The sequence below is a fragment of the Ascaphus truei genome, chromosome 3 (assembly GCF_040206685.1).
Source record: "Ascaphus truei isolate aAscTru1 chromosome 3, aAscTru1.hap1, whole genome shotgun sequence".
Classification (NCBI taxonomy): Eukaryota; Metazoa; Chordata; class Amphibia; order Anura; family Ascaphidae; genus Ascaphus; species Ascaphus truei.
The window spans coordinates 400,061,215-400,133,303 of NC_134485.1; positions in this window are offsets into that span (position 1 = coordinate 400,061,215).

A 72,089-nucleotide genomic window follows, 5' to 3' on the forward strand; every position below is an offset into this window, starting at 1 on the left:
CGGTTTTGGGAATTTTTCTATCACAGGTAATCGAGGCTTTCTGAATATCGTGATTGCATTGCTCAAAAAACAGGCGGAGTAAACGGCCCGGCGATTTGTTTTTTTATGAAGGCTTCTAGCATAGGCCCCATAGAGTACAATATATGCTGGTAATACGGGTAATATATACGGGTAAAAGCAGGATTCCTATACGTTACTTCATAATAATATTTGATTCCTTCCCAAAAGAGGAATTTGAAGGATGCAAGATGAGAATTCCTGTGTCTGGCATCAGAACACACTTCTTTTTAAATTATAAATTCATATTCCAAATGCATGTTTTTTATCCTAAAAATCCTCTTCCTTTAGAACAGAATAAGCCCACCTACTGGGCGTGTCCATCAATCTCCAGATACACCTTTATGGCTTGGGGAGAAAAAATTGCTTTCTTTTGAATTAAAAAATGCCCAGAGTATAAAATGTCTTATAACTCTTTCACCATAGATCCCAGAATGATGCCACCTTCACTGTTGTGTTTGTATAACTAATATACAAACGTAGACACCACTTTTGCCAACTTTTGAATGAGAAACCAGATATCAGAGATATAACATAGACTGTCGTTTTTTATTTAAATTTAATAAACTGGGTTCCTTGTTAATAAATACATCCTTGTGAACTGTATTGTATGACAGATATCTCCTATTTAGTGAATGTACAGTACTGTATAAAGAAAATGCAAAATTAACAGTCACTTTTTTTGCATCTGGTTTGAGGAATGTTACAATCCCTTTCAAGACAAATAACAAAAAAAAAACCTCTGCATATTTCCACTTTCAAACAAGTTGTAAATCTAAGTTTTAAATCACCCCACTTTCCGACCCAGGCTTTGGCCCCAGATAATCTCATTTCCAGACAAACATAGAAAACCAGGCAGGGTCAGTGGCCAAATTTGCCATAAAACAATACAGTACGTTGTATATTTTAGATGCAACTCAAATTAACCTCTATTGTGCCAGATTTTTAAAATACGATTGAGCTTCGATATCCATTAATGCTGCTTAATAATTTCCCCCATAGGCTTTATAGAATTAAAGATGTAAATGAGAAATGTTAACTGTTGGGAATAAATACTACAATCATGTTTTTTTTAGTAATTACTACCTGAGAGACCCGGCGTTGCTCGGGAGTAAAATTTCCCGCTCCCTCCTCTCTCTCCACTCCCTCTGTCTGTTTCTCCACTCACCCCTATTTTTCCACTCCCCCTCTTTCTCCGTTACTCCCCCCCCATGTGCAGCTCCGTTCCCCCCCATGCGTAGCTCCTCACCCCCCCCCCCCCCACACACACAGTGTCACACACACAGTGAGACACACACACAGTGTCACACACACACAGTGTCACACACACACAGTGTCACACACGCATCTCTCAGAATCCCTAGCTACAGTGGGAGCACTGCATGCGAGGTAATAATTCCATTACTTCTGAGCTACTCACAGCCCTGATAATGGCATCGTTTGCAGAATGTGTTCTCCTAACTGGAGCAGGCCGCAGCAATTTGCAGTGCTTTGCTGGCCCCACGGTCAGCTGCTCCTGCCAAGACTTGAGTGTTCCAGTCAGTAAATCACTCGGGGGGGGGGGGGAGGAGAAGGGGGGTCGCTGCATCGGGCTCCCGGCTCAGTCTTTTGTTGCCGACACATAGCGAGAGCTGGGACAGGAGCCAAACCTGCAGGCGCCCCTTTTATGCGAGATGCCTGTCACATCTGTGCCGGAGGAGTCTAGCAAGTCCGCTACCTGCGGAGGGATTGAGAGCCAGGCTGGTGAGAAGCTGAGAAGGATTGGACATCGCTTCCTGCTTGGCCGCGCTCCCCCCCCCCCCCGCGGCCAAGCAGGGTTAAGGGCACCGCGAGGGAAGGTAGCGGGGAGGTAAGCTGCGGGTGAGGGGGGGTGACGGGGGGAGGTGGCAGGGAGGTGAGCTTTGGGTGAGGGGGTAGGTGATGGGGGGGATCCAGCGGGACAGACCGCGGGGTGAGGAGGAGAAGAGGAGACTGGCCGAGTGGTTGTTGGCAGGTGAGTGTGGTAGCGGGGAGGGGAGCTGCGGGTGAGGGGGGTTATGGTGGGGAGGTGAGCTTTGGGTTAGGGGGGAGGTGATGGGGGGGGATCCAGCGGTCCAGGCCGCGGGGTGAGGAGGAGAAGAGGAGACTGGCCGGGTGGTTGTGCGTGCCCAGCTGTGGGCGGGGGAGTGTGGCAGTAAGCCAATGAGACGCGTGCTAGGGCGGGGGTAGGGCACAGACCAATCTGATTGGCCAGAGGCTGAGTGACAGAACGAAAGACCAATCAGATTGCCTATAAAAACAGCAAACATACAACGTTTTCAATTATATGGATGTAGATTTAAAGCTGCAGTTCAAGCAATTTCCTACATGTGTTTTTTTTTTTAATAAATCAGTTCTGTACTCTGAAAAAATACTTGTAGCATTTTATTTAAAACAATTTTTAGACATGTTTAATGTATTATGATGTAGAAAGCATTTATGTTTCTATAGAAACCATTTATAAAGTCACACCCTTCCCCTTCTGAGACAGGCTCTGGCTCTTGAGCAATGCCCTCTCTCTAGCAGTACACCAATTATATCTAGTAACTGCCTGATCACGTGATTTCCCCCACAGAACTTTGCATTGTGGTTACTGTATTGCGGCAATAGCTAAATTAAATAACCCTGATTAAAGCGATTGATGATTGGAGAACGGATCGATCTACAACTTAGCTAATCACTTCCCAGTGTGCAGATTGAATGGATGCACATATTGAATGGATTTTTTTTAAACGGCAGCTTGAACTGTAGCTTTATGTTGCTGCTATTGGAATAGTATTTCCAATATGTATAGTTAATTTCTCATTGCTTTAGTAAATAAAGAAAAGCTGGTGTTAATTGGCGTACAATCAGAATAAATTAGCAATGTTGATTTAAGAAGAGAGAGTATGTACCACATTTAGCACAGGCCACCTTTTTAGAAATGTTATTACTGTATAAAGTCACTGAGGCAACATTTATGTATGAGTGCTAAAGTCAGGTTTCTTAAAACAAGAATTTTTGTCAAACTGTCATCACATTAACAGCTGGATTAAACCAATTTCCTCTTTATTCTGTCTGGTAAAAAAACATCATCATTATCATCATTTTTTTTTTTAAAGTAAACACAGGCGTCAACTTAAGGGAGCATCGCAATACTTTATAGTCAGTTGGAGAACAACTACAATTAAATATAATTATGTTGTTACACAAGAGACTGACAGGAAAAACAAGAGTTATAATAATACATGGTTACATTACATGTACAAAAGTTAAACATTCAGTTTGCAGACATTTCATGGACAGTTAGGGATATGATTATGGGCATAAGTAACATTTACAGACAGGTTTAAAACTGTGTTAGAAGAGGCAGGATAGGCTTGCAATGTTTTGTTAGAAAAGACCTTGCCTCAAGCAGCTTACAATCTGTAGGCAGGATACTGTAGGTTGAAACATTGAGAGCAGGGGATTGGAAGACTGGTGAGTTTCAGAATCCAATAGAACAGCTGTAACATTACCAAACATCAGCGAACGTCGGAAAAGTGTGACACCCTTTGGTTGCCGCCAATGGCAGACACCTTTGTGGTGACTCAGGAGCTATGTCCCAGAGATTCTTTGGTAGAATGAAACAGCAGCATAGCACAGACCTGGGCCTCATGTTAGACATGCAGGGGTGAGAGACTGATGAGCTCCAGGTTGTCTTGCAAGCATCTTTTTTCTTCATGCTATTAAATCCATCCATGCTGGCTTTGTGGACAAGGACAGTGAAGGCATATTGGGGAGTCTCTCTTAGGGAGACACCTTTGGGGCAACTCATGCGTTATGTCCAAGAGATTATTTGGTAGAATCATACTTTATAAATATTAAATGTGCAATACACTAAAAGTTTTTGAGAAAGATAGGGGAAAGCAAAGCCCTCTGATGAAGAAACTTAGCAATTTAACATGTAACCATGAAATACATTACTAATAGAGAGAGGTATCACTGGCATTTGCGAACAATGCCAAAGTTATCCTTATTTTTTCTGAGGAAGATGTTACAATCTTCTCAGTGTTAGCAAGCGGTTTGACAAGTATAGCTCAGACCCATTATAGCATGGTCCTCGGGAGCCAACCGATCCGACCGTACTATAACCAGGGTCGCGATAATTTTTTTTTAAATGGTCACTGCGTGCCCGATCGGGAGGAGGGGGAGGAGGGAGGAGGGGGGAGGAGGTGGAATGAGGCGACGGCAGCCCTACACGATCCCCGAACTGCCACCGTACTTCCCCCGGCAGCCCCAGCGATCCCCCAGCAGCCGCACTTCCCCCAGAAGCCTCGCACCAATCCCCCCAAGCCCTGCACTGATCCCCCCCAGCAGCCGCACTTCCCCTAGCAGCCCCGCACTGATCTCCCCCAGCAGCTCTGCACCGATACCCCTCATCAGCCCCATGATGACCCCAGCAGTCCATCACTGATCCCCCCCAGCAGCCCTGCACCGATCCCCCCAGCAGCCCTGCACTGATCCCCCCTAGCAGCCCCACAATGCCCAGCAGCCATGACACAGAGGTAGGGGAGAGGGGGAGTGTGTGTCTGCTGTGTGTGTGCTGGTGCTGTGTGCAGTGTGTGCTGTGTGTGCAGTGTTCTGTGTGTGCAGTGTGCAGTGTGTGCTGTGTGTGTAGTGTGTGCTGTGTGTGCAGTGTGTGCTGGTGCTCTGTGTGTGCTGGTACTGTGTGGTGTGTGTTGTGAATAAGTGAATATAAGGCGCTAACAACTTAAATACATACAATAGTGATACGTGCAAGTGTAATATAAATTAATATAGGTGCTCAAATAATAAACCCTGCTCAAACCCTCTGGTAGAACCTGTTTCCAGGGTTCCAAGTAGAAAGATGTATTTCAAACAATCCAGGAGGAGCAAAATATAGGGAAATAAAAAACAGAAAACAGTGCAAATTTAAGTGCAGACGTTGAGACTATGATGAAAATATAATGACAATATCTTGGCTCTGTCGGTCTATCTACTCACAAGATGTAAGTGGTAAGTATGCAGTAGGCAGATTGGGCTGCCACCCCAGGTAGTAGCTGTGTATTGTGGATATCCCTCCAGGCTTATCTCGTCAGGGTAACCATGGTGTACATAGGGGAGGAAACAAAATAAATGCATTTATCACAATCACAGTGATAAAAAAACCCCTAGAATCACTGTGATTGTGATAAATGCATTTTTAATTCTGGCACTTGTAAGTGCACATTTTATATGCTTATATTCATTTTATAAAGTTTTTGGAAAGACAGATCGCGCTATGTAGCTTTGTTTCCTCCCCTATGTACACCATGGTTACCCTGACGAGATAAGCCTGGAGGGATATCCACAATACACAGCTACTACCTGGGGTGGCAGCCCAATCTGCCTACTGCATACTTACCACTTACATCTTGTGAGTAGATAGACCGACAGAGCCAAGATATTGTCATTATATTTTCATCATAGTCTCAACGTCTGCACTTAAATTTGCACTGTTTTCTATTTTTTATTTCCCTATATTTTGCTCCTCCTGGACTGTGTGGTGTGTGTGCAGTGTGTGTGCAATGTGTGCTGTGTGTGCAGTGTGCAATGTGGTGTGTGCAGTGTGTGCAAAAATATATATATATTTTTTTTTTTAAATTCGGGGCCCAAGCTCAAACCGCGTTATAAGCGGATCCGCGCTATAATGGGATTGAGCTGCACTAACTGAATGTGCATTGCAATTTTCCCTATGTTTTTCTTTGTAACTTAATTTTATTTGATTTCAGACAAATATACAAATGTCATCACATTCCATCTTATCAGAAACTTTTGAAAATTTTCTAAAAATGCTAGATTTGCTTATTACTGAGACAATAAACATGGCACACACCATGTTCTTGTTCATTGAGGGTTCAGGGTTGGAGAGTGGGTTTATATATAGTAGAGGGTAATCTGATCCTACTCAGTGAATTACAATAAAATAATAATGTCTAGCAGTCTTGGCAAAAGAGGGTGGTGTGATGGCGGTAGTGGTCATGGTGGCCATGGTGACAGCAGCCATAAAAGACTATTAATGTCTGGGACCATAGAAAAAGAAGTAGTACTAAATTCCCCTATGAAAACTGCAGCAGTTGCCGTACATGGCCTTCAGCAGCTTTCTAGTATGAAAGAAAAAAGGAAACTAAAATGGCAAGTTTTTCCAGCAGCATGATCATTCTCATCAGGTCAGAAGGACGAACTCATCACCATCAGTGTAGAAAATAAATGTAGAATAGATATTTTTTGGCAAGACTAGAAGTGGCATACAGAGGGTGGCAATCTATGCTAAACTAAGTACACATATTGAAGTTATTAGTAATAGGAGGGAAGACACTAAGGAAGATGGATTATTTTTCTGAATGTGGGCAGGCCTCGACCTCAGGGTGTACAAGGGCACCAGTAAAACTAGTTGTGAGGCAAGGGATTGTCAGATACTGAGTCAGAATCTGATACTGTACATACTGAATATCCTATTCCTCACAAAGTGTGCTACTCTCGCAGGAGAAGTGCCACACCAGATGATCAAAAAAACATATTTATAGGCAAATGTGAAGCTAGGCATGTCGAATGGCTTCCAATCATAATTATTTCTATACAGTATATGCTCCTTCCTTAACTTGATCCTGCCTCCATGGACAACACATGCTCAGCTATGGCTTTTCAAATAATTGTGCGAAAACATATTTTTCATCTCTGGACTAATTTCATTATTCTATGGAGACATACTACCTTATCGGTAACTCTCACAATCTCATAACAACCTAGTGTCTACAATTATAATTTTAGTAATGAATAGGTTAAGTATATAAATGATAAAAAAAATACTAAACCTATACAGTGTTAATACAAATCATTTCGTTTGGAATGTATATCAAAAAATAAAATGTAACAGCTTTCTCCCAACAACTTCTCATTGTTATTTCTCTTTAATATATAATAGTTATTTGGTGTGTTATAGAGTTAATCCTACCAGGCACTGAATGGTTGTTTTTAACTCAGTGTCTGAACTATCCAAAACATTCACGTTGAGCTTGTTGCCCAGCTTGGCTGACATCACTACGTATCTCTACTACAGTATGTGTCAGTTCTTCTGCAACTTTACTAGCGGTAAAATACAGTAGTACTGCTATTAAAATAGACTTTAATAGGTTTTCCTCTATCTCTATCATGTATCTAATGGTGTTTCCTCCACCCGGTGGGAGATTTGTCCATTGATATGGTGTATGGTGCATATACCTGCTGGTAACAGGGTGGCTGAGTCATCCGCCAGTTTTAGTGGGGACCCAGGACTAGGCTTCTGGGGTTCATACCCAACATATCTCTTTAGCATGCAGCACCTCCATCTGCATTAGGCTCCAGCGCTTCACAGTATTTGGATTCAATTTGGCTTTAGCATCATTGATCTTTTGAGGACTCGAGCAGGGAGTCTATGCTATCTTTTAACCATTTCTGTATGCGTTTTTTTATTACATGTGAAATCTAATAAACTTTTGCTTAATTTTGGTAAACCCATGTGCTCCTTTAGGGACTCTTTCCTTATTTTTTATACAGGCATACCCTGGTTTAAGGACACTCACTTTAAGTACACTCGCGAGTAAGGACATATCGCCCAATAGGCAAACGGCAGCTCGCGCTTGCGCCTGTCAGCCCGTCCTGAACACTAATACCAGCTCCCAACCTGTACCGAAGCTGTGCGCAAGCGGGGAGACTATAGAGCCTGTTACAAATGCATTATTTACATCAGTTATGCACATATATGACGATTGCAGTACAGTACATGCATCGATAAGGGGGAAAAAGGGAGTGCTTCCCTTTAAGTACATTTTCGCGTTACACACATGGTCCAGTTTAATTGCGTACGTTAATGTGGGGTATGCCTGTATATATCTCTCTTGCCCTGGAGCACCGCCAGCAATTAGTATTTTACTGTTATCAGCTGTCTTAATTGGGGTACTTTTATTGTGATACAGAGTGTATGCGGTATCAAACACTCTTTCTTAATATATATATATATATATATATATATATATATATATATATATATATATATATATATATATATAAATATATAAATATATATATATATATATATATATATATATATATAGTGACATACGGCTTACTCCGGGGCTCCGCCGCCTGTCCGGGACTGTTAGAACACGGTCTTTTAGGTAGGTTAAATGACGAGGCGTCACATGCTGTTCCTTTAAACAGGCTATGCCTGGTTTATTCAGTCCCAGGCACTGAGACTGCCACAGTGCATACAACAGAAACACAGCAAAACAAAAAGCTGCTCACCTGAGCGATAACTTAACTTACATTTTCCCTAACTCAGGGTGGAAGTGGCTTTTCCACTTCCAACAACAAAATAAGCAACTTTGTAGTTTTAGACAAAAAGAACGGAATGTTTTAACCTGTTTGGGGAGAGGCTTTTCCCCTCTCTGCTTTCAGCAACCTTCCTGTCTCCAGGCTCTTGGGGGAGAGGGAAGAGGAAACAGGAAATCTGTCTTAAGTACCTGATTTCTAATAAGCTGGACAGGTGACAGAAATCAGGCAGCAAACAAACTCTGATCTGGATCCCTCATCCCTCAGTTCCAGCACTTGCCAAACTGTGGGATGGAGTGCATGTATTATGAGGCTGCCCTGTTCTGCCTAAACAGGACAGAAACTGTTCAGTATCCTGGGAGCCCTATATATGGAATTTATTACCATCCCCTGGTTTCTGTCACAATATATATATATATATATATATATATATATATATATATATATATATATATATATATATATATATATACATGTGTGTGTATATATTTATATATATATATATATACAGCTCAACCCCGTTATAGCACGATCTGCTACAATGCGGATCCGCTATAACGCGGTGTGAGATTGGCTCCCATTTTTAAAAAGCTTATCTGCATTTAAAAAAAAATTTTTTTCACTTTTTTCTCTCAAAGCTTTATTGCTAACGGAGACCGAGAGACAGACACACAGACACACACACCCCTCTTACTGGGCATCATTACATTAATAATACAATAGCAATTATTCAATTCATATAATGTGAGCACGAAATTGTATGCACATTTAATGACACCCCTAACGATCTCATGTGGCAACCCCCTAAATATGTGGGCTTAACGCCTCAGTGCTTGAACAATATAGAAAGTATGTACCTCTAAGTGTCATTATTAACCACACCTGTTATCTGCCTAGCATTTCCATGTCTAATTTGATCATGTGGCAGAGACCAGTGATTGGTTGTTTGGAATGGCTTGCAGCCTCCACCAGCATTTGGGTGCTTCATTACATAGGGGTAGGTGTCCCATTTCTACATATACAGCTAAACAAAAGGTGGTGGCAGAGACTAGGACATTTATCACATTTATTGTTTCCCAAGTGATCCACTAACAATGAATAATAAACATTTGCGTGAAAAGCAGCCATCACTTACCTTCCACAACCATGATCTCAGCACTCGCCTGTTTTCTACATAATTTGTGCGGTTCTTGGATTCACTGCCTCTATTTTCCTGCTGCTATTTATTTTCTGCTTGCCTTTCTCATAAGCAACCTAGCAGCAACCTGCAAAAAGCACGCCTGGGAACCTGCTGCATGGAATCATCGGAGCTGTAGTCCTTCGAGCTCAGGCAGAGCAATAATTAATCCCTATATCCTGCCCACTCATCTCCTGCTGCTGGCACCTCCCTCCCTCACACAGACACTCCCCCTCCAGCGGATGCGGAACCCATTACTGTGCGGCCATTCCCCCCCCCCCCCCACAATCCCTGTTATAACACTGTGGCAATATGTGGAACCCAAGCACCGCGTTATAATGGGGTTCAGCTGTATAATGTAACTGTATAACTGTATTAAAAAGCTGACTGATCTTAATCTCTATTGAAGTCATTAAGGTTTAGGGTTTGCACTTGGAGATCCAATAAGATTCCTAAGATCACATTTTCACGGGAGATCAGGAGTATCACACCAAGAATCAATTCACCAGACAGGACAACAGAGTTAATCAAACTAATTTAGTGGAAAAAAAGATATCCACAACTGTTACAGACGTACAACACACATTCCCAATTGGGGTAAATGGAAATACCCTAAAGGCCTAGTCACAGGGACCTCTGTGAAAACATTTGCCCCTTTCTGTTCCCACGCAGTGTCTGCAAGACTTGTTCTTTGAACTGACCATACTGGACCTCCTGCCTGAAACAGGTACAGGAATTGGCACTGCAACTGATACTCCTTCTAGAAAGCTGAACTAGAGCTAACTAACAGCTCCCCATGCCACAACTTGGATACATTAAGGGAGGGTTAATGTCAGGTGCCTTCAATATGACCCAGCCCCTGAATGGTGGGAAAAAATGCAACATAACTTTAGTTACATAAAAAGGTCACATAACACTTTGCAATATTCCCATCTGATCACAAAATTAATTCCTGGGCACTGAAGTGCTGGAACCTGGCTACACAACACAGAATTATATACTTAATACAAATGTATTATTGATAGGTAGGGGTAATGGTGGGCTTGACCTTTTTTAAAAGCAGTAATATTTACCCCTACCGTCACACACGTCACCTAAAGACTGTATTTTTGTGGGGGCAACAAAGCTAATTATATGGAAAAACAAAGGCCATTGTATATCTCATTAGCATAAACTCTTAAATTGCCATTAGTACTAGATTGCATTAGTTTCAAATAATGATCAGGGAGGCAGAGACATCTACACCTCCCTGTCTGGGAGGTCTGTTTGGGGGTCTTAACCCCTGGCTAAAGAGAGCTCCAAATAGAAAGCCTGTATCTGGCGGATGAGTCCAGCAGTGAGCTGGTTAATTGCAACTTCAGACAATTGGTCAGTCTCGATCTGGCTGATAAGTCAGGAAGAAAAGCCTCCTGCTTAAACTTCAGGGGATCTCTCTAGCACTAAAGAAGTGTGTGCTGTCTGAGAGTAATACCAGCGAACCAGACACTCTATTCCAAGATGCAGCAGATCCTGCCAGAGGGTGATCTCCATGGACACCAATCCAGAACTAGACTTAGGGAAAGAGCCCCTGATAGCAGGTACCTCTTTGGACTTTGGGTCAGAGGTTGGTAAGAGGCCTAGCCTCCCAGCCCTGCAGATAGGGTCTGGGAAGTGTGAGTACACTGTTTTGTTTATTTGTGTGTTGCCTTAAAGCTGTGTTGTTTTTGAAGATAATGGCTTAATAAAAGCCAATGTTTATTTCCCCAATCTATGACTCCCTGGTTATACCTCTGCACTCGTCCGCTACACTCGCCAAACACTAATTCATACAATATGTGGAAGGATACCGTGAGCAAAACTGAACATACAGTACCTCAGATACCTGAGAAATTTGTTAATTTGTATATGTAAAGTATATTCAATGATTAAAATGTGCATCTCTCTCTCTCTCTCTCTCTCTCTCTCTCTCTCTCTCTCTCTCTCTCTCTCTCTCTCTCTCTCTCTCTCTCTCTCTCTCTCAATAAATAAAAAAAAGTATTGTAATCATTTAAATACAGCTGTATTTATCTTTTATGCAATTCTCCAAATGCGTCCGTATTCCTTGAAGGTGTGACAAATATGTATTTAGTGAACAGCAATGGAGTGTGTTGTGTGACATTGTATGTTTTTTTAGTATAACCAAAATGGAATGAGAACTTACAGTATAGACATGTTAGACCTTTCCATATTCTTTTGCCAGCGTTATACACAGTATTTTCATGTACAGAGCTTACATCTATAAGGCTGATTAATTGAATCTCCTGCACAAACTTTGATAAGTAAAAAACTGTCCTGTGTAAATATAAACAGTGTATCTGTGTATTTTAATGCTTACCACAGTAGCTGTAATGTGTTATATTCTAAAATTGACTCATTACTCATCACACAGATATTTCAGAAAACCTAGATTTACAAAGCTTTGTTAAATCAGGAAACATAACATTGCTAACATTGCAAAGCAAGGTCATTATTTTTCCTGAATTAACATCTTATTTACAGATGTAGCAAGAATTACTGACTCCGGGAGGATGTGACCAAAAAATATGTGGCTCCGGAGACAGTGTCTGCCACAATTGTGATGCGGGAGGGGGAGGGGGGTTCTATGCTTCCGGGTCTGACCCCACAGTGTTAATCCTCTGGCACTAGAGGATACGTGGTCGTGTGACCCCAGCTTGCCCCAGTGCCGGAGACAGTTACTCTTGCTACAGTAAATCTGTACTATAAGGTAAAGAGAGAGACCAAGTTAGGAGAGGGTCCATTTACACTCTCTCACTCGCTCACTTGCTCTCTCGCTCTCTCGCTCGCTCACTCTCTCGCTCGCTCACTCTCTCACTCTCTCACTCTCTCACTCTATTTTTCCATTAGCACCTTATAATTTATGCTGTAACAAGCTTATTTGCATTTCATTTACACAAACAGTAACTGCTGTAACAATAATGCCATGTTTTTTTTGTTTCAATCTTTTTTATAATAATGCCATATTTTTTAACAGAATAAAGCCTGGTTGGCGTGATATTACTTGCTTTAGTGAAATACTGCGTTATGAGTTATGTGCAATTACCTTAGGTTAGTATTACATTTGTATTGAGATATCCCATGGCTACTAATGCTAGGCTACTAATGCTAGGCTACTAATGCTCCTTAGTGTTAAATCCATGCTCCTTGCTGCTGCAGTAAACAACTCCCTTGAGTAACAGGGGGGTGGGCCTAATGCCTGGGTACTGCCCCATCAGTGGCTCAGACCTAGGACCCTCCCTTGGTTACAAAAGGGAATGCAGGCTAAATTTAGTCCTGCCTGTGCAGAGTTGGAAGTGTGAAGCCAGGGCTCTGGGTCACCTTCCTTCCCCTCCCTCAGGGGAGTAGGATCAGCTACCCATACTCCACCAGGGAGTATGGGAGTCAAGGAAAGACTCTTAGGGCCTCATGCTCTGGGGTTGAGTCCAGAGACTAAAGTAAAGAGTATGCTGTGATGTATGCTGTGTACTTGCTGCAGTAAAGAACTGTTACTTGTTTTCCAGTATACTCCTGCCTGAGGCTGCAGTTTCTTCAAGGAGGGAGTTAGTGTTTTCCACAGGGGACTGCACCTATTCCTATAGGCCCTCTGGGAATGGAGGCACTGCAACACAGAACTAAGAGCTATAAAACAATACAAACCGGCGCCTAAAATGTCCAAATACAGTCTGTATATAGTCCAAATGAAAAGAAGTGCAAAGAACTTCTTCAACTCTTGTACTTCCAAAGATGTAGGTGGATCCATGGCCAGATGTCACGTGATATGTGGAAATCAAGCAAAAAGACAAATCATAGTGCAAACTGCTAATCAGACAAACATGCAACACAAACACTGCACAAACAACAAATACACAACGATTGACAAATAAAGCAAGGCTGAAAAATGAAGGGCTAATTTAATACAACAATAAATTAAAAATAACAAATGAGAATAATTGACAGGCAACTGGTTCGGTCGGTTAAAACCGGAATTCTACTCACAAGATGTTGGGAGCATAAGCACAATGGTTTGCAGTCAATGGGAGGTGAAAGCTTATCCTCCAGTGGCGTCAGGATAATCTTGATATAGCCCTTAACAGCCCGTTCCTGCTGCCACGTTGCTTGGTGTGCTTTGAGACTGCTGCTACGCTGATGGGCATCAGTGGAAACCTGAGCATTCAAAGTCACTCCCCACAATCTGATCTATAAAGTTCTCCTCCTCACAGCCGTTATTTTGGTCCTAATGGGCAATGAGGTAGGTGCTCTACTCACAAGGTTGGAATTTTTCTGCTACATCTTGGTACTGCATGCGTTCAGGCAACTCTATTGCTGGGCAAAGGAGAGAATTTGCCTGAAGTCCCGGGGTGCTACAATAATTTCGTTTAGCAAGTAGGAAGGAAGCATGTGTGGGCTTACCCTTGGTCCTAGACATTATTCTAAATGAATGTTCCCTGCACTTGTGATCTTCAGCGACAAGTGATGCCTGTTTTACTTGAAGAGAATTGCACTGCTATCTTGATGCTATGCCAGCATGAGGGCCACGATATGGAAACAATGTATAGCAGGATTTCTCCTCTTTAAAGGTATGGGTGCTTTAGAAGCAGGTAAGTGTCTTGTTTTTTGTTGTTGTTCTTAGGTTTTAGGTAAGAATAAAATTTAACTTTTTCTGGCCTTGACTCCTGTTTTTCTGACTTGGGTGTGGTTACCATCTGTTGCCTGAGAATCTCCTAGCTAGGTTAATTATCCAATTAATTGTATAGAGTAACTAATTGAGCCTTCACCTGATAGTGAGTTCGGGTAGCAGTACTGCTGATTCTGCATTGCTGCAGAAATGTATGCTCTGCTGTTGCCTAGAGCTGTATGTAGCTGCATAGCTCTCTGAATAAGCTCCATATAAGTAACCACAATTGAATCTGCTGTTTCTCATATCTGATTCCTTTGCTGTTGCCAAAAGCATTGCACTCTGCTGTTGTGCAGTACTGTTTCCTCCTCAGTAAGGTCCGGGCCATAGAGGGGTGGGGAGAGCGGAGGCGCGCTAACGCTGAGGCTCGCCTGCTTCAGTCAGCGCGATTGCACGGACTTGCAGGCGAGCCAGCGTGCGCGAAGGGAGCCGGGGGGAGGTGGTTGGAGGCGGGGTAGTGACGTCGCTGGGCCAATCGCCCGCGACGCACTGACGTCAATGTCACGGCGCCGACGTTACAGCGCCGTGATGTTGACGCTGCTGTGCTGTGATTGGAGGTTTTCAGCCGACAGCACGCTGAAAAACAGCTTGGCGCTCGGCTGAAACCTCCAACTCGTCAGCACGCCTGCGGACGCTCGCGTGAGCCCCCTCTCAAGGCATCCTCATTGAGGATGCAGGGGCTCCGCGTGGAGCTCCTCTGTGACATCACCCTCGTGAGGTCAGTATCACCGACATGTGTTTCTCGCGTGTGACGCGCTTCTTCAGGGGGAGGAGTCACGAGGGTGACGTCACAGAGGAGCGACGACGGTGCATGTTCCAGATACCCACACAGCTTGTATACCTCTATGCCTCTGCCTGGGTTCACAGTAACCCATTCTCCCTTTCCTCCCTACCCCACACCTCTCTTGCTAGTGACTTCACTGCCCGTTCTTTGCAGACAAGCTGCGTGCTGTTTCCATACAGCTGTGATTGTAACATTGTATATACAAACTGCATACTGTTTCGGCTGGGTTTCACTGTAACCCACTGCAGCTTTAATTGATGTACTATATGCAGCAACTATTTGGCAAAGTCTGTATACTATATGTATTCACATGAGAGCTAGGGAAGTGGTGTTACCATAAGATGGGTAGTATTGAACGGATGGCTGCCCTTGCAAGACTAATACCAGTTAATTTTGTTGCTATATATGCGTGATACTATGTGGAAACAATTATTCAGGCTTGGATAGAGTCTGGGGTCCATTGCATTTTCAAGACATCAGTGTCACCCCAATGTGGAATAACGTGAATGAGTATGCTTACCCTGTACTAAAGACTCACCTTCTCTGATTGTTTATCTAATACCACACTATTTATCTGAGGTAATTATCATTCTACTGCCTAGCCATAGTGGGTATCACATGCTTAATCTAACTGTAGGGAGAGAGAGGGATATCCTCTGTTAATATCAATATCAATATAGTTAATTTGATTGATATATCCCTATCACTTCTCCACTGCTCCTCTGAGGGTTTTTTCAATCACATATTTTAAATATGTGAGTGTATATATTTTATGATGTATTAAATAATTTTTTGTTTTCCGTCGACTTTCGTTTTTTAGTTCCTGGTTAAAGGGACTCATCTTGTGGTTTAAGGGTCACACAACATCACTAGGCAAGAGTGCATATAGAGGGGTGCTTTTGAACTCTTCTCCTTGAGTTCATTCTGTTAGAATTATTCTTACCTGTAATATCTTTTCTTCTAGTACAGTACCTCGATACCAGTATAAATGCTTCATCCATGATTTAATTAATCTTTGCATCGTTTATTGGTGTGCACGGCCACCCCCTTTCTTATTACATTGTAGCTCTGACTAGGTTCCCTGCCTGTAGCATCCATCACTTTATCTCTTGTTTTTGTCCCTATCTGCAAGGGGCATCCCAAGTTGCATTGGTCCTGATTCCTTCTTCTTGGATATATTAGATGCAAACATTCTCTAGAAACCTACTGTATAGTAAGGCCATATTAACTAAGCAGTTTTGCTCCGTAAGAAATAGCAAGTATAGTAAATGGGTCATAAAGTGTCTTCTGGCACTCGATGTATAGAACCGCTTAGTAATTATGGGACCATACAGTATGTCTACTTTTCTTTTTTAGATAACATGGCTTAAAAAAGGTGCATAAAGTACTTTAATTGTTGTAGTGCAAAAACAGAAAACATTAAGGAGTGCATATACATGTTACGCCGGTGCTGCCCGCAGACCAGACTCGTCCCTTATACTGAGGTGGGGACATATATGTGCATGCACCCACAGCAGAAGGAGTGTGTCCTGAGTGTGGTGTTTTGGCGTTGCCAGGCCAGGTGTGAATAAGTGTAGCAATACTTGCCGGTACCGGTACAGAAGAGACAAAGTCATTGCCGTTAGCCAAGGTCGGGGAGAGAGAGATCTACTCACGGTCGAGGGATGAGAGAAGCTGTGGTCGAGGGATGAGAGAAGCTGCAAGGTCAAGTGGGAGCCGGGGTCTAGAGCCAGATAGGAACGTCCGCCAAGCCGGGTTGCAACCTGAATAAACGAAGACAAAGGGAGAGCCAGAATAGATGTCCGTAGCAGAGACTATGTCGAGCAATGTGGGAAAGGCAGGACAGGCATTATATAGTGCGGCTGGCGAATAGGAAGAGGGGGCAGACCTGGAGAAATGAATGGAGCTGTCCTGGATAGGCTGCCGAAGGAAGAATGCAGGTGAGCTGTCTTGTGGCATGATTGACGGCTGTGTGTGTGTTGGGGGCGGGGCCTCACTGCAGGAGCAGTGAATAAATTAACTTGGTCCGGCACGCGCTCCGTAATGAGGAGGAGCGCGCGCCCGTGAGACAACACCGCCGCCGGAGTCCCAGCCACCCGCGGAACGGCGGCCACCCGCCGGGGGCAGAGGGGGAGACCCCCAGTCACGGGAATCAGACGGGACCGGCGAGGGGCGCATCCAGCAGCAGCGGGTACATAGAGAGGTAAGGGGGGGTCACGCTGGGACCGCCGTGACCCCCGAATCCTCACACTACATGTCTTTCACTGTTTCTATGTATTGGTTCTAATTATCAAAATATTCAATTAATTGAAGAGGAAGATGATCAGGTACAGCAAAGATATGAATTAGACAGTTACAGCAAAATATCAGTGAAACATATACTGTATTTACAGATGCAACAGCCGTTGTTCGAACATTTCTCGATCTGAATTTCGAGAATGTCCCGAGATTCTCTCCAAATTTGCTCGGTCAGACTAATGGCCCATCGAATTAACACAGCAGGAGTCCCTGCTGTGTGAATCCTACTGGGGTCTGCCTGTCTGTAAGAGACGCCCAGTAAGAGAAAGAGTGACTGATTCAGCCTAACTTTGCGCCTCTCACAGGCGATCGCAGGGGTTTTATTAAAAATTCTAACACCACAGTAGGGGGTCTCAGGAGCTTAACCGCATTGATGTCAGGTCCGGGGACCCCCTGCATCTCAAGATAAAGGCCACCGTTATGGGGTGCCAGTATCTCCTATGCATGGAAATGTCTTGCATCAAGTGATCGGGACATTTCCATGCATAGGAGATACTGGCACCCCATAACAGGGCCGGTATCTCTGGAAGCAGGGGGTCCACGGACATGAAATCAATGCAGTTCTGCTCCGGGGAAACCCTGCTCATCTACATTAGTCATAAATTTAAATTAAAATATATAGTAAGCACCAATACAAACTCACCCCCTGTGCCCCCACATAAAACAAATATTTCTTTTAATAGACACAGGATTAATACCACAGGCCAGCGGTGGTCCCCATGGGTGTCCGCAGGCCCCACAGTGTATCCAGGGGATTCCAACTGGTGTCTGGGGCCCTTGGGTGGTCCCTGCTAGGCTCAGTGGGCCTCCAGGTGGTACTCATGGGTGTCAGTGGGCCTCAACGGGGTCCACAGGTGGTCCCACAGGCATCTGGGGTCCCTGGGTCATCCCCACGAGTTTCTGGGGGCCCTCGGGTAGTTCCCACGGGGTTCAGGGGGCCCCCAGGTGGTCGTCACGGGTCCCTTGGGCCCCCATAACTATTGAGCCCCTGGTTCTTCCCTTCAGGTGTCCGTGAGTCCTCAGGTGGTCCCTGTGGGAGTCCGTGGGTCCTTGGGTGGTCCACATGGGTCCCTGCTGGCCTGCAGCACCATTCCTGTATTTAAAAAAAATAAACATGACCTACATTTCAATAAATACACCAATAAACAACCCACCCCCTGTGCCCCACATAAAACCAATATTTATTTTTATAGACCAAGAATTAATACCACATGCAGATGGGAGTCCCCATGGGTGTCTGCAGGCCCCACAATGCACCCCGGGGGCCGTCTGGTGGTCCCCGCTAGGCTCCGTGGGCCTCCAGGTGGTCCCCGTGGGTGTCTGTGTGCCCAAACAGGGTCACAGGTGGTTCTGCGGGTGTCTGGGAGTCCCTAGGTTGTCCTCACGGGTGTCTGGGAGCCCTCAGATGGTTCCCACGGTCTCTGGGGGCCTTCGGGACCTTATCCTGCCCATATTATACGGATATGATGTACTACTATAACAATCAATGGGTACAGGGTGGGTATAGTGGGTTGGGGTGGGTGGTTAGGCCTCCTGGGTGGGTAGCGGGGCAGGGTGGCTTAACCCCTTAATTAATATAGCGGTTATTAACCGCTAAGGTGATTAAGGGGCTAGGGGCCATTAGATTGTATTTATTATGTGTGCTTTCTGGCCTACGGAGGACATGGACCTGCAGTATGTTGATGACGATGCCCTTCACATTGGCAGGGGTAACTAGAATGGTTTTTATTTACTTTATTTATGCTGGCTGGCTAATGTTGTGTTTATTGATGGGCAAAGAATCTATTATCCATATCTGGATAATAGTAATTTGCCTATTATTGTACTGTATTTGTTTGGTGGGGATGGCGGGGGTGTATTTATTAAAATGTAGGCCATGTTTATTTTTTTTAAATACAGGAATGTTACCGCAGGCCAGCAGGGACCCACGGGGACCACCTGAGGACCCACGGCACCTGCGGGGAAGAACAGAGGGCCCCAAGACACATGTGGGAACCACCCTGGGGCCTCCAGACACCTGTGGGGATGACCCGAGGATCCCCAGACACCCACGGGAACCCCCCGGGGTGCACTGTGGGACCTGCAGACACTGGTGGGGACTACCCGGGGACCCCTGCCGACCTGTGGTATTAATCCTGTGTCTATAAAAATAAATATTGGTTTTATGTGGAGGCACAGTGGGTGGGTTGTGTATTGGTGCTTACTACATATTTTAATTTTAAATTTATGACTAATGTAGATGAGCAGGGTGTCCGCGGAGCAGAACTGCATTGATTTCTGGTCCGGGGACCTCCTACTTCCCGAGATACAGGCCCCGTTATGGGGTGCCGGTATCTCCTATGCATGGAAATTTCCTGATCACGTGACGCGAGACATTTCCTTACATAGGAGATACCGGCACCCCAGGACGGGCCTGTATCTTGGGAAGCAGGGGATCCCCGGACCTGAAATCAATGCGGTTCAGCTCCGGAGACCCCCCTGCTACAATACGGTGGTGCTAGAATTTTAATACAACCCCTGCAATCGCCTGTGAGAGGCGCACAGGTAGAGTGACTGTTTCAACCTATCTCTTACTGCACGTCTCTTATAGACAGGCAGGTAGGATTTAACCACCAGGGACCCCGGCTGCGTTAATTCGATGGGCCATTATGTCTGCAGCAGAGCTTCTCGGACCTCCACTTGGCATAACGCATGTTTCAACGCGTGAAACGTTCGAATGACGGCTGCTGTATCTGTACATACTGTACCATACTACAGTACATGGTCAGAAAGCAGAACATGTACAAAAGCATAAACCCCTCCTGAGTTACTGCAAAGGGAAGAAGCAAAAATGGACACACTTAATAAGTGATGGTAACTTTTATCATTGCAATTATTACTACCACTTAATGGATGGCCCATTAGTGGAATTACTAGGAAAGTTTGTGAAACCAGACCGTGTGGCTATATTTTTCACAAACCATTGAACGTCAGTAAGCTTTACACATTTCTTTTGTTAAGCATTAAAAGTCAATGTGATGGTCATTGGTCACGTGGTCCTTTATGAGCTGCCATTTGCACCTTTTTTTTGTGTACAAAATGCTTGCCAAATTGGCAAAATTCTGAACAATGTGAACTTTCATGAAAATATCGCAAAAATTTGAAATTTAAGAGAACCACAAAAAATGTTGCAAAGTAAATTTGAGGACGTGCACATCTCTGCTGATTATATACCTACTTGAAAACAAGAGTGTTTTAGAGATTGGTAACAGGGTTCTGGGTGCAGTATGGTTATGATCTGAGGGCCAGATTCTCTAAGATCTGCTATTATACTTAATATGCAGTTACCCTCAAGTAACGTCATGTTAATTAAAGTTAATAGCATAACGTTAACCCAGTTTTACTCCCATTAGAAACATAGGCCTGGATGCATCAAGCTCTGGTAAGACAAATTGGGTTTTATTGCCCTGGAAAAAGTGTACATTTTAGGATTCAATACATTCAAGATGGCACCACTACAGAATGTATTTTTTACCTCGACAATATAAAAATATATTGTACAGTATAAACATGCAGAAAGAAGAAAAGAAGAAATACTCACAGATGAGGATTATTCAAGCAACAGAGGATAGAGGGCTTTGGGTTTTGTTAAGGATCCCACGTCGCAGGCCAAGGATGGTCATGGATTACTAATAGACCATTGGGCAATAGATTATTTATTTTCCGGTTATTTTTTATGGCTTTGTTTTTGTTTAGGCCATTGAGTTTAAGATTGCAAATGTGGCTATCAATAGAGATTTGTAATCTAGGTCCCCATTGAGAAGGCCTAGGTAACTATAGTGACAATCAATGGGTTTATGTTTTAAATGTATTTTTGTTAATTATTTGCAATGTATTTTTTTAAATAAATGAATTTTTGGGGTGTTTTAACAAAATACTTTATTATCCACATCTGGCTAATTGGACAATTGACCACAAGTTTTGAGGGGGGTCTCTCTCACTTTGTTTCTCTCTCTCATTCACAGTGAATTTGAATGTTGGTGAAAATTCACCATTCTCTAGCAGTTTACACCAGAGTTAGGTATTACGTAACAAAGTAGCACTATTTCCCGGTCCTACGTATCAGAGAAAATAATGTCCATTCCTGAGATTAGTGAATCTGAACTAGATAATGTTATGTTTAGAGCTTTAATTGGTGAAAGGATTTTGTCACATTTTATTCATTATAACATAGCTGTGCCTGGATCAGACAATACCTGATAGAGAGTACCTCCAAAAATGTTTGCATATGTGTATTGCATATCAAGGGAAATGTTTTGGCACCATAACAAATTAAAACATTGGTGTACACTGTACAGTATTTTACTGTTCAATCTGCCAACAGAAAATGTAGAAATAAAATATCCAGACTCTGAGTTCTGCCAAGAATAGTAGCTGGTTATTCAGCACAAAATCAATATATTGTCTCCGCAAAGGTGAGTCAAGGTGGCTAATTTAGAGATTATGTAAAACATTAAGATAAAATTGAATTTAAAAAAAATGTTAGAATTTTTATTTTTTTGCTGAGGATTAAAACCAAAGCTGTGTCAACTCAAGTGCAAATAACTCTTTGTGCACTTTAATGCATCTTAAACATGTATGAGGGCATCGTTCCAATCAAACATAAAAAATACATTATATTAAAGTGGCTTTTTCTTAAATACAGTATTTGTTTCCCTAGTTATTTTCAAAAACGTGAGGTCTACCAAAAATGGGCCTTTGTAAAAATGTGAAGCTAAAGTTAAATGTTGGGGGGTTTTTTTTGCAGCTAGCAGCATAGGACACATACTGTATACTGTAGAATTTATATTTTATTTTACAGCCCAACAAAATTACTCTTCAACAAATAGGCAGCCCATACTTAATATGCTTGGAAGATGCAGTATAGAGTTAGTCTATAGGACTAAATTCTTCTACAACGCAGGGAAGGGGCTTCACAGCATTCTACATTGGGATCTTAATAGCAAGATTATTTATGTATTATTGTTTTTATAGTATTTATTGTTGATGAAGAAAAGTTTTATGTCATCACGTTATCTGGACTTTTAATAAAATAGATCATTATAAATAAGCATTATGTACAGTATTCTGTACTGGACAGAGTTTATTTTAAGCAATTTGCAGGGTTCATTGAGGTCAACCACTACAAAACATCCATGAGACAATTTACATGTATTTGATTGTCGTTTGATTGTTTCAGGCATTAAAAAGTTATGGTGGGTAAAAAAATGGACAAAAACCCTCCACCGTACAGTGTACAGTAAATAAAAATACCACTTGTTGGTACATTTGCATGTCTCAGACAGGTCTGCAGCCCTGTCTGTCCATATTATCGCTTAGAAAACAACGATAACACTGCAGCCAGGATTTCTGGGTAATAACAGGCAAATGAGCACTCACACTGTCACTCTTTACTTCTTATCCATTATAAGCTTGTGCCTGCCGTATTACACAGATTTTCAGCACAGCCTGGGTTAAAAAGTGCATAGCCAATAAACCAACTCTTAGACAGCAGTCTCAGGAAAATCGACTGCCTGGCTTTAATAGACATATTGCTGGTGGATGATAATCATCTGCATGTGATTACTTCTTCCCTGGAGATTCAGAGATACCTGAAGTCATACTTGAAATGATATTATGTGTTGCCTTATGCTGATCAATTAACCTTTCCAGGGTCCTATTAACATTCACTGAACTTTACAAGGGCCAGAACACAAGTAGCCCTTATGACTTGCAGTGAACTCCATCTCTTTATTGTTTGCATTTAGGGAATACAGTATAACATCCACAGCTCTCTGAGAGCTGCAGATGCCAGCAGAAAGGATATTATTGATGCAATACATGTGGTTACTTTTCAAGAGATCACATGGTCACAGTGCTGGAAGGACCATGACTAGCATTTAAAAAGTCTAATATGTATTTATATAATGTGTGGCTTCCTCAATTATAGTACACAGGAGAACTATGCTTTAAATATGAGACGTGGAGTATCCTGGCAAACATGGTAATACTGATTGATCCTCATGATTCAGGAAATGAGTGACTACTGCAGTGCTTCTACCATAATAACATAAAGAGTAAGCTTTAAAAAATCATCTACTGTGTTATACATGCAAATGTTGTGTAATATTTGACTAAAATCAAAAAAATTATTTTATTACAGTGTACAGGCATACCCCGCATTAACGTACGCAATGGGTCCAGAGCGTGTACTGTATGTAAAGCGAAAGTGTACTTAAAGAGAAGCACTACCTTTTTTTTCACTTACTGCAATCATCATATACGGGCATAACTGATGTAAATAACGCATTTGTAATCAAAAAATACAGTAGGCTTTATTTTTAGAAAAGTTTTGTCAGCTGATTTTTCTTACTAGGGCTGGCAGATACGAAATGGATGAACGAAAAATTATGTAGGAAGGATGAAGGTGAGGGCATATCTTCTACTGTATTTTGTAAGTCGAGTCATCAAGGGCTAGATGCTTTCTTGCTGGTGATTTGGATGGACTACTTGAAGTAGAAATAATTGTAGGAGAAGGGCTTGGGGCTGATGTTGATGCTCGAGGTGGACTTTCAGTGGATGTTGATGGTGCGGGAGATTGACGGTGCTGCTGACATAGGAAAGTAGGTGTCTAAGAAGGTGTAGCTCTGGTAAGAAATGGGGCTATAGTTCTATCCTCCTCCTGGTATAATCCCTGGTAAGGGCAGGTTGCCAGGGGTTATCATGGGTTTCCCCCACTTCAAGCACTTGCCCTGAGTGGTAGAGGTAGGTCACCTGACCCTGTGTCAAAGCAAGAGACACAGGGGCAGTGCCTGCTGATATCATAAAAGAGCAGTGCACTTCCTATTTAGTCTGTCTATGTGTGCTGTTAGTGAGATAGGGTATAGTGAGTTACAGTTGGAGGAGGAGAGTGATCAGCTCATGAGTAGAACAGATCCAACCATAGTGTAGGGAGGTGGACCAGAACCTCTCACCCTGCTTAGGGGGTGAGGGAAGAGTTAGCCCCACTCTGGATGCCCTTGATCCAGAGTGGTGGCAGGGAAAGAACCATCCTGAGGGAGAACAGTCAGAGTGGATTGGACATCCCTGTACCTGTCTGCTGCTGCTGCTGCTGCTGCTGCTGTGAATAAAGACTGCTGCTTTTAAAGAAAAGACAAACCTGTGTGAGACTGGAATCTCTCATCCCTGTGTGGGAACTCTCTGGTAAGGATTCCACCCCACATTCCTGGGGCTTACTACGGATGGAGGCGCTGCACCACTGTATAAGAATGAAGGCATCCACCCCAGCAACCTTTTCCTGTTATCCCCCATGCCATCACTGGAGACTTAGGCCCTCCTGTTGCCGGCAGGTATGCACCACAAAATGACATGTAGCCAGATCCAAGTACACCTTAGGGGGCCCGATCTGCGATTGGCCCAGGAAGTGGGGGTTATAGTTGGAGGGGCTGCTGAGATAGCTATGAGCAACAGGACAGGTTTTCAGCAAAGCAGAACTGAAAGATGTTGGTACACTTTCAGAGCAAGTTCTACAGAAGGAAGGGCATGTTTGCAGACTAGGGGTAGTCAGGAGAGAATGTTCTTTCGCACAGTACACCCTGGGTGCCCTAGGAGGGTGATGTAAATTTGGGTAAAGTGGCTATAGCTGTTCTAGTCCCTTGAGGCAGATAGTGTAGGATTCATGTGGGGGTTAGCCTGTTAACTAGTCCAGGGACTTCAGCACAGGGTCTGCAATATGCATTAGGAGTGGCTAAATTAACAGTTTGTTACATTCTGAGAAAAAAAACGCACTAGTGAACTCTGCAACACAAAAAGGCCTGGATGTCCACGGAAGACAACAGTGGTGGATGATCGTAGAATCTTTTTCATGGTCAAGAAAAACCCCTTCACAACATCCAGCCAAGTGAAGAACACTCTCCAGGAGGTAGGCATATCATTATCCAAGTATACCATAAAGAGAAGACTTCATGAGAGCAAATACAGAGGGTTCAGTACAAGGTGCAAACCATTCAAAAGACTCAAGAATAGAAAGGCCAGATGAAACTTGGCCAAGCAATATCTAAAAAAGCCATCCCAGTTCTGGAACAGCATTCTTTGGACAGATGAAACTAAGATAAAAAGTATGAAGACGGCTTGGAACGGCTCATGATCCGAAGCATACCACATCATCTGTAAAATGGGCATGCATGGCTTACAATGGCACTGGGTCACTAGTGTTTATTGATGATGTGACAGAAGACAGAAGCAGCCGGATGAATTCTGAAGTGTATAGGGATATATTGTCTGCTCAGATGCAGCCAAATTCAGCAAAGTTGATTGGACAGTGCTTCAATTTACAGATGGACAATGACCCAAAACATACTGCGAAAGCAACCCAGGAGTTTTTTAAGGCCAAGAAGTGGAATATTCTGCAATGGCTGAGTCAATCATCTTATCTCAACCCGATCGAGCATGCATTTCACTTGCTGAAGACAAAACTTAAGGCAGAAAGACCCACGAACAAACAACAACTGAAGACAGCTGCAGTAAAGGCCTGACAAAGCATCAAAAAGCAGGAAACCCAGTGTTTGGTGATGTCCATGCGTTCCAGACTTCAAGCAGTCATTGCCTGCAAAGGATTCTCGACAAAGTATTAAAAATGAACAATTTATTAATGATTGTGTTAATTTGTCCAATTACATTTGAGCCCCTGAAATAAGGGGACAGGGTATGAACATGGTTGCAATTCCTAAACGTTTCATACGATATTTTTGTTCAACCCCTTGAATTAAAGCTGAAAGTCTGCACTTCTATTGAATCTCAGTTGTTTCATTTAAAATCCATTGTGGTGGCATACAGAGCAAAAATTATGAAAATTGTGTCAGTGTCCAATTATTTCCGGACCTAACTGTAAGTGCCAATAATAATATTAAGTAAGGAATGTGAACCATAACAATTGTCTAAGTATTTAAGAACACCATTAATTGTTTCAAAGTTAATCATAATGTTGAAGTATTATCAAAAAATGAGATATAATCATTTCCAGTAGTTAAGTTGTACGATAACACTATGCATAGTACTGAATACAGCATTATCTCTTCACTTAATACCCAACATTCTGCATTTAACGATGCACACATTGTATAGGTGGGGTGAAACATGATTAATACAAGAAGAAATGTGTGAAACATTCACATACTGTTGGCAGACGAAGTTCTGATCATTCACTACAAAATGTGCAGTTCTTTGGAGAGATCCTAAGATTACATACACACAATGCAATGCAACACACATCACGAGATGATTACAGATTCGATTATATGTCTTAGAAAATCTTACATGTGAAAAAATTCTCTATTAACGTCCGGCGAGTCTCCACCCCACTGCTGTATGGTCCCTAACCCCTGCCGAGGCACAAGAGGATCCTCCTCTAAATTCTCACGAATGTTGCCTTGAAGATTGTGACGTAGGGCAATGTTGTGCAGAATGCAACAATAAATCACTATGTCACCTTTGCTGGCGAGTACCACCAGATCTATCAAGACACCTAAAACGACTTTTCAACACTCCAAATGTCCTCTCGATCACCGAGCGTGTGGATATGTGTGCGGCATTATATCGTTCCTCTGCAGGGGTTTGAGTATTACTCAGTGGGGTCAGAAGCCAAGGCCGGCTTCCATATCCTGAGTCGCCTATAAGACAGTCAAATGACATAAAGGTTAATATATGTAACAATATTCAAAACATTGGGATCTACACTGGCGACACACTTTATTTGAGCTCGGCTAGTCCCACGAATTCGGGTATACTCGGGTGTATTGAGGTTTGTGACTGTTTTCTGCCCGAGTGCATTGCGTTATTTTCCAGGCAGGGATTGAAGCATTTTATTCCCGCTGGATACTGCACAGTATATATATATATACTGCATTACAATTCATGAATTAATGCCATCTGGTAGACACGCGAAGCATTGCAGCCTATTAAATCCTAATCATTATCATTTAACAGATCAGCCGCCCGTCAGCCAGGCATGAACCATGGCTGGGAAGGCAAACGCAACGGGGCTTGTCAGAGGTGAGGAGCGGCGCATTCCAGGTATCTGCCAGGTACATACTGGGTATTTGCTCGAATAAAGTGTGTCGCAGCAGTATGCACAAAGCGCCGCAAAGTTTTTTTTTTCGCCACAAAATGCCTTTGCTATTCAGAAAGCGCCGATAAGTGGCCAAAATCGGCATTTTTTTCCCCGATACAAAATTATCGGCAGGCGGCTGCCGATAAGCCACTTTTCGGCACCTTTCACCACTTTTTAAAATCGGTTGTATTCTAGTAGCCCCGATCATGTTTTCGGTGCTTATCGTAGCTAATCAACACTCTCGAAAAGCCATTTTTTCGGCAAATCGTCCCACCAACTCAAAGTTGGCGGCTTGGTGGGGAGAAGCATCGGCAAGGGCGACACTTAGAAAAAATCAGGCCTTTTTCCTGTCTGTGATTGATGCCGGGGGTCTCCGGAGCTGATACCCGCACCGGAGCCCCCCGGCATGCATCCGAGGCAGGAAAAATGCATGTACAGCCCACTTCATTACCTTAGCGGCTAACCGCTAAGGCAATGAAGGGGTTAACCCGCCGTGCCAGGTTTATTGTGGGTAGCGGGGGTGGGTGAAGGGGTATTTGGCCCTTGTTGCTTGTTTAGGGCTTGCGGGGGGGTTGCGGGTGCACTTAAACCTCTTCATGACCGTAGCGGTTAATAACGCTACAGTCATGAAGGGATTAAGCCCTCCCGCTACCCACCCGCAAGCCCTAAACAAACCACCATTGGGGCTAATACCCCTTCACCCACACCCCGCTACCAACAATAAAAAAAAAACACACACAACAGCCTCACACTAAATAAATATATAAATAAATAAATAAATAAATAAATAAATATATATAAATAAATATATATATATATATATATATATATATATATATATATATATATATATATATATATATATATATATATATTACCCCAACAACCCCTATACCCCCCTAACATACACATACAGTATATGCACATCAATGATACTATGGGCCGGCGGGGGCCCTCGGGTGTTACCCGCAGGCCTGCAGTACCAATTCTGTGCCCCACCCCCCCTCAATTAATGTCAAAACACATACATACTTATAATAAATAACCACCCCACCCCCCTAACACATACAGTATAGTAATGGGCACAATTACTAGCACAATTACTATTACCCACAAATGGATAATAGTGAATGTGCCCATTTAAAATACATAAAGAACATCCAATACATAAAATACATATTGCACTCACCCATGTACGGCTACCACGATGAAGGCCATCCTCATCTTCATGCCCGTCCATGCCCCCTCCGCTGATGCAAAACAGAAACAAGAATGAAAACATCCAATGTAATGTCCCCTAACCCCTTAATCACCATAGCGGTTATTAACCGCTACGGTCATTAAGGGTTTAACCCACCCTCACACACCACTCGGGAGGCCTACATACCCTACCACACTAACCCCCCCACCCCGTGAGGCCTAACCACCATCACATACTACCCACAAGGGAGGCCTACCCACATACCCTTGGGGCCAATACCCCCTCCCGCCACCCCCAGTACCCACAATAAAAACAATGCACAGCCCCACAATAAACATCATTCTGTTTATTAAATACATTACATAGACCCCCATAAATACATGATTTATCCTTTTACATACAGGGTTCATACCCCAGCCCCACGCGAGTCCCCGGCGGGCTGACGGGTCACCTGACAGACCTACAGGGTACCAGCAACATGTTTCACACAGGTTCTGGAGGCCTGTTGGTGGGTCCCGCCAAGCGCCATGGCCCCCAGGTGGTCTCCTTAGGTCACCTTGTGTCACAATTGGGTCCCCATGGTAGGCCTGCAGATGTCTGGGAGCCCCGGGTTAGACACACAGGCGTCTGCGGGGCCTCGGGTGGTTCTCACGGGGGTCTGGGGACTCACGAGTGCTCATTACGGGTCCACGGTTCCCCCACGGATGTGGGACCACCGGTTCTTCCCCGCACACTACGGGTCCGCGGTGCCCCCACGGTTGTGAGCCACTGGTTCTTCCCCGCAGACTACAGGTCCGCGGTGCCCGCACAGATGAGGGACCACCGGTTCTTCCCCGCAGGTGTCACCCATGGAACCACCAGCCTGATACCCATGAGATACCCGAGGATACCGCAGGTGGTCTCCAGAGGTCTCACGCAGAACCAAGGAACAAACCCTGAATGTAAAATAAATAAACCTGGCCTATACATTCAATACATACATCCCCTCCACCCCCCAACACATACAGTACAATAATGTGCAAAATAACTATTATCCAGATAGGGATAAAATATTATTTGCCCATTTTTAAACACATTAACTAGCATATTAAAATAAATAAAGTACTACTGACCTCATCAATAAGAAGCCCCTGTCGCCAGCAACATCATTGTCTTTCGTTGCCCACAAAATACATAGCCAATACATTGCAATTACATTCAGATATCAATTAACCCCTTAAACACCTTATCGGATAATAACCGCAAAGGTAATTAAAGGGTTAAGCCACATCCACACTTCACCCATTCATTTGTACAGTGGCTTCATCATGTGTGTATACACACACATGATGAACCAATATACAAATAAATGTAGAAGGGTTATCAAAAACATGCTGTACTACAAAAACCACTTCTCCATACAGACACACTACAATAAAATCAATTTCCTTTAATAATCCAATCTAATCTTCCATTCAAAATCCTTAAAAAAACAATCAAAAGCCTCAAATGCCACTCAAAACATTGCATTTACATTGTATACATCATGCTTACAATCTTTGCACCATGTACATTCTGCAAATGAATGTTAACAATAACATATTCCAAACAAAATACCAATACATCCAAACAAGTATACTATTTAAACCAATCCAGTAACCATAAATCAATTAGTAATCCCTAAACAATTTGCATTCCATCCATAACAATTAAACAATTAAGTAATTCAATCCTTGAACAGAACAAGTTATCCTCAGACAAAATATAAGTACCAAAAAGAATACAATATACAAAAGCAAGCCTCACCCTGACCTAAAGTACACCATACAATAGCAAAAATTACATCTATCTAATTTTAAAATACATGACACACACATTTATGCACAGCAGCATAGCCAAAATCAATTTAAACACAGCAAAACAAGCTTTTAAAACAACATCATTTCTTACCCTGTATGTATATATCGATCTAGACATATATACATACATACATACATACAGTGGCAAGAAATGATATAGCAAAAAAATAAAAAATTACACATTTAAAAAACCTTAAAAAAAATGAACAAGTTAAATAAAATACATTTCTTTAGTTCACTTACCATTACTTGACTCACTCACCGACTCCCATTGAACAGCTTACTCTCGAACCAATCCACGCACAGGAACCCATAAAATAATAAACCATAACATAAAAAAACATAAAATAATAAAACACGACAATCCAGGGGTCTTCTATTTGTAATCCATCTTCATCTGTATTCTTCTTTCTTGTATCTTCTTCCGGGGTCTTCTTGTCATCATCGGCCATGCCCTGGTCTTCTTTCGTCTCCGGAGGTCCTTCCTCCTCTGTGTCTGGCTTCAAAATGAGACGACATAGGCTTTTAAAGGCCTATGACGTGACATTTTCGTCATGGTTCCCACTGCCCTCTCTCTGTATATATATATTTATATATATATATATATATATATATATATATATATATCTGTATATATATAACATCGCCGGAAGAAGAGATCAGTGAATCTCGAAAGTTCGCACAAATAAAAGCATTTCGTTAGCCACAGAACGGTATCATCTATTTATTTTTTTATTTTATATATATATATATATATATATGTGTATATATAGATAGTTGCATGATGAAGCCACTGTAAAAATGAATGGGTGAAGGGTGGGTATCGGGCCAGTGTGGCTTAACTATAGAAGCAAAGAGAAATAGGGTGCTCAACCCCAGTACAACTTTATCCAGATAAAACTGTTATTACAGAATAAATCGATTCCTTAATGAAGAGACCAGTGGGAGTGGGTATAATATATAGACCTGTGAGTCACTCAGATTGAACACATAAAAGTACTCATCTTTAGCAGTCTTAAAGTCTCTTACCCACTCGCGTAATCTCCAGGAATAATCAGTGGCGTGCCAGCCTTGAAGGGATATCCAGAAGCAGCAAGAAAAGAACAAATAGCGCACAGCCAGGGAGCCAGGTGGAGATAAAAAAATATATACCATTTATTTCAGTGCATAGCTGACGACATCTTCACCCCCTTGGGGACAGGAAAAACACACCATCTATGCGTTTCGGACCGGTAGGTCCTTTATCAAGGAGTCTTGTAGATGGAGCAATAAGTTACCTTATATACCCGTAACTTCATTAGGCTAATTAGACAGATCTGTGCACGATCATTCAAAATACCCATTGCGCATGCTCATGACGTCACACGGGGCGCCAACACATAGGCACTGAGGCCTTTGGGTAAGAAACTCCCCCCCGCGCTTGTCCGCGCACGCCCACTGAGGCATACAAACAGAAAAGCTAATCCAAGTCTCGGCTACTAAGCCCGCCCCGTATGACGTCACTACGGGTCTCTGATAGGCTAAAGCGCACCGCTATTCCACCAAAGAGCTGGATGAACAGACGATGTGCCCACCCATCAAGCCACCCCAGCATACATCAAAACGGAGCGCAACTTCTATTAATGCAATGATACAAATGCAATCATAAGAAATACCATAGTTTTTACCTCAATAAAGAGCAAAATTGCAATGTTTTCAAGGTAAACAATAGTACCCCATTGCTCCAACTCCCACAAAAACAAATCATATTTCACATCCTAATAAAAACTTTGTCGTTGGATCATACCAACAAGACAAATCATCAATTACAAAATATACACACATTATCCAACTTAAAAACACATATCAATATATTAAAAACAAATTAAACAGTCTTTAGACATTCTTTATGAGTCTAAGGGCCTCATGCAGTAAGCGTTGATAAGGGAATTATCGCCATTTTATAGGCAAAATTGGGTTTGAGATTCAGTAAGCGCCGATAAGTGCTTGATTTCGCCAGGTTTCTGAGCCGATTATTTTGTTATGGCCATTCGCCTGCCGATAAGCCTGTTTTCGCCACTGATCGCCACTTTTTTAAATCGGCTGGATTCAACAACAAAAAAACAGCTTATCGGGCCTGATCGGCACTACGAAATTGAGATGTTATGGCCAATTTCTCCCGCCAACTAAAGTTGGCAGTTTGGAGGGGAGAACGATCGCTAAGGCTGCCGCAACGGCACTTAGAAAAAAAAAAACTTCTGTACATCAATGGAGTCAATGGAGCGGGGACGTATAACAGTATAGTACTGTTTACGTTTCATTGCTCACAATACAAACGTCATTTGCATTACAGTGTGGGGGCATTCCCTGCATTGTGTCACAGCTGACGTGTATTATTTGCATAACATTATACTTTTACATGTTTGCAGCATTTGCGGGTCACATTACTCATCATGTGATGATGTGGCAAGGGAAAATACTATACTCAACTCTTAAAGGAGAACCTCACATCATATCACACATTTTATTGAACTGAGCGACAATTATTTACATGATGTTACACATGTCACACATGTCACACATACACAGTATATTCATGTTCCTTTACATTACACAATGCTTGTAATGTTTCACGCATCTTTAAACGTACATGTACATCTAAATTCTTATGTTTACATTTACGTTTGGTCCTCCCTATTTTCATGACGTCACTTATTGGACGATCAATCACATTGCATGTTTACATTGTAACCGTAGCATTACAAGCACTTCAACCTAACTTATACACACATGTACAGTAATTCAGCATTGGGACACCTTGTTAACTCATTCTATACCAACTATCCTCCTTACAGAAATGCATGCATATGCACACGACTATTCATTGTTGTCAACATGTCACAATAACATGCCTAATTACACATGTTACACAAAACTTTTCCCACGTCAATCTCAGCCTTTTTGCCTAATTACATGACTGACTGTTGCGTTCACAAGTGTTACATGCATTGCACATGCAACTATTTATTTGCAAGCAATGTTTCTACAAAGGTTCACGTCACATCATTGCCAAATATCATCATTCCCTGCAGAATACACACAACAAATACTTATAACAAGAACTGCACACAGCTTGCCACAGAAGTACTTTATTATGTTAATGTAACACCTTGCATTTTACTATGTCACCTGACATCATCACATACCTATTTAAAGGATGCCCATTACCTGCTCATTCACAGCTACTCATTTCAAAATGTTGCGATTGTTTAGGAGACGGAGGAACATTCTTTTCTATGACATGCTTGATGATGAAGAGAATCATATAGGGCAAGGGAGGGACACACCGAGGGACAGTGACAGGGACAGTCACGCGGATACGACAGGGACAGGGAGAGGGACAGGCCGAGGGACAGGTAGAGGGACAGGAGATCAGAGGAGAAGACAGAGGAGACAAGTTGTGCCTCGTCCGCGTCTGTACAGGGAGAGAACCCTGTTAGATGGGATGAGTGAGGAGGAGATTGTAAGTCGCTATCGTTTGAGTTCAGCAGCAATCTTAGCTCTTTATCAGGAGATAAGGGGAGATTTAGATTTTTTCACAGCCAGAGGTCGTGCAGTCCCTGGGCTTGTTAAAATGCTGTGCTCATTACATTATCTTGCTTCCGCGTCATACCAGACAACTGTGGGCATAGTGGGCGGGGTCTCGCAATCTACATTCTCGCGGGCCTTGACCCAGTTTCTCTATGCACTCAATAGACGCGCTAGGAATTATATTCATTTTCCTACAGAGGCGACAGAGTGGCTGGAAGTCAGGACTGGCTTTTATAATATAGCAGGGATACCATGTGTGCTGGGTGCAATCGATTGCACACATGTTGCTTTGATTGCACCTAGTCAGAGTGAGCATGTGTACCGCAATCGTAAGCACTACCATTCACTCAATGTACAGGTGGTATGTGATGCGACGATGAGGATAATGCATGTGGTACCCAAATTCCCTGGTTCCAGTCACGATTCCTCCATCCTGAGGAACTCTTCAGTCTTCCATGCGTTCGAAGAGGGACATTTTGAACATGGTTGGCTGCTGGGTGAGTACACATTTACATGTTATAACACAAAACACATTTTTATTTAGGAATGTTGGCATTGTACAATTTGATCACTAATGTCAGCTTATGTGTGCTCCATTCATTATAGGTGACTCAGGATACGGAATTAGGCCGTGGCTCTTGACTCCGGTGCTAAACCCTCAAACTGAAGCAGAGGACAGGTACAATGCAGCCCATATATCTACAAGATCTGTTATAGAGAGGACATTTGGCCTACTCAAGACCAGATTTAGGTGTCTGGACAGAACTGGTGGGGCTCTTCTATACAAGCCTCAAAAAGTGTCTGATATTATCCTTGCCTGTTGCATTTTGCACAATGTTGCACTCAGGCACAATGTACAGTCAGACCTAGCTGAGCCTGTGGTAGACGAGCATCCCACCCATGTAGCTGCTGAAAATGAACAAACAGCCAGTGGTGGCCAGACACGCCAGAATCTCATCAATTCATTTTTTTCTTGTAAGTAAAAACATATATGTTCCAAGTTCTACTTTTATACTTACATTATGTTATCTTAACAATAATGTTTTTTTATATACCCTTCTGGTAGGACACAGATGAATATGGTTTGCACACCTTTCTTCTCTCTGCTGTGTGCACAAAGGGATGTGGCACCGGTATGTTATTGTTGCACAGGTTATATAATCCCTCTTCAATTGTACTTTAGTTGTGTGTATGTGAATAAAACTGGGGTAACGAAGCACTAATATTTTAGCATTGTGTTGTTCCTTATGCTAACACAATACACATATTATGCCCATACTCATTCATGCTTCTAGTATGCTTACATACAATGTTATTGGTGCAGTGTAACATGTACATCCATATGATGTGTACACCAGCCTGATTTACATTTTGAATGTCATGAAATATACATGGTGTTGCACATTTAACACCAAATACACACTTTGCTGTGTTGTTTACGGTACTGAAGATGGCATGTCAATGTTTGCAATTTATATATTGTTCCTTTGCATTATAGGTATATCTCCAGTATGACTGATCATGGTATGTATATTTGCTGACATCTCTCATAAGATGTGCCTACATCAATCTTCCTATAATTATTTGTAGTAAAAACCCAACATATTGGTTTAAACACAAATGTTACATATATGTACTTTCTGTATCATGTATATGCATTTAGCTACTCTTGAGCTTTCATGTGCATTGTATTAGAAAATGATTACTCCCATTTCATCACATTTTATGTATGTTTCCTTATAAATTCCATTAATGTAATATAGAGGTGTTTGGAGACAAGGGGATAACTGTAGTTATTTCTTTACTTACGGGAGATCATTCATCACGGATGAAATTGACTGATCATAAAACTCCATGCATGAATGCCTACAATCACAACAATGCGTACTACATCTTATATTTAGCAATGTTGGTGTTTTGTAATGCTAGGAATTAATAGTCAACATTAATTTAAATTTGTGACATGTGTATGTATAAGTCACACGTGTGTGGATGTGTCCTACATGTACCAAGTGTTAAACTGTTAACAGAGAAGACAAATTTGTCGCTAATGTTACTGTCATTTAGCATTTCTAATTTACCAATATGACAATGTTGGTAATATTTTTGCAATATAAATCACGTCACTTCATCATTATCATGATGATAATTATCAAGTATTCTCACAATTGTAACGTCAATCACGTGCACATTAGCATAGACACACTTTGTAAGACAACTGTTTGTGTCTGTATCAATTTGTGTAGGATCCATGTATAACACCGACAAATGATAACACCAGCTTTATTATGGTAGCTTATATCATCATATTGACTATACTATGTATTTTTAGAACGTTTAATAAACACAGTAAACTATAGTTAGTTAGGTTAATGAAATATACACAGAAACGTACTTCATTACATGATGTTGATGTCATAATCAGAACATCATGCATTGTAGGGGACCACAACATCTGGCCAATAACATTATTTGCTACAGTCCCAAACCATTTTATCAACATACCCATGTAACAAGAGATTTTTAACAAGAAATGGCTAGTTGGTTGTAAGTGTCCTTTACATTGGGAGAAGGAGTGGCTCAGTGAGTAAAGACACACACTGGCACTGAGATTTTGAAGCAGGGGAGTCTGGTTCAATTCCCGGTGTCGGCTCCTTGTGACCTTGGGCAAGTCACTTTATCTCCCTGTGCCTCAGGCGGCAAAAAATAAATTGTAAGTTCCACGGGCCAGGGACCTCAGCCTGAAAAATGTGTCTGTAAAGCGCTGTGTACAACTAGCAGCGCTATACATGAACATGCTCATATTATAATTATTATTATTATTATTATTATTGTTACATAGTTTCGACAGTCATACGTTCCATTACACAATAGAATTCACAAATGTGTTAGCAGAGTGGCAATGGTTGTTATATATAAAACACACCATGCCATAAAATGATAGTAGTCATTAAAGAACACTCAATAAAAATTCATGAGGCACTATTTTGCAACATCATTATGTTAATTAAGTGCTTATGCAATATAGGCTTAATGGTATCACATTTTTAATTGTTTGTTAATAACCGCTGCAAGCAATATAAAATTAGTTCCATATGTAGTATAGTAGTCGGTGGCTCCTCCTCACAATCATCTCATATAAAGGTAGACTCTTCTGAAATCATACATTGATCCGATTGTATCTTCCCCGACATTTCTGAAATACAGCAAACACATGATGGTCAAATATGGCACCTTACTATATATGTATCCGTGACAACGCATTACACAGCTCTATATGATTGTGTACATACACACGTCACTCACTTATATGTTAGAAGTACAAGTGTACATCAGTATGTAATGTTTCTTTAAATTTGTAGCAGGCATAACTATGTATATGATGTGAACGTTGCCTGTATACTGAAAAATGTGTGCGCACATCTTAGTGTGCGCACGCACTTCACGCTTGGCTGCACTAACTGTTAGCGCATGCGCAAAACAAAGCGTACGTTGTGCGTTCAATACATCTTGAAAATACCATTAAACATAAAATCTTTATTTCAAATACAATGAATACGAAACTACATTCGTTCTAAACGAGTACATCTGTATTCTTTTTAAACAGACGTGTTTGGACAGAAAGGACGGCCGATAACACAATGCGCAAATGCAATACGTGTGACGTCATGTTAAACCAGCGTGAAACGCACGCTAACACTCCTCCCACTCAATTAACATTCGGCTAACGCCCACTTTACGGCTACAAACACTGAGCCGCACACATGACACACTGCAGTTACCGTTACTATAACAAAACATGACAGCCAATAGGCTTTGAGGCGCGCACGTCGCTTGGGGGCGGGACTTACATCCGTAATCCTTTTTAAGGACGCCTTGGGCCATGACAAGGGTCCCACGTCATACGTGGTGGACCCGCTTTTAAATGTTGCATGATAACAAAACAGGTATGTGTTAGAGTTATGTTAAAATGTTGCTAATATGGTTAAAGGGATAGGAAAGTACGTATATTTATTCCGTCAGCAATGTGTACTACTCTTTCAGGTTATACTATATTGTATTCGGCAACAATTTCTTTGTGATCGCTACATGTTATGCAGTCTGCAATGTTACGCTGTATCCACGCATTGAAAGGGAAAATGGTGGTTAAAAAAAAAAAAAAAAAAAAAAACATTTAAACGCACAGTCAACGCATAACGGTTGTTATATTTACCATTCTTCTAGAATTAACTCTTCGTCTGGCTGCAACTGGTCGCTCCAGAAATGCAAGGCATTTTCATCCACGCTTGACCCACCCGCTGAATCCAGTATGACACACATCTCCTCCATGAAGCGCTCATAGGAATTGCCACTGCTTTCTTCAAACAATTGGTCGGGAGGTAGGTTCATTTCTTCTGGTTCCCATTCCAATGCATTTTCAGCTGAAAGGCTTGGTACATAATCATAGTACTTTTGTTGTTGTACAATGTGGGTTTCAGGAATGGAGGGTGCAGATATTGCAGCAGGTATCGATTCACACGGAACAGTAGTAGCGGATCCATTGCTATTGGCATTAGGAATAAATATGCCTTTCGCAACAATATATGTGCCCTCTTTCAGGGTAAAATGCTTTTCCTTTGCAATCTTCCAGAAACCATAGGTGTGTTCTAGCTTATCCTGCACACGTTCAAAAAAGTCATTAGTTGATAAAGTGAATCTTATTGAGGAATTAAAATTCCGCGCATGCCTACGGTCTTGGTAATAAGGATATTTAGCTCGAATCAAATCATAGATTTGGCGTGTGCTTGCTTTGTGTCCGCGACTGTTTAAAATTGCTTCTGAAACCATGTACTTATAACCTAAAAGGGGATTCATATGGTTAACGAATTCATCAGCCATGTCAGAGTAGCACAAAAGATGTGTGCAGTTCTGTCTTCTTTGCTCATCAAAATGATTCTGCTCAATGGCTAACAAATTCCTGTGTTTCGTTTTCAAGGTCAACAAAAGTAACTACTTTTACTCCTTATTTCAAACGCCAATTGGATGTGTCCTTTTAATTGGTTTAAGTTTTGTGGTTAGTGATAGGCGAATGTGGGAAAAACATGTATCATTTTTTTATCTCGTTTGTGAAAACATTCCTACACTTATTTCAGTAACATTGAGTTTTCTAGAAAAATAACAAAGAGCACTGTGTGAAAATAGTGCTTAGACAGCCATATCAGTAAATACACACACCTGCAAAATGAAATGTTTTTTTCCCACATACTTTTCTGTGTGTATTTGAAAGTCTGGTTAACTACCTGTCTGCATGAGTTTAAATACGTGTGTATCTATATATATATAAATATATCTCTCTCATAAAAATATATATATATATATAAAGTGTATATTGTACTATATGTATAGTGTGTGTGTGTGTGTGTGTGTGTGTATATATGTATATGTATATATATATATATATATATATATATATATATATATATATATATATATATATATATATACTGCACCGACACACTTTATTCGAGCAAATACCCAGTATGTACCTGGCAGATACCTGGAATGCGCCGCTCCTCACCTCTGACAAGCCCCGTTACGTTTGCCTTCCCAGCCTGGGTTCATGCCTGGCTGACGGGCGGCTGATCTGTTAAATGATAATGATTATGATTTAATAGGCTGCAATGCTTCGCGTGTCTACCAGATGGCATAAATTCATGAATTGTAATGCAGTTTATATATATATATACTGTGCAGTATTGCAGCCAGCGGGAATAAAATGCTTCAATCCCTGCCTGGAAAATACCTCAATGCACTCGGGCAGAAAACAGTCACAAACCTCAATACACCCGGGTATACCCGAATTCGTGGGACTAGCCGAGCTCGAATAAAGTGTGTCGCCAGTGTATATATAGCATCTTTTTTTTTTTTTTTTATATTGCAGGAGTACACACAACATATTGATGGCAGTAAGTAGGCATTGTATGAAACCTATTTAAATGGTGATAAACATGAGTGAATTAAGTCATAAACATTTGTTTGCACCCAATAATGTTAGAGGCTCACACTTAGTATAGTTGTCAAACATTAGGCCTGTATTATTAAAATAGTGTGTTTTCACAAGGAAGCATGAAGTGTATGTTTTTTGTAAATACATCTATACCAGTTTAGATAGTACTATATATACACACACACACACACACACACACACACACACACACACACACACACACACACACACACACACACACACACACACACACACACACACACACACACACACACACACACACACACACACACACACACAGTGTGTGTCTGTGTGTGTGTGTGTGTGCATATATCAATACATACTACATATATATTAGTATCAATTCAGAGATGTGCTTGAAACAAGAACACATAAATGATTAAAGGACAACATTACAATGGCCACCAAAGGTAAGTAATATTTAACACAAAATCCTGCTGTACACGTACAAGAAAGATGTTTGCAGTTAAATAGGTGCTTTTATAATTGCATGAAAATAATATGCACATGCAATGATTACATCAATTAACACACCCAAATGCAATGTTTTGCTGCAAAGTCAATGGCAGCTTCTCTAAACTTAGCAACTGGCTCCTGGTGGACCATTACTGAACAGACGATTAATACATCAATATTTATAACACTATTCATTAATTAGGAGTGTTAACATTTCCAAAACTTCACGTGTACAAGAACATACTTGAAAGTTTGGAAACAACACAGTCTTCAGCATACATACAATAGTAATTAGATAATCTGAAGTCAACAAAACAAGGCCAAAGACATATTTTGTGAATTTTAAAATTTATTTTTTTTGTTCCTTTTGCGAGCGAGTAACAGGCCTGCTTGTTGTCTCTTGAATTTTCCTTTTTCTTTTGCCACCAACTTTAGGCACAACAGAGCCACTTTGAGTGGCCTCTGGCACTTCACGGGCAGGGCTTGTGGCCAGTGACTCACCTACAGGGCTTTTGGGCAGTGACTCACCTACAGGGCTTTTGGGTAGTGACTGTTCACCTACAGGGCTTGTGGCCAGTGACTCACCTACAGGGCTTGTGGCCAGTGACTCACCTACAGGGCTTTTGGGCAGTGATTAACCTACAGGGCTTTTGGGCAGCGATTCACCTACAGGGCTTTTGGGCAGCGATTCACCTACAGGGCTTTTGGGCAGCGATTCACCTACAGGCCTTTTGGGCAGTGACTCACCTACAGGGCTTTTGGGTAGTGACTGTTCACGGACAGGGCTTGTGCCCACTGACACATGTGAGCAAGTTGGTAGACACTGCACAAGTGATGGTTGGTCTGTTTCATGTGTGTCTTGTTTTGTTTTTGTCGCCTCCTTTGTAGGTGTCTGCTGCTGAATTTGTACAGATGGCAGCGGTAGGATGTCATCAGGAACCTGCACAGCAATGTCTGCTACTTGACCGGTAACATTTGGGCCTGGTGAATGAATATCAGATGAATGTGGTGAAAACTGACCTGCATGAACAGATCCTGCCTGTGAGGTGTTGAATTGTGGTACATTAGTCATTCTCCAGTAATTAGCTTGTGTTTGCTGAACAACTAATGCTTCGAATGAGGTGTTGATTTTTTGCAACTGTTTAGGCACTTCAATGAAGACTCTGTAGAGATGTGCCAATTGTGAAACTGTTTCTTCCTGCAGTGCAATCATCCTTTCCAGCACTGTCATCAGGTCAGAATGGCGACGATTTTCTGCTTCCACAATTTTTCCCTCAGAAGCTACAATTGCATCATATGTGGTATTTGCTGGACGTTTTGGCGGTAAAACAGTTTCAATTGGAACCTCTTCATGGTCACTTGCTTGTATTTGTGTGTCTATGGCGGCGGCGGCGGCATCATCATCATCATCATCATCATCATCAAAATCCTCTTCATCATGTTCTACAAATAAATGTACACATTATTAAATGGCATGTTAATCTCTGCTGTGTTACTATGTAATTGTAGTGTGTCATAAGTAACAACTAACATGTTTCCATACGTTTTATAACCTCACATTAAAAACTACCTTGACTTAAGAATAATGTTTGGACTCAGTATGAAATATGAGTGAATGAAAACTTGCTGTAAACTCACAACTCCTACATGATAGTTAACATCACTAACACAATACAAGTTGCCTTACACTTCCTTTTCACTGACACTAAGTAATCCTATTTAAAGAAGATGTGCAAAACAAATAATGAACATGACAACATAACATATAGAAGAGCACATATTATATGGCCACCAACTGATACACTCACCTTCTAGGTGTGTTGAGCTGGCTGACCCAGGTGAAGACACTTGTTCAGTCTCAGGTGACACATGTCCTTCAGGGGCAACTATATATAACAATAACATAAGTTTTACATTTACATGTGTAAATATTGAACAAACAGTTATTGTATGTTCTGTATTTATGAGTACCTAACAGCATCATTTCCTTAACCCAAAATGTGTGTGTGAAAGTGAACATAAATAGTTGTAATAACAATGTACATGCCTGTGTACTTAGAACTTTTGAGTTCCCTAACATAAAACATACTATGTTCCTGCAGTAATGCGTGAGGATAAATAGATAAAATTAGTACATAAAAATCATATGTTGTGTAGTGATATCAGTATCATAATGTACATAACTATCATGAGATGACCATTCACAATGGTTATCATGAAGGTGGTCATATTGCAAAAAGTGTTGTTTTTGGTAGAGGATATGTGTGGTACATTAATATAAGATGTGGCACACATGAATGTGGCTGTGACTAAACAAGACAACACATGCAGTGTGTGATAATGTGTCGTTGATAGTAGTAGTTCAACTATAGATATGAGTGAACTAATGTGTGACGTACGCTTTGATAAGTAATGAGTTGTTGGGGCATTTAGTAGCTAAAGTTAAGCTTTCAAATGAGTGTGATTAACTTCAGTTGTGCTAGTCAGGTTGTAAGAACGGTATTCCCTTCCCCAAAAAGCCTAATCAGCCACACCTTTCAATTACTTGAAACAGGTGAAAATGGTGTGAACTAAGTTGACCCTAAAATGAGGCTGCAATTAGTGTGTGTGCTGAACCCCACCCCCTCTGTTGAAGTGTATGCTGTGATGAGATATTAATTGCAGCTGCTTTAACACAATGGTAGATGAGCTAAATAGTCGTGTGCAGTTTTTAAGTTATGAAAACAATGACATAAAATATGATACGTGTGCCTCATTATGCTGTCTGTATATGAGTTAAAGCAAAAATGGACCTTTTCATAAACAACTATAGATGTGTTAGTGCAAGTGATGTTTGTAGGCCGTTGCATGCAATATATTTGATGCATGCTTAAAATAGGCAGTAATGTCATGTTTGTCGGAGTAAAATAAATAAAATACACAATAATATTATACATATTTCTGTTCTGTACCTGTAGCTAGTAATAATTTCTCATTAACATGTGTTACACATGTGTACTACCCTGTTGTTCCCCATCTTCGCCCACCATCAATTGCTTCCACTGCAGCAATGCATTTTGGGAATTCACATGTAAATGAGCACGCAATGGCACGTGCTATATTAGTTACTGCTTTTAGTAGGACTACAACATATATGTCTATTTTGAGATATATATATATACAGAATCAGACATATACATATATAGATGCAGGTATGCTTATATTGTGAAGACAGTATAAAAAGCAGTGTAACTATGCAAAATAACTGTAAGCAACGACACGCCTAGTACAGTAATATTTCTCACCTGGTGGAAATTGTGAGGGGTAAATTCCTATATCACGGTCACCAGGTAAGCCTTCCACGACGACGGGAAGTAATTTTGCCCGAAGCAGCTCCTCCAATGGACTTAATATGAGACGTTGTGGTGTCGGCCCACCTCCAGTGCCAGTAGCATGCACGCGTTGGTGTTGTATTTTCTTTTTCAATTTGGACCTAATATCATCAAATCTCTTGTGACAATTCCGCTTGTCCCTCACATGATTCCCACACGCATTGACACCAATGACTATTGTGTCCCACATTTCTTTTCTGCTTGCTGAACTTGTCCGCCCTTGAAAAACATATAAAATATATGAGGTAAATGATTAATAATAGAAGCACCAGTTTCCTACACTGCTAGCTGTTCCAAGAGATAGCAAACATGCTGTTTTAGGTGTAATATGTGAAGCACATGAGCATTCACTACTAAACCTATACATGTAAGCAAGGTTGCATTCATATTGTATGCAGTTATGGCAAATTGACCGCCTGTGTTTAGTTGTCCTTGTAAGGCATGATAAAAAGCTGTGTTTCCAGACTAATTAACATAGAAAGATATTCTGAACCCATATTTGCATATGAACAAAACTCAGATGACCTAGGATCACATGTATTTGAATAATAAATGTAAAGGTACACTTACCTAGTAAATGTCCATATATACTGTCATAGTGCTCCAGAATGCCAGTGACAAGAGCTGTATTTTCCTGGTCATTGAAGCGAGGATTACGTGGCTTCTCCACACGTTTCTTCCGAGCAGGTTTAGGGTCAGAGCTTGGCTGGTGCTGACTGGACTCTCCTTCTTCCAATGGAAGAGCCTCCAAAAGCTGCCCACCAGCAAGCACGCCACCACCAGACACCCCATCAGCAACTGCGCCACCAGCAGCACTCCCAGCACCAGCACTCCCACTCCTAGCACCAGCACTCCCACTCCTAGCACCAGTACTCCCACTCCTAGCACCAGCACTCCCACTCCCAGCAACAGCACTCCCACTCCCAGCAACAACACTCCCACTCCCAGCAACAGCACTCCCACTCACAGCAACAGCACTCCCACTCACAGCAACAGCACTCCCAGCAACAGCACTCCCACTCCCAGCAACAGCACTCCCACTCCCAGCACCAGCACTCCCACTCCCAGCAACACCACTCGGTGCACCAGCAACATCACTCCCCTGAACAGTATGTTCACTCCGACGCGTACTCGCACGAGTAGCACTCCCACTCCCACCAGCATCACTCTTCCCACGCTTTGCGGGCATACTTCCAGCACACTCAAAAAACAGACAACTAATGTACAGCCAATCACACGAAACACTTCCACATATAAAACAAGACAAAGATGTAAACAAAACAACAATGGACAAAGCTCACCCAATACACAACAAGTCTCTCCGTCAATATGCAAATGTTCAATCAGCCAGCTCTGTGCGTCTCTCTCTCTCTCTCACTCCCAACAACACAGAGAATGATTAGCAGTACACGTTGCCTTTAAATATGGCGCGCAATCCAATACATGCTTGTTTCGCCTGATTCAGCAAGATTTGTGATTGGGCAACCTATCAGCACCCCGCCACGCACGCCGATACACCTGTGTGTGAACGGATAATCATCGTGAGAGTGGGCGGATTTGTTTTCGGGTTGATTTTGAATGTATTCGGCACTTACTGCATACGGAGAGGAAAAATCGCCATTAACATGACTAATCGGTAAACTTGCCGATTTCACTTAATCGACGCTTACTGCATGAGGCCCTAAGAGTTTCCCTCCAAGGAATGAAGAGATAGATGAATCAACAAATCTAAATCCCAGCATTCATAGTGATCTTACTTATATCCATGACATTTAACCAGTTGCAACATATTCAAGGTCGCAAATACAATATTCATAATCACATGTTGCTCAAACGTATCTGGTATGTAAACTAAGGTGATAGTATCAGCTCTCTTAACCGTAAATGTTCTGCAACATAACAATAATGACCAAAAATAAGAATACAGGTTAACACTATTTATGCAGAGTTTAATATTTTAAGAAATGGCTCAAGTTCCACTCTACATTAAACCGCAGGGAGTCCTGGTTTGAAGCATAAAAATCCAATAAGCCTCCCTGCGGTCCAACATATTAAGCAGATCACCCCTTCTCTCACTAGCAAAAACCTTTTCAATTCCTTGTATTGTAAATCCTTTAATACCACCTTTGGCACATTTTGAAAAATGTTTGGAGACTGGGTGGGACAAGTCTCCTTTACTAATCAATCTTACATGTTCAAGTATCCTGTTCTTTAAAGATCTACTGCACCGACACACTTTATTCGAGCAAATACCCAGTATGTACCTGGCAGATACCTGGAATGCGCCGCTCCTCACCTCTGACAAGCCCCGTTGCATTTGCCTTCCCAGCCTGGGTTCATGCCTGGCTGATGGGCGGCTGATCTGTTAAATGATAATGATTAGGATTTAATAGGCTGCAATGCTTCGCGTGTCTACCAGATGGCATAAATTCATGAATTGTAATGCAGTATATATATATATACTGTGCAGTATTGCAGCCAGCGGGAATAAAATGCTTCAATCCCTGCCTGGAAAATAACTCAATGCACTCGGGCAGAAAACAGTCACAAACCTCAATACACCCGGGTATACCCGAATTCGTGGGACTAGCCGAGCTCGAATAAAGTGTGTCGCCAGTGTAGTAGTCCTCCCGACATAATTAATTCCACACCCACATGTTAAAAGGTAGATAACGTACTGCGAATCGCAATTTATAAAGGATTTAATAGGGAATTCCTGATTAGTAGCAGAGCCCCTAAAATATCGGGAAGGTACCGGGCCAGTGTGGATTAACCCCTTAATTACCTTTGCGGTTATTATCCGATAAGGTGTTTAAAGGGTTAATTGATATCTGAATGTAATTGCAATGTATTGGCTATTTATTGGCTATGTATTTTGTGGGCAACGAAAGACAAGGATGTTGCTGGCGACGGGGGCTTCTTATTGATGAGGTCAGTAGTACTTTATTTATTTTAATATGCTAGTTAATGTGTTTAATAATGGACAAATAATCTATTATCCCTATCTGAATAATAGTTATTTTGCACATTATTGTACTGTAGGTGTTGGAGGGGGGATGTATGTATTGAATGTATAGGCCAGGTTTATTTATTTTACATTCAGGGTTTGTTCCTTGGTTCTGCGTGAGACCTCTGGAGACCACCTGCAGTATCCTCGGGTATCTCACGGGTATCAGGCTTGTGGTCCACGGTGACACCTGCGGGGAAGATGCGGTGGTCCCACATCTGTGGGGGCACCGCGGACCCGTAGTCTGCGGGGAAGAACCGGTGGCCTCACATCAGTTGGGGCACCGCGGACCCGTAGTGTGCGGGGAAGAACCGGTGGTCCCACATCCGTGGGGGCACCGCGGACCCATAGTGAGCACTCGTGAGTCCCCAGACCCCCGTGAGAACCACCTGAGGCCCCGCAGACACCTGTGGGTCTGACCCGGGGCTCCCAGACATCCGCAGGCCTACCGTGGGGACCCAATTGTGGCCCACAGTGACCTAAGGAGACCACCTGGGGGCCATGGCGCTTGGCGGGACCCACCAACAGGCCTCCAGAACCTGTGTGAAACATGTTGCTGGTACCCTGTAGGTCTGTAAGGTGACCCGCCAGCCCGCCGGGGACTCGCGTGGAGCTAGGGTATGAACCCTGTATGTAAAAGAATAAATCATGTATTTATGGGGGGGCACAGGGGGTGGGTAATGTATTTAATAAATAGAATGATGTTTAATGTGGGGCTGTGTATTGTTTTTATTGTGGGTACTGGGGGTTGGGGGGAGGGTGTATTGGCCCCAAGGGTATGTGGGTAGGCCTCCCTTATGGGTAGTGGGTGAGGGTGGTTAGGCCTCATGGGGTGGGGGGGTTAGTGTGGGAGGGTATGTAGGCCTCCCGAGTGGTGGATGAGGGTGGGTTAACCCCTTAATGACCGTAGCGGTTAATAACCGCTAAGGTGATTAAGGGGTTAGGGGACATTACATTGGATGTTTTCATTCTTGTTTCTGTTTTGCAGCAGCAGAGGGGGCATGGCCAGGATGAAGATGAGTGTGGCCTTCATCGTGGCAGCCGGAAATGGGTGAGTGCAATATATATTTTATGTATTGATTGGTGTTTATGTATTTTAAATACACAGGGGATGTATGTTGTTTATTGCAATGTTTATTGGGGGCAAATGTCCCCAATAAACATGCTATTCTGCCTTAACCACTTCATTGCCTTAGCGGCTATCCGCTATGGTAATGAAGCAGCATTTATGTATTTTATTAATATTGTGTGGATGCAGGGGGTTTCCTGATCTGAACCGCATTGATTTGTGGCTCAGAGACCCTCTGCTTCCCGAGTTACAGGCCCCGGTTTGGGGCATCGGTTACAGTGTCGCTGCCATATTTATAGCGGGCACGTTCGGTATGGGATGCTATAAAGATGGCAGCGACACTGCCATCCGATGACACATACCGGGGCCTGTAACTCGGGAAGCAGGGGGTCCCTGGTCCACAAAGCAATGCGGTTCAGCTCAGTGGACCCCCTGCTCACTGTACACTATTATTAAAAATACATTCATGCTGCTTCGTTATTATAGCAGATAGCCGCAAAGGTAAGGAATGAGTGTTTATTTATATGTGTGTTTTACTGATAGTGTAGATGTGCAGAGGGTCTCCGGAGCTGAACCGCTTTGGTTTTAGGTCCGGGGACCTCCTGCTTCCCGAGATACAGGCAGCTTCCCGAGATACAGGCACCTTTATGGGGTGCCGGTATCCCTCTGCTTTGTTTACATTCCGCGGTCACATGATCGGGACATTTAAATGTAGAGGGATACCGGCACCTCATAAAGGGGCCTGTATCTCGGGAAGCAGGGGGTCACTGGACCTGAAACCAATGCGGTTCAGCTCCGGGGACCCCCTGCACATGTACACTATGAGTAAAAATTGTTTTGATATGTTTTTAATGTGCCGATGTTTGCGCAGAGAGTGCGGCGGGTCTCTCTCTGCTGCAAACACATATCGGCAGAAACGGCCTATCGCCAGGCTATCGGGAGCCAGGCTCTTTTATCACCGGCTCATCAGCGTTTTGCTTTCACAGAGATTCGGCAGGGATCGGCATGGATTCAGCCCTTACTGAATATTGCGAGGGTAAATCGCCAAAATCATGCTGTGATGGTTACTTTGTGACAGGCTATTAATAATACACACCAAAAATATAACTGGGTTGAACTGAACGAGGCTTAGATATGATAAAATATAATTTATTCCTTGAAAAAGGTAAACACACGAGATATACAAATAACAAAAAAATATGCACTTACTTAAAGTTGGAATGATGAAATAATCAGAAAATCTTGATTAGCAGTTCATGCAGCAATCTTAAAACTCACAAAGACACGAAAGACAATAGCCATAGGCTGAGCCTGGTTCTTATACAATTATTCCCCATTGAACACAACCTAAACTCAGCCCCTCTCATAAATCAGTGGTGAGGTTGACAGTTTTCCCCAGAGTAAAACTCCTCCCACCCAAAGACGTTTAAAAACTGCTTTTCCTATCTAAATAACTTCATAACTTCAGTTCAGAAGTACTTGCTGGCACGCGAAACATATTAATACATTCCGGCGCGCATGACGCTCCCAATAAGACTAAATATTACCGTGTAATACTAAGATTAAGAGAGAGATTAATATCTGTCTCTTAGGACCTGCTAGACATCATGTGTCTGTAATCGTTATTTGCGGCTCGGTCCCCCGGTTACACATATGTAATTTTTAGCACGTTCAGCCGAGAACATCTCATAATATTCTTATATTTAATAAGGTCACTCATTCTGATATCTCCTTGGGTACCGCACCCCTGGCCCCCATAACTCCTGGTCAATAAATCCTTTGAAGCAGGGACTCGTGTGTAGAGAACATTTGTCACAGGTGCTAGATTTCACACACAATGCTCCAGACATGGGCCTAGCTGTCTCTACCAGCAATATGTGTTAACATACACCAAACCCCCTCTGTACTTTTCACACCCAACTTCAATCAAGCCTGTTGAAGCCCAGATATTTCTGGAAAGACACCACACATATTTGTATTTTCCTAAACTGCAGCTCATTAACCCCTTAAGCCTCCCGCATCAATCCTAGTGTATGTGTTGGTGCAAATACTGGAACAGAAACAATACATTTTTACAGGGGAATATACATTAGGATGCTGAAGCAAGGTAAAAACACATTACTGGACCACAGTCCAGTTAGCCCCTTGCTTCCCAGGTTAGAGTAGGGGGTGGCCAAATGGGGTGTAACCCCTTTAATCCCGGGCCAAACCCCCTCTACCATGACACATGCCTATCGGCAACATTTGCCGAAAACATTTTTTCGGCGCTTAGTGCATGAGACCCGATGTCTATTGCGTTTCCTAGTACATGAGAGTGAATAATATACAACACATGCCCTAACAATGAAATCCTCCTTATCTAAGATGACGCTACATGACGTGGATTAGATGTAGAAGTTCACAAAAGTTAAGTATTTGTGGTTACTTACAATATTAGCAACACATAATGAAACATAAAACTCTACATTAAATGTAGTTGCAAGTGCAGTTTCTGTAACATTGACTGACCCAATAGCCAACTGTCCTGGAATTCCCCCGCTTCAAATTTACGGAAGACTAATGAGTTCTTCAGAATATGAGAATCGTGGCAGGCACCTGGGAAGTGGGCTACCACACTCAGAATTTTCATGTATGCGTCACAAACGACCTGCACATTGAGCGAGTTGTAATGTTTCCTGTTCCGGAAATCCCTCTCCTCTTCACGTAGCGGGGTCAGCTCAACATGTGTGCAATCTATAGCACCCATCACATTGGGTAGCCCAGCTACATTATAAAATGCAGTCTTCAGTGCCTGCCACTTCAGTGCCTGCTCGCTAGGAAAATGTATATAATCACTAGCGCGTTGAGTCAGTGCATATAGAAACTGGCTAACGGCCCGCGAGAATGCCGACTGCGAGACCCCGCCTACTATGCCCACAGTTGTCTGAAATGACCCCGAAGCAAGAAAATGTAATGAGCTCAGCATTTTAACAAGGCCAGCACTGCATGACTCCTGTCTGTTGTTGGCTCTAAATCTTCTCTTAAAACTTCATAGAGTTCCAAGATAGCCGCTGAGCTCAATCGGTAGCGGCTGATAACCTCGTCCTCAGTCAAGCCCTCTAGGGAGGTTCTTTGCCTAAAATGGTGGGGGCTATGTGTCTCACAACACGGATCTCCCTCTCTCTCCTCTCTCTCCTCTCTCTCCTCTCTCTCCTCTCTCTCCTCTCTCTCCTCTCTCTCCTCTCTCTCCTCTCTCTCCTCTCTCTCCTCTCTCTCCTCTGCAACATAATCTCCCTCCTCCTCCTCGCACAAAACAACACAAAAGCGCAATCTGGTGCCGCATCCATTTCACCGTGGAAGGTACGTGGCTCCTTATATCGTTTAAATAGGCAGACTAATAAGTCACATGATTGTAAATGATGACACATGTGTTGGATGGTATTGTTATCATATGAATTGTAGTCATTCTAAAATTCATTGTACTTAAATTCAGATGTGTTACACACATAATGAAATGTAATGTCATCATCAATTAGACAGCATTCGAGAATCCACAGTGAATTTGATGCTGCGACCCAATATGAGTAATTGCCATAAAATAATAACTCAATCATTACATTTGTATGTAACATGTTGAGTCATGAACATGTTACATCACAAGAAGTAATGGTTTGTTTGAATAAAGGTGTGTCAGAAGGGTGGCTTATTGACAAGATGGTTGTTTGGTGATGACGGGAGTATTGCCCTTTAAATTAACCCCCTGTTAATGTTTGCTGGAACACTATAAAGTTTATAAGATACATGTAATTCAATTGATATAAATTTAAAATCAAACGTGTTCTCCTTTAATTTTAATTATTGATTATCATCTCCGGGGGATACAGATATATTCACGCCAACATCCGTGGACACCCAGACAGCTTCGAGGACTACCCCTATACCCCTCTTAGTGCTAAATAAATGTACTTTCTTTCTCCATCTGAATGCATGTTAAAAGGTGAAATGCAGTATTATCCATATGTGGAGAATATTATTTTTTAACAATACTGTACTCTATGTGTTATGGGGTTGTATTAATTTGTAAGGATACTTGTATTTGGGGGTGGCACACGATTGCTACCGCATGCCAATGGGGAACCCCGAACACCCATGGACCCCCGAACACCCCCGGGACCCCTGCAGGGTCAGACAGGGACCCCCGCGGGGTCAGTCGGGGACACCCCCTGGCCTGTTGTATGTGTTTTGCGCATGCAAAAATGTAAAGCAAGAAATTTTTCTAAGTCCAGCTTTTTTTGCATCTACATTGAGCTGACGTGTTCTGTTGAACGCAACTTTCGCGTATGCTAGGGTTGCGTAGCTTAGTACATCCCACATAAGGCCTAATTTAACGCAAACAGGGTAATGAACGAGCAAAGTTGGACTTAGAAAAAATTCCCCAAAAAGGTCACTTTTAGAACGCAAAGTGCCTGTTTGCATGGCTTAGTGCATCATGTTCAGCGCAACATCAAGTTTGCGTCCTAAAAGCGACTTAACGGAGCTTAGTGCATGACCCCCATTGTCTCAGATTTTACACAAAGTCGGTTATGTTTTTTTCATACTGGTGGCAAAAGTCCATATACTGTAAATTTTAATGAAACCTTTGCTACAAGTTAAACATTCTGCATTAACTGGGAGGATAATTCAGGACACAACAGTGAACATCGCAATGAGGCCAGAAAGCAGATGGAGCTTAAAATGCGTATATTATGTGAGGCAAATGAGTTCTACTTATTTGCCAATACTTTCTGCATTTACGTTAAGGAATTCTTATAATCTACTTTCATTTTTTTAGTACTCTACTTGATACTTCAGGTACTTCAATTCTGACAAATCCTTGGCAATCTCCTTGCCGAACATGTAATGTTGGCCCTAATGGTTAGACACAGTGTACATTCTTTAGACACTCTCCTTCTCACACAGTATAGCGTTGCACTATCCTTTCATATCCTTCATGTACCCTCCTGCCATAAAACATTTTCAGTTATTTGCTGATCCAAAATAGCTTTTGGGCACAATGCTTCATTCACTCATGCTACCAGCCTGTAGAAATGATCTCGTCTATGTGCTCATAAACATGGTTTAAGCCTCATGATTACTTTCTTACCAGTGACAAGCATAATAAAATCATGGCAAGTCTCTTACTCCAATGGCTTCACTGGAATTCCTTTTGGTGAAAGACAAAGAAGCTAACTGTTTTAAAACTGACTCGGCATCCTGTGCTCATAAACCATCACACATTAGAATACACTCATTTACTGTACATTTACACACACGTAATAACATAAAATATAATTACATACATAATGGCCAACATACAATACACTGTCGCTGATTAGATCTATTCTATACTGTAGGAAACAAATTTACCTCCAACGGAGAATCACTTGGACAGATATCCTTAAATGTACTTTATTTAACATTCAACAACTTTAACATAATTACATAGTATAGAAGTATACTTTTAGTCAATAATGGATCTTTTTGTAAAATTGGGTTGAGAAATGAAGTGTTCTAGTGTGTGCACTGACCAGAATCTCCTTTTGTAAGACATTTAGTCAGGTTAATTGATTTTTGGCATTTAAATAAGACTATACATATGATGAAGTGCAGACAATACTCTCATGGAAATTAGACAAAAAAAACACAGGACACCAGACAATATGTGGACCCTGTGAGAACAGTAACAGTGAGGTCTGAGACAGAAAAGGGAAAGCATTAGAAAAGAACGAGTCCCCAGGGATGACCAAATTATAGCCAGCTTAGGTCTGCAGAGAACATATATTTTTCCCAACCATGATTTTCAGTTGATTTTTAAGCTATGATTGCAAGCTGCTTTCAAAGGAAATACATAGTGAGCTGGTGATTTAGTTTTACAGTGCCATAAAAGCGTAATAGAAGGGCCTCTGAAGATTTGGACAGAACACAAGGGTAATGAACCTATGATTCTAGTAAAAGTAGATGAAGGGGTACATTTTTTATTATTTAAATACATTATAGCTTACCTTAGTGATTTCTCATACAGAAAAAAAATAACTTTTTGTGTGTCTAGCCAAACTATTGTTCTTGAGTTTTTTAAATTATAGCGAAAAATAATATACTTGATTTCAGCTTCAAACATAAGTATTCACAGAGGAGCACCAAGCTTACTGTATAAGGTGACCATTTTTAATATAAAGTTTTTCAAAGCTTACATGTATGTATATCCATACTTGTATAATGCCATCAATGCAAATAGAACTTCCAGACCTCATATGCAGAAGGAAACACAAATGCAAGGACAATAGTGCATTAACACTTTACTTGAATCACATACAACACAACTCTGATGACCCCAGAAGAAGTCGTAGGATGAAACTTGTTGGGCCTTTTGTGCATCTGAGGACACCGTACCAATTCTGAAGATCCAGAGAGGAACCTTATTGGCTGAGTCAGCAGTGACGCGTGAGGCTGACAGAGGAGCCCCCGGCTGTGAGTGAGCGTGAACTGGTTACAGCGTGCAAAAGCCAAGCAGCTGATCTGGGAGAGTGGTTGAAGTGCACCCAGAGTCACTTCATGCTTTTAATCAGCAGGGAGAGTGTAAGTGTTTCCCTCCCCCCTCTGTGTTGTATGTGATTCAAGTAGTGTTAATGCACTATTGTCCTTGCTTTTGTGTTTCCTTCTGCATATGAGGTCTGGAAGGAGTCCCTACACCAGAAGATTCTATGGTCTATGGGAGAGCAGTACTGTGTGGTATCAGTGTTTAGTTAATCACTGGGGGTATTGACACTTTTTATTGCACATTTCAATCTGCGCCAGGAACACTTGTTGGTTTGGATTGGTGTTTTTTGGCGGTTTGGGAAACCGCTGGTGTTCAGGCAGCATTTTGAAATAATTATATATATCACTTATTTGTTGCGCTTTATTTGTTGTTTATTCGTAAAGTAAATAATCAATCATTCCCTAAATTAGTAATAGTAATTTGGCAAAACAGCTTATATTAAGGAATGTGTGTAAAACCATATGATCCTAACATAACAGAACTAAAATCGGAATTAATGTTGACAATGTACAGTATGTATAGGGTATGATAGAAGAGATGCAATAAAGATCTAGACAAAGGAGTTCAAAAGTTCTAAAATAAATGTGAGAATTATTTTGAATTCTTTTGACATCACAAAAAGAACAGTTAATAAAGGTGTTTGAGGGATCAAAGTGGTTTCTAATAAAACAGATGATGATAAAGAAGTAGGGGTGTATATAAAAGCAATAACATAAATAAGGGTTCTCTGCCCGTCATGAAGGGGTTAAAATAGGAATGTTAGGAAAATTATTCGCAATATGTTATATAATGATACTGTTATATTTACTGACAGCAAAATGAGCACTGCTTTATCTGTTTCTGTTTCTGTACATGTACAGTATGATTTAATTTTGTGTATCATTTAATGGTTGGCAAAACAGTTGTTAGATATGGAGATATAAATATACTTGATGTTGTATCTGCTTATAGGGAAATGGTGTGCGAGTAAACAAAGGGTTAACATTTGCTCCCACTAGTGGGCCAAACTCTTTCAATTTGTTTATCTCAACAAATATATACCAAAACTTACTTTAAAGATGTACAGAGGTAACACAGGTAGAGAGACATCTAGAAAAAAACAACAACATTGGAGAATGTAACATTATAACGGAAAGTGAAACATTTGTGTATTCTACGTTTACACATAAAGCCACTTTTTTTCCAAGCCACTGTAAAGGCAAAAATAAAGATTTTTGAGGAGTTAAGAAAAAATGAAACTAAAATCAGACAAAATATAAATAAAAGAGAAAACATTGCCTTAAAGAATGTAACAAAAAAATAAAATATAGTGATATAGGCGGAGGAATTGCTTTATTAGACAAATTGAGATACTGTACATTAGGGAATCTTTGAACATTTGGGGCAATAGAAATACTTACAGTATGATATCCTAAAGTGAGATCCAACAACAGAAAATTCAATTAAAAAAAAAAAACACAGGAGAAGAATTTGAAATAAAAAGACTCATCAATTGTTGCAGCAAAAATGTTGTTTACCTCATAGAATGTTTTGCAGCCTACACTATGAGGGCCAGACAAAAAGAAGAATGAAATTATCAATAGGAGAGCATATTAGAAATATTAACATCAGACTGAGTCACACAGCTTATCTAGTCATTTCAAAAGGTAATGTATCACCAGAGTAATCCGCAGGGTCTCAAATATATGGGGAAAGATACAGTAGAACTAAATCCCAGAGGAGGAGACATATTTAAAAAAACTCCCAAAGAGAAACCATGTGGATATACAAATTAAAAAACATTTGTTAAACAAGGTCTAAATATCAGCATAAACTTACAGTACAGTAGGTTGCTTTTTGGTTTAATTTCTTTTCTGAATCTATTACTATTTCTGTGGGAACTGGTATCTCTAATCAATTCTCGTATGTTGTGATATTTTGTGCCCCTATGGCTATAACATTAGGGGTAGAGACGGGCGATTCTTTTTGGTTTATTTGAATCTTCCTTGCATCGTCTTATTCCAATGGCCTTTGAATTTCCGTGGATTTGTCCAAAAAAGTGAAATTCGAAATGGGATATAAATAGGATTAAATCAGAGTTGAACCCCATTCATTTCAGCTTCTGGACACCCTGCTTACCGAGATGCTTACCTCCATAGGGGGTGCAAGTATCTCCTGCTCAGGTTTACAGTAAATGTCCCAGTCACATGGGATAATAGGAAGCTGTGACATCATCCCGGGACATTTAAACCAGCAGCAACTATGGCACCTTGGGGTCTCTGGAGCTTAAATTAATGGGGTTCAGTTCTGGAGACCCCCTGCTTCAATACTATTTAAAACATGTTTTAAAAGCAAATTTTGTTGACCAGATGGTGCTACAAAGGGGTTAATCTAACCATAAAACTATACTACATACCCCCTTGGTTACCTTAGTGGCTTGTAAGGCTACGACCCCAGTCCTCCCTCCTGCACGTATGCCATGGCAGCACGTGCAGAGACCACAGCCGCGATCGACGGTCTGTAGGGAAGCGTGGGGGCGGGCAATGATGGGGGTTGCGGCCATGACAGGGCATATCTGCCGACCCCGTGACCATGTCGTGGCACGGGAAGACAATTTTTTTGTCTTGCCTGACAGCGTACATGTCACAACGCTTTGCGCGCCCACACAGCCACTGGGGCCTGTCCCATAGAGGGCTGTGCTGCGGGGTGTGGCATGCACGTCGTTGTGTGCGCTGCCGTGACCACCGGGGACTCAGCCTAAAGCATTGCCTTGCTTTGATTGTCCACTTCCCAAGTGCTTCAACATTTACCTAATTTTTGTTGTAAGATCTACTGCTTCCATCGCATTCCCAGTGCTTAGTTCCCATTGAAATCCATTGTCCCCCAATTATTCCTAATCGATTGTAGTGGGGAGATTGTCCCCTTTCCCTTATCTTCGGAATCTGATTGTTCCTTTTCCGAGTGCTCATAACTTAATTTTTCCCTTCCCATTGCTTCCAAAATCTGATTGTTCCCTTCCCAGTGGTCTCAAAATGGACTACTTCTGAAGCAAATTCTAACAAATGACCTTCCCCATTACAAATGATTCCCCCATTATTTGTACCCTTTTACCCCTAGGCAGACTGCCCCATTACTAACTGACAACTCCATCGATTATCCCCACTACAATTACTCCTATCCCTTGCTGAACTACTACGGTTCACCCCAACCTCACAAATCATTATCAGTCCCTCACCAACTATCCTCTCCTCCGCCCTATCTATCCCTCATCCGCCCCATAGCATGATCACCTCCTTGCTACTCATCCTCCTTTCACTCCCCACCCATCCTCCTCCTGTCCTCTCAACCTTTCCCCATGAGATTTTGCCACACCAATCCCTCCCTCCAATGCCAACATCCTTCTCTATCCCTCTCCTCACCACCCCCTCCCTCACCATAAGCCAACGTTCACTCACCATGCATTCACTTCCCAGTAACCTCATATACCCTGTCCTTGTAAAATCCTCTCACCTCCCCCCCATCATCTCCTACTCCCACCCCAACCTCTATAAACCTCCCAATCTCCCTCTGGAATGCCAGATACATCTGCAATAAGACTACCTTTACCTTCGATTACTTGCTACAAAACAATCTTGCATTTCTCGCAATCACCAAAACATGGATCACCATCAAAAACACTGCAACCCCTTCTGCCCTCACATCTATGCAATCATACTTTACCCATACCCCACGTCACACCGGCACTGGTGGAGAAGTTGACCTCCTTGTGTCCTGATCATGGACATCTGCTCCCAACCCCCTTTCTTCCCCTCCCTCCCTTTTTCTTCCTTTGAATTCTATGTCTGCTCCCTCTCTTTCCCCCTACCCATAACCACCATCATAATTTATCATCCCCCTGGCTCACCTACACTATTTTTCAATGAGTTCGACTGATTCCTCTCTTCACTCACTTAAAAGAGCCAGATGGGTTGCATATTGCTGATAGAGTCGCGATAAGGGCAGTATCTGGAGATGTGGGAATAAAATATAGCCCCTGTGACAACTGTTTATAAACATGGTCGTTTTACAGCGAGCTTCAAAGCGTTCCCCATCCTCACTTGCCACCTTCAATACCCCTCCACCAATACACCTCCACTCTCAAATCACCTAACAAATATACTTGAACACCCTTATCAAATCACTATCACATCACTATCACCTCCTCCAGGCCAACTGTTCTCCCCCTAAGCAATCTGCTATGACCCTCCCCATCTCTCTCACCTAAGCCACCTTCCCCATTCTCAGCCACAGACCTTGCCTCCTACGTCTCACAAAAAATAACATAATCCATGCTTCCTTCCCCACTGCTACCCACCTCTCCCTCCATCCACCACACTTACCAACTCCTTCACCTCCTTCTGCCCAACCTCTGATGATGATCTCCTCTCAATCACCAAACGCTCTCAACCCACCACAAACCCTTCTGACCCCACTCCACACTTCCTCCTATTCTCCCACTCCTCCTCCCCTTTCTCTCCTCCATTTTCACCATCTCCTAATCCATCGTACAATATCCAGACTCCAAAACTGTGGTACTCATCCCGCTCTTAAAAGAAACCTCTCTTGACCCTGCTCTCCAACTTTCATCCTATCTCAATCCTTGCCTACTTCTCCAAATTCCTCGAGCGCATCGTTCACAACCAACTCTCCACCTTCATGCACACCCATTCCCTGCTTCCCATTGTCCAGTCTGGCTTTTATCTCTCACACTCTAATAAAACTGTCCAAACATGTCCAAAATCTCCGCCATCCTCATCCTCCTTGACCTCTCTTCAGACTTTGACAGTGTCGATCACCTCACTCTCATCTCCCATTCACCAACTTTGGTATCACTGACACCAACCTCTCATGACTTTCCTACTCTGTCACCTTCAACAATTCTTCCCCTCCACCCATCAGCCTCCAAGAGTGTGTGCCCTATAGTCCACATTGGTCCTGTCCTTTTTTCTTCTACACTAACCCCCTCATCTCCTCCCATGGATTCAATGACCATTTTCTTGCAGACAACATCCAAATCTATTTTTCCTTCCCACTATTCTCACCCAAACTTTCCAACCATATCTTTGTCTGTATTTGTGTTATTTCCTCCTGGATGTCCTACCACTTCCTGCAAATTAACCAAGCTAAGACTGAAGTCCTCTACTTTCCTGCTTTCTCCTCCCTTCCCTCCTCTCCAATCCCCACCATCTAATTTCCCCCCTCACTATCTCCCCCTCCCCTTCTGCTCACAAACTTGGAGTCACCTTTGATCCTTTCCTCCTCTTCGCCCAACACATCACTTCCATCACTACCACCTGTCATTACCACCTTACCATACAACATAAGAAAAACGTGTCCACTTATTTCTCTCTCCTCGGCTAAACTTCTCATCCACCTTCATCTTCTCCTGTCATGACTACTGCAACTCACTTCTCCTCAGTCTCTTTCTCTACTCATCCATACCCCTTCAACAAATACAAAACTCTGCAGCCCATATACTCAATCTTCTGCTCTGCCCACGCTACCACTCTCCTTTCCCAACTCCACTGGCTACCCATGCAATAATGTTCCCTCTTCAAATTCCTCAGCCTGTTCAGAAAATATTTCCATGGTCTTGCCTCCCCTTACCTTTCAGCACTCATCACTCACTACACCCCTTGCCGTTCTCTTCACTCCCTGACTGCCACAACCTTCACTCCCCCCAAAAACCACTTTGCCTCCTCTCGATTCTGATCATTTGCCTTTCTGGTCCTCCTCTACTGGAACAAGCTCTCCAACAACATCCGATCTGCCCCTCCCTAACTATCTTCAGAAGCAAACTAAAAAATAATCTTTGGTCCATCACATGCCATGTTCTCTCATTAACCTCCAATCCCATGATCTCCCCTACACTCACCCCTTATTAAACTTCTTAAAGTCTCTCCAAAACCATCTGAAATCACCCACATCATGGATCCAATGGCCACTGTCCCCACTGTTGGACCCATACACCATGCCACGATAAGTCTAAATCCAGAAACCTGACTCGAACCCCTGTTCACCATACAAGCAATCTCTCAATGCAGCTAACCCATAGCCTGACCATAATGTTGGCATACCTACCCACCATAATGACATTTTAATCGATACCGCATAATCTAATCTTTATGTAGCAACACATTCATTTTACTATCTAATGCCCACTCCCCTGGATAAGGGTGCTATATAAATGTTGTTACAAATTAATTAATTACCTTAGTGGCTAGTAAAGCATTGCTAAGCAATGCCTCACTAACCACTAAGGTAATGAAAGGGAAAAGTAATATATTTTAACATTGTACATTTATTTTTTATTCTTGTTTACCATTGATTGCTAATCTGGGCTCCCCATTGAGAGGGCATATGTAGCCATAGTGACAATAAATCATTATATGGGGAACATTTATTTTTAAAGTGTTTTTCACGTATTGGTGTTTTTTTTTAATACATGTGCATTTTTTCCCCCTCAAATGCCTCAAAGCACTATTAGCCACATTTGGCTTATAGGTTTATTGGCCAGTCATCTAGATGTGGGGGAAGGTTTTCTTTGGGGGTAGGGGGTGGGCGATGATGGTTATTGGCTCTGGGAGGATGGTTAGGTGTCCCAGGGGAGGGTGGGAGTCGTTAACAACTGGTTACCTTAGTGTTTGGTAAAGCAATGCATGGTAGTGTAGTTTTTTGTTTTATTAACCCATTTGTAGCCCCTTTTGGTCATATAGTCATGAAAACCCATGACTAGTTGACCCATGGGTTATTAAGGGGTTAACATGTACTGTAATATATTTGTATTAGTATTGTATCAACTTTTTCATGTTGCTTTAAATTATCTTGCCTATTGTATGTATATAATGGCCAGTATATTGGCGATTATATACATTGGAAAGACAGGGTTAATGCTAGGTGGCCTGGAGTAGGTGAGAAAATATTTGCAAGGTTTTGTTCTAAATAGGATTGAAGCAGGGGGTCTCCGGAGCTGAACCTCATTAATTTCAGCTCCAGGGATCCCCTGCTTCCCAGGATGCACACCTCATGTAGGTGCTGCCAGTATCTCTCTGCTGTTTAAATATACCAAGATTATGTCACAGCTTCCTATTGGCCCATTTGACAGGGGCATTTAAATCTGAGTAGGAGATACCAATAGCACGGATTTTTAACAATCAACTTGGATTTGTTAATGCTCAATCAGCAGACTGTTTTTTGTGGAGGGACAGATTTGTCCCAACAAATCTGTGAAATTCCAGGAAATGGATTTGGACTGGTTCACCCATCTCTAATTTGGGGATATGTAGTGCAATTTATACAATATTTGTGTGGGTTTGATGTCTTTTATCCTTAAGAATCTATTAACTTGTTGAAATATTCACAATATAAAAGACAGTAAGCCATAAATAGGTTTATTTAGTATCTAAGATTTTCCGAAGTGTATTAAATGTTACTTTTTATGCACTTAGATGTACAGTATGTTTTTGGAAAATGTTCCAATATAAATAAAATGTTGCTATCTTTCGTTTTGAATAGATTTAGTGCCTCAGTTCCACAATGTAGAAACGCAAGCTGTATACACAATGTCTATGTGATTTATAAATTGATAATATAATGCACTTTATTATATACATGTGTCAATGTGACATGGTTTTGTTTACAAATAAACATAGTCAATTTAAAAAAAAAGTTAATTTTAAAAATAGACTATTTTCTAGGAATTATCATGTACTGTATAGGCACATCCCTGATGAAGTCACGTGCGTGTCGAAACACGTATGGCCGCATTTTCTGACACTGTGCAAATGTGATTCGGAAGTGACTGCGAGGACGCACAGCATACCTTGGACACCCCCGTTGCTACATCTACACTTCGGAAAATCAGTTGGTTAGGTTTTTCCTTTCACTGCAGACTGACGGATCCCCTGCTCGTGCAGTCCTGACCGCTGTGAGGACTTACACAGATTGACAGGTAGCAGTTTTTCAACTTGTGAAATGGGCCTGACCTCTTCATTCCAGCGTGCTGGGAGTCCTGTGCTTCACAGTTGTTACTCTCTAATGCATTTTTTAATGCTCCATTTGTGAGTGATTTTCCTGTCAACTGTGATTTTTTTATTATCAGAAAATGTATTTTAACAGAGTCATGCTATGAAGCCTGCACTGCAAAGACAAAATTATTTGTTTTGCTTCTTCGCTCGTGCGGTCGCGCGCTCTATGGGCGGCATCATGAGGGTGCATACATTTGTTCCGGAGGCGCACGGTATCACGCGCATGCACACCACCACTATAATTGCAGCCATAAACTCCTCTGCACAGATCTGTCAGACTGGTTGGCCAGTAGCATTAACTCTGTGGGCGTCTTGCATTTATCCTCCCTGGCCACAAAATGTACGGATTTGAGGGCCGCGGATTTTCATATGTTGATCTGCGGCCCCGAAAATAGTAATTCTGGCGACATCTGTAAGTGATTTGACAAATTTTCTTGGGAAATGGAACAAAAGATTTTGCCAAATGTATCATTTGTGTCAGACTATTGTATAGGCCCTTAAGTTCTACAGTACCTTTTTTCTAGCCTCCCTGTTGCAAAAATTTACATTATTCCCTATAATCAATTAGATTGTAAACTCTTCGAAGCAGGGACTCCTTTTCCTAAATGTTACTTTTATGTCTGAAGCACTTCTTCCCATTATGTGTTATTTGTGTTATATATATATATATATATATGATTGTCACGTGTATTACTGCTGTGAAGCGCTATGTACATTAATGGCACTATATAAAGACATACATACATACAGTACATACATAATCTGATTACATTGTTTCTAGTATCATCTCACTCTGACCTAGATTATTCTCGTAATGCTTCTAAATTCTTCAAATCACTAAATCTTAGATACACAAAGCTCTATTAAGCCCCCTAATGCGGGAGTAACACTGTATCCACAAAGGACATACCATAATATAAATTCATTTTTCCTCCCTTAAAGAGCATAGCATTAACTATAATGAATATTAGTGATAATGAGATGCCAATGATATGCTAATAAACACTTAAAATAGAATCTCTTATTTGCTAAAGTCAAATAACGAAACGCTGGGATTAAACGTAACTTTATTTAAATTATGCCTAAAGTTTGTGTCATACCCATCAAGACACTAAAATAAGGCGTTCCAAGTTTCTGGATTGCTTTACTGCAGCAGTTAGGCATAATTTCAATAAGGTATTGTTATTTCCAAGCATCATTTTCCTCTTTCTCCTCACTTCAGCAAAAGCACTAATTAATATCACCATGACATTAAACCTATGCTAATGAGATGTAGTCTGCACGTTGATTTTGGATATAATTCACTTTGTGCATACCATGTTTACTCAGGAAACATAACGTCTGTTCCTGTTTTAGGTAATGTCACGTTATGAAGCCTGATTAAACAGAGCTTAGAGCATCTGGCTCTTCTGTATGTTAGCTTCACACAGTATTCCATTGTTCCAAAAATCTCTATCTTTCAGTTGTGCTTTAATCTCCTCTCCCTCTCTTACATTTTTCATTTTATCTCTTTGCTCCACAAACTATTTTAATAATTACAATTACATTTTTTTTAAGTAGGCAAACCTTTTAATGAATAGCTTCCTGACTCAAGCTTTAGTGCTCCGATAACAATTTGTACATAATTCTCTACAACATTGTGCAAAAATTGCTGTTGGCTCGTGAAATATATGACTTTTGGCAACTAGATGTCTTTAATCTAATGGTGATAATATTTCTTTCAGGGTCTGATAACTTTTCTGGCCATGACTAGCACCACAGATCACAGGACACAAAAAAGGATAATAATATTTACCCTTAACTGTCAAAGATTTTTCTAGATGTGTTATTTTTGTTTTACAGCTGCAAACACATTGATATTTTACTTCTGGTAACATCTTAATAGATTTGCTTATGATAGAGTATGCTGTCCTTTATGCAACTGTAGCCCCGGTGCCCTCCATGCTCCGGAGACCCCCCTCCCGAGGTGCCACGCGGTTGCGGGTGCAGCCGGAGGCAGTGGCGGGACCGCCGGCACAACGCGAGGGTGGGGGCCAGTGCAGGGAGCGCTCGGCGTCCCTGGAGCTCCGGCGGCGCACCCGGTTAGCGGGGGCCGCCATTGCTGCTACTCGCACATGCGCAGTGATCGCGCATGCGCAGAAGGGTCCCTAGGGCCAGGAAGAAGTCGCGAGAGCAGGAATAGGAAGGGAAAGGTTGCGGCAGCCCCAGATAGATCGCGCAGGTGCAGAACAGCTCAACGAAAGCCCATGAAGCCCTAGCCTACCAGGGAAGGCTCTAGGCAGGGACTACGAGTCCCAGGAGCCTCTGCGTGCCCCACGTGATGCTAGGGAGCCAATAGGGCTTAGGATCTCCCTGCAGGAGAAGGATACATTTCACGCGCTGAGCCCACGCTAGTTAGTTGAAGCTGGGGAGCAGAAGGGGAAGGAAGGGTGCAGGGAGCGAGTGAAGCTCCTGCACCGCGTAAGGTCCCCCATATCCCAGGTAGGCTCCAACTCCCCACCAGGTTAGTGGGTAATTGCTTAGGGATGGCCCAAGATAGGGACGCTGCCCTTAGTGAGTGTGTGAGTGCTGTCTTGTCAGGGTCATGGCTGGCAGTGCTGTGAGGCCTGACAAGAAGGCATAGTGGTTGTGCAGCAAGTTTGCTGTACGCACCAGCAGGTTGCAGGGCGTTGCTGCAGGCGCTGGGAGTTATCAGTTAGAGTCAGGACTGGGAAGAGTTAGGGGAGCGGAGCAGGCTATTAACCCCTTAGGTCCCAGAGAGGTCCTCACTCCCCAGTTTGTGGTGCTACAGGGACAGTCCCTAGGTTAGGGATCCTATCACAGTAGTGCTAGAGTTAGATAGGGACACAGCGGACGCTGCGTTTCCCGTGAAGAGGTTCAGGCTCAAGTCGGGGCCCACAGAGACTATCTCCAGGGTGGGATCGCCCCTGGGGTCCTCGTGCAAGGAACCAGCTTGGGATCAGACGGAATCACCGAGCGACAGATCCTTTGCGAAGCCGTTGTTGATCCGAGCACTGGAGTGCTCCGGCAGGTACTTTAAAGCTACAAGTGCACCAACTGGCCATTAGCTTTAATAGTGACTGCGCAGTCACCCATATTCTCTCTCTGCAAGGGGGCGGGACATTGGGTGGGGATCCTATGGACACGGGGTGGGATCATCCTGTGTTGGGGAAGCGTCCTGCGCGACGCCGTAGTCAGTGTCACCTCTAGAAAGGGACACCTGTTATTTTATGTTGGCAGTATTTGTGTGGTATGCTGTTTCCTAAGTAAACGTTATTGGTTATCATACTTAAAGTGTGCGAGTATTTGTATGTGTCCTGCGAGGAACAATTCCTGCTCTGCTAGGAACCATCGCAGGTGGAGGCGCTGCACCGAGTACAAGGTTGCTCCTAATATAATTGCCCCAGGTTCCCCGTGGCGGAATCTCAGCCCTCCTGTGAGCCTAACAGGTAAAGCAACACACCTGGTAACACTGTATGTTCTCTGCACCCACACTATATCTGCGATTGGGTGGGGGAAAACCTGTTACACAACATTTAAAACCATCATGAAATTAAATATTCTATTTATAGTAGGACAAAAAAGGTTGCACTATTTTGTTGTTGTTGCTGTTTTAGGGTGGGTGGGGAGAGTCTAGCTTAATATATGAGTAATTATACATTGCCTAAAGCAGTCAATCACTCTGCGATTTGCCAATAATCCCCATTCAAGTCACTGGGGGCTTTCAGATTATCACAATTACCCCTTTCAACATTTTCAATTTCAATTGAGTCCTTACTTCAGTAAAACTGAAATCTAAAACTAGAAAACAACAACACAAATAAAGAAGTGGTAAAAAGCATATACTGTATCTAATGTATTCGGTTGAGCAAGTGACAGATCTGATGTGTTTTTAGGAGAAATCTCAGCCATATTCAAAACACAATACTCTTCTCTTGACCTGGATTTTGAATGGAGTCTATGCCTATTGCTATAAAAAAGGGAAACTGACATACAGTATGGCAAAGATGGGGAAAAAAGGGATACAGATGTAGAATGTAACACATTCAAATACAATTTGTACATTGCTACTAGTACTCTTTAATTCCTTCTACTGACACTCTACAAACTGCAAACTGTGGTGAACGGGACAAAATGGTTTAAAGTTTTGATATAGTGCATTGGAGCTAGAAATTGCAAGATGAAAATTCCTCCATCAGCATTCATTAAAATTCCCGTGATACATACAGTAGGCCACTAAAACTTTTCTGATTTAAAAGACACTTGTGTGATCCTGAAAGCTTATGTGAAAACCATGTCAGTAAATAACTTTCATGTTTATTGCATATAGTTCTGGATTTGGCATACTCTTCAAATCTGTTCTGGACTCCCTGTGCAGTCATTCAGACTGACATCGACAACAGTGATATGTCCATCTGTTTCCAGTAATTTAAAGAGCTGTAAAATACAAGTAATTGCAACATATTAATTGCCAGCTGTTTAGGTTACTCAAATTGGCTGAATGGTTTGTGGTTATGTTTTATCTTGTTTTGTATATATGAAAAAAATGTTGGATCTCGTATTAACCAGTAATCTTAGTTCTCCTAATTTCTGCTCTAATTGGCTTTGTTCAAAATACACAACAGGAATCTAAACCAGAGTGAGTGAAATACTTCCAGTATAGACAATAAAAGTACAAAAGCTCAAATAGTGAAATTGCTAGGAGGGAAGTTCATCTGATTGTCAGGATTGTATAGTCTACAACATTTGGTCTTGGCCATTACGCCTTGAACAAATGACCACTGCCGCTTTGCCGCTACTTATCCCGCAGCTGGGTCCACTCACCGCCGCCTGCTTCGCCGCAAAGGTGTCTGAATATTTAACCCATACCCTAAAACCCCCCTACCTTAAGACTTTACCCTTAAGGCAGCTACACTAACCACTAAAACCCATTAAATTACCTCACTACCCTAACTACTAAAATCTCAAATTAACCCCATAAAATAACAGGTATGAAAACTTAATTTAGAGGCAGGCGGCAGAGGTTCCAGTGGCAGAACGGCTGCAGAGAAGGTTGACGCTCTGTGGCCAAATGCCGGCGGTCATTTGGTCGTGGTGAAATGCCCAATTTTGTCCCTATAGGTCATGCTGTCATCTGGGATTCTAGCACAGATCAAAGATGACTAGGGTATAAAGATTAATGTCTGAGTCTCACACATTAGATTCATCTTATGAACACACTTGTACTGTATAGTATGTGTGTCAATCTCATACAGTAGGTTCCCCAAGTGGATTATGATGAGAAAATATTACCAGAAAAGGTCTAATAGTCTATTTCTCTTGTTGAGATCTGATGTAGTCTGTGGTTATTGTCCTGCAAACTGCAATATTGTATTGTATTGTATTGTATGTCTTTATTTATATAGCGCCAAAAGTGTACTCAGCGCTTCACAAAGAATACAGTACATGGAATCATAATTATACAATAAGTGCAGCAAAATCAAACAATAGGAAAGGAAATCACTGCCCCGAAGAGCTTACAATCTAAGAGGTTTGATGGGGAACTTACAGAGACAGTAAGTGAGGGAAAAAGTGCTGTAGATGGCAGTGCTTGGTCACAATGGGTGGTAGGAGTGACTGAGTGTGGGACAGTAACTATGAGTGCAGACTATTGGAATGCTTGATTTTTGGGGCAAGTTTTAGGGGCAGTCAAATAACTTAAGGGTTAACACACTTTACAGGGGAAGAGATGGCAGGGAGGCATGGGTGAAATCAGGTGTGTATGTCTGGTTTCAGGCTTAGGGGAGATCCCCAGCAGCAGGAAGGAGTAGATAGAGGGTGTGAATAGAGGATTTGTGGGGTGCTTTTTATTGAGGGGTAAAGACGTTATGGGAGAGAGGTGTATAAATAATGGTGCAGTGGGGAGTAGGGAAGGTGGCAAGAACAGAGACGTTCACCAAGGCGTGAGGAAACAGTAGACAGAAAAAGCAATAGGGAGGGTATAGGTATAGGTATCAGTTTGAATGGGACTGCCAGGGACCCCCACTGTTAATCCGATGGGCCATTAGTCTGTCTGCAGAAATGTCACTGAAATGTTGCAGCATGTACTCAGCATGTACCTGGGTCTTGTTGGTGATTGCCCCAGATTTGTTTTAGAATACTCGTCGGCACTACAGTATGTAGCCAAGTCCCCTGGGCTACTAATTCTGTGGCCCCTCCAGCACTGTAAGTCCCAGTACCGAGGGGCACTCAATATCTGCCAGGGATGTCAGCAAGCCTTGATGTATTACCAGATGCTTCTCTATGAGCTTGGAGGACATGCTTGTGCCATGTAGTTTAGTTTATTCTTCGCATTCTTCAGTTATAGATCCCTGACTTTGTGTATTTATTTTAATTCATCCAACATTTGGGAATTAAGTCTGATTGTCACAGTGATGAGTATTTATTAATTCATTATTGATGTTTATTTCCCTACTTTTTTTTTATTCTAGAACATCTGGCATCTATTAATAGTATGTACTGTATCTTTACATGTTTCAGAAAAAAAAGAGAGAAGTTCCTTGAGAAACCTTATGCCAATTCCTAACTATCCATGCATAGTATGCCTTGAGAAACTTTAGTTAAATTGTACCAGGCAGAGTTAGACCTGCAACTTGGTCTTACCTTGATGTTGGCTGCAGGCTTAAAATGCTCTGGCCAAAGGGTTAAACTAAATGACCCTTACTCATGAACAGATTAGCACTGAAGTATTGTATTATATGCTGTGTCACTTTGTATGTTGCGTTGAGCCTTTCTGGTTTTGTTTGTATATTTTGCCACGCTCAGTAGCACTGTTTTTTTACACAAAAATATATACAATATGCTGTATATATGATGTGAGGGTTGGTTTTGGGATTCTGGAGCTTGCTGGGTTATTGCAACTGTTGTTGTTTGGAGGTGAGTCCCCTCCTCTCCAGGATTTAAAGCTCTCCCTGCCCCACTTTCCAATTAGCAGTTTTTATCACGTCCCTGTGTATCACAGACCCAGTATGGTTTTTCTCCCTCCAGCAAAAAAGAGAGGTACATGAGAATTTTACAGGTAGTGTTAGGACCTGCAAATTGGTCATGCCTTGATGTTGGCTGCAGGCTTATAATGCTTTGGCCAAAGGGTTTAACTAAATGATCCTTACTCATGAGCAGATTAGCACTGAAATATTGTACTACATGTTGTGTCACTTTGTATGTTGCACTGGGCCTTTCTGTTTTTGTTAGTTAAATTGTGTTCAGTATGGACAGTGTAAAGATACCTACAATGATTGGTAGAGGATATCACAAATTAAGTAGAAATAAAAAAGGTATCACCTAATAATAAAGTACTCATTTACTCTAGGATATCAGAAAGACTTATGATGTTATTGATGATAATGGCATTCAGTTCTGGAGCAGCACACAAACCATCTGTACAAAATGTGCTTGCTTGAGAAATTAAATCAGGAATTTTGCCCATCTTCAAAGTCTCTGAACTACATTTTACACCTTCACCAATTTTGTTAGTTTGTTCCATTCTGTTCCTTATGTATAGCAATCCCATCTTCAAATCTCATTAGTAAGATGTGAGGAGTGCAGTCCCTGCATATTGTTTTATGAGTATACTGTATAACACTTTGCAGTAAAAAGTAATGGTGAGTAAATAAGTGACACAACCCCTCCACCGTGCAGGAAATAAAAGTACTAATTATGTCAAGGAGAGACTCCTGGAGCAGGTAGAACCTCGGTGGCCAGAACAGCGGGAGCAGGCAAAGGTTGTTGGGGTCACGGGCTGAGGTCGGTGGCAAGCAGCAAACAGGAATGTCGGGGCCACACGCAGAGGTCGGAGGCAGGTGGCAAGCAGGAATGTCGGGGTCACACGTGGGGTTCTGCAACAGGAAGTCCGGAGCAGGACGGGGGAGCAGGAACTGAGACTAGGGACTTAGACTAGGGAGCAGGGAACAAACAGGGACAAGCCAGATACACTAGCAAGGGCCTTTAATTGCAAGGACAAGTACAGGAACAATAATCAGGAACAGGCTGTGGCAGAGAAGTCCAGGGACACAACACAAAGCAAAGGCTAGGAACAAACAGGAACAGGAAACTATAAGGGTAGAGGACAGGAGCAACAAGGAGACAGACAGACAGACAGAGGAACCCCAGAGCACAAATAACCCATCAGCACACCCAGTGGACAGAGAAAGGAACTGGGAGGAGAGGGAGAACTAGGAAAACATATGTTAGGGCTATTTACTGACAAGTTATGAGCACTATAGCCAGGGATTCTGGGTAATAATATGCAAATGAGCACTCACAGGGTGTCACTTTTTGCTTATCATTCATTGTAACTTGGATCCCTTTTAGTTTTTGCCTGCTGTTTTATACTGCTTTTATCTTTAGAAAACCCTGGATTAAAGAGTACATGGAAAGTTATCATACTCATAGCCAGAAATAAAAAGAATTTCAATATCGCTTTTGCTTTCAATAAATTAACATTGTATGTTATTTGTTCATGTGTTACTGCTAATGGCTTAAAAACAAGTATTTTTTAGCTTACCTCGTAAAGTTTGTTGCTGTTTCCAGTGATACACATGAGAGAGCACATGATTAATTATATCACAGAAGTGCCTAATGGAACAAGGTTGTTGGGTCATTCTTCACTAGTTTTTTGTGTTTTTCTTTAATTCTATTTATTTAACCATTGATATAGTAAGAATGTGGTGAGTGTACTTGTATCGCTATGGGGTCTATGCAATAAACACTAAGGGGCCTATTCTATAAGGCTCCATAAAAAAAATCGCTGGGCCGGTTATGCCGCTAGTTTTTTTTAGCATTGCTATCACTGTATTCAGAAATGTGATATAAAATTTCCCAAAATGGGTAAGTAGCTGGCAACGTGATGATCGCCTCTCTCAAAAGGGCTCACCCGGTGATTTGTTCCAGCTGCAGAGAGAGCCACCTCGTTGAGATCTTCTGCTAAAATGAGACGTACAGGCCTTATATACAGGTCCATCTTAACAACATTAGGGGCCCTGCCTACACTGTCGCTCCCAGCATCCCACGCGCTCACTAGCAGCAGCAGGCACCGGAAGTGCTGCACTGTAATGCGAGCCGGGGTGTCGGGCGGGTGGAGAGCGAGCAGAGCCGGGGTGCCGGGCGGGGGGAGAGTGAGCGGAGACGGAGTGCCGGGTGGGGGGAGAGTGAGCGGAGACGGAGTGCCGGGCGGGGGGAGAGCGAGTGGAGCCGTGGTGCCGGGCGGTGCGAAAGCGAGTAGCGTTGCCAGGTGGCTTGTTCAAAAATGCTGGACGCAATGGTGAAAGGTGCGATGCACTCGTGAATCGTTGGTGGGGAAGAATGTTATTTATAAATGACCTGACTGTTATGTCATTTGTTTTAAATTTCACTCCAAGTATTCACCAATTTATATTCTATTTTGTAAAAAATCTGGGGAGGAGTCTTGGGAGGGAGCGCCCTTCCGAGGATTGTTTTAGGAAATGAATATG